Source organism: Physcomitrium patens, chromosome 15 (assembly GCF_059467195.1).
Source record: "Physcomitrium patens ecotype Gransden chromosome 15, ASM5946719v1, whole genome shotgun sequence".
Taxonomy (NCBI): domain Eukaryota; kingdom Viridiplantae; phylum Streptophyta; class Bryopsida; order Funariales; family Funariaceae; genus Physcomitrium; species Physcomitrium patens.
The window spans coordinates 3,686,438-3,754,038 of NC_143424.1; the positions used below are offsets into that span (position 1 = coordinate 3,686,438).

The 67,601-nt window shown below is 33.7% G+C and overlaps 4 protein-coding genes across 20 annotated transcripts; 2 read left to right on the plus strand and 2 right to left on the minus strand.

Moving 5' to 3' along the window:
* Positions 1-555: 555 nt before the first annotated feature.
* LOC112292665 (uncharacterized) lies at positions 556-7,343 on the plus strand. Of its 12 annotated transcripts, none has more exons than XM_090256265.1 (3): positions 556-1,360; positions 3,583-3,799; positions 4,308-7,343. In XM_090256265.1, exon 3 carries the CDS (start codon positions 4,636-4,638, stop codon positions 7,042-7,044), a length of 2,409 nt encoding a protein of 802 aa, XP_090112391.1. In that variant the 5' UTR covers positions 556-1,360; positions 3,583-3,799; positions 4,308-4,635; the 3' UTR covers positions 7,045-7,343. The 12 variants fall into 12 exon arrangements, with proteins under 12 accessions (XP_090112391.1, XP_090112392.1, XP_024397152.1 ...); XM_090256266.1 differs by having other exon boundaries at positions 3,588-3,799; XM_024541384.2 differs by lacking the exon at positions 556-1,360 and adding an exon at positions 1,361-1,503.
* Positions 7,344-9,815: 2,472 nt separating this feature from the next.
* Positions 9,816-19,652, plus strand: LOC112292403 (uncharacterized). Of its 3 annotated transcripts, none has more exons than XM_090256269.1 (15): positions 9,816-9,948; positions 11,460-12,088; positions 12,460-12,727; positions 12,849-13,165; positions 13,340-13,501; positions 13,730-14,569; positions 14,891-14,982; positions 15,135-15,197; positions 15,466-15,554; positions 15,941-16,510; positions 16,662-16,739; positions 16,866-16,936; positions 17,146-17,203; positions 17,598-17,865; positions 18,403-19,652. In XM_090256269.1, the coding sequence occupies exons 2-15, from the start codon at positions 11,679-11,681 to the stop codon at positions 19,071-19,073; spliced, it is 3,957 nt and encodes a 1,318-aa protein (XP_090112395.1). In that variant the 5' UTR covers positions 9,816-9,948; positions 11,460-11,678; the 3' UTR covers positions 19,074-19,652. The 3 variants fall into 3 exon arrangements, with proteins under 3 accessions (XP_090112395.1, XP_090112396.1, XP_024396607.1); XM_090256270.1 differs by having other exon boundaries at positions 16,665-16,739; XM_024540839.2 differs by having other exon boundaries at positions 9,832-9,969.
* Positions 19,653-39,386: 19,734 nt separating this feature from the next.
* Positions 39,387-40,247, minus strand: LOC112292137 (uncharacterized). The gene has a single exon (XM_024540291.3). The coding sequence runs from the start codon at positions 39,936-39,938 to the stop codon at positions 39,714-39,716; it is 225 nt and encodes a 74-aa protein (XP_024396059.1). The 5' UTR covers positions 39,939-40,247; the 3' UTR covers positions 39,387-39,713.
* Positions 40,248-43,418: 3,171 nt separating this feature from the next.
* LOC112292194 (uncharacterized) lies at positions 43,419-48,723 on the minus strand. Of its 4 annotated transcripts, none has more exons than XR_016506575.1 (6): positions 48,480-48,723; positions 45,912-45,996; positions 45,719-45,757; positions 45,036-45,332; positions 44,635-44,732; positions 43,419-43,839 (listed from the first exon to the last, which is right to left on the minus strand). XR_016506575.1 is itself a non-coding variant. In XM_073539253.2 (4 exons), exons 1-3 carry the CDS (start codon positions 48,669-48,671, stop codon positions 44,640-44,642), a joined length of 582 nt encoding a protein of 193 aa, XP_073395354.2. In that variant the 5' UTR covers positions 48,672-48,686; the 3' UTR covers positions 43,419-43,839; positions 44,635-44,639. The 4 variants fall into 4 exon arrangements, 1 of the variants encoding a protein (XP_073395354.2); XR_016506576.1 differs by lacking the exon at positions 45,912-45,996 and adding an exon at positions 47,881-48,010 and having other exon boundaries at positions 48,480-48,721; XR_016506577.1 differs by lacking the exon at positions 48,480-48,723 and having other exon boundaries at positions 45,719-48,473.
* Positions 48,724-67,601: the final 18,878 nt, after the last annotated feature.

The following is a 67,601-nucleotide window of genomic DNA, read 5'->3' on the forward strand; positions in this document are numbered from 1 at the left end:
CGTCCGTCCACCCTTTCATCCATCCACCCTTTCATCCATCCATCCATCCATCCCGAGAACCACCCATCCATCCTTCCATCCATCCCGAGAACCACCCATCCATCCTCCCATCCATCCTTCCATCCATCCCGAGAACCACCCACCCATCCATCCTCCCATCCATCCTTCCATCCATCCCGAGAACCACCCACCCATCCATCCTCCCATCCATCCTTCCATCCATCCCGAGAACCACCCACCCATCCATCCTCCCATCCATCCTTCCATCCATCCCGAGAACCACCCACCCATCCATCCTCCCATCCATCCTTCCATCCATCCCGAGAACCACCCACCCATCCATCCTCCCATCCATCCTTCCATCCATCCCGAGAACCACCCATCCATCCATCCTTCCATCCATGTATCCATCCATCCCCGAGAACCATCCATCCTTCCTTCCCCGAGAACCATCCACCCGAGAACCATCCATCCATCCATCCCCTGCGGGAACAAGGGAACGCAGGAGTGGCGTGGGGAACAAGCGGTGGTGCCTTCTGAGCAAGGGAACATGTTAGGCTCTGGAGCACGCTGCTGCTGCCGCGGCTCTGCGGCTCTGCAGGCCATGCAGCAGCAGCACCAGATGCAGCATTCAGGTGCAGGGCGTTGTAAGGAGCGGGGACGCGACGCCAGAGAGAAATATGCGTACAATGCGAGAAGCAGAGCGCCGAGAACAAGAGAGAAGAGGGTAGGAGGGAGAGATAGCGGGGAGTGTTGACTATCGTAGGGGAGGGAAAAGAGATCTTCTTTGGCTTGATTACTTGATGGGATGCTATGCCTACGCCATAGCCGCTTCACGAAACCAGGACCGGGTCAGAAGGAAGACGAGGCCGTGGCACAGAGCAGAGCAGAGTAGAACAGAGGTGGTGAGAAGTAAGTGAGAAAGAAAAGCAAGCGTGTGAGACAAATTAGCAATCGAGAGAGAGAGCGAGAGAAGAGAGAGGGGCGGGGGTGGGGTGGGGTGTGGGGGACCCCCTTGGGAGTAGCAGCAGCACAGTGGGGCCCTGTTGTCGGACTGGGCCAGCTATGGAGTTTGTTGCCATCCCAGCAGTCAAGAAGGCTTTCGTTCACAACGCCACGACGAGTATGATAACATAGTGCGGCAGAGTCGATCGCAGCCAGCCAGCCAGCTAGCCCCCTTCTTCGCTTTCACGCTCCAACACCTCTTGTGGTGCATCCGTCGATCGTCAGCTTCACATTTTGTTTGGATTTTCTCATCTTTGGACGGCTTTTTCATTCGCGCTCTCAGCTGCCGCCCAGGGTGACAGCCTTTTAAGTGGGTCACTTGCGGAGGAGGCTTTAGCTCCATTGTATCATCAAGGTGGGGGATGGTTGTGTTGCATTGCGATTAGATTGAATTTTAGAGCTCAGTGCAGTTGAGATCAGTTTTTGGGTGTGGGTTTTCAGAGTTGGAATGTTTGCTTTCAAGAGAAATTTCGGAGCATTTGGGCAGCTGTAATGTCGGTACGTGTAGTGTATTGTGACGGTTTAAATCGAGGATCAGTTTGATTCCGTACTCGGAGTTGTGCGTGATGAGATGTTGTGAGGAGGGGGGATAGAGGGAGGACGGCATTTGTTTGAGGAGGCGTTCGTGGTGGCAAGGGTGCGTTGCCTGATTCTTGTGCTAGGGGTCGTTGTTCTTTCATCGTGTATCGCTTAGTCTGCAGGTGGTTAGGACATGCCGAGTTCAACATCAGTTTGCTCCTCCCCCTCCTCATCAGTTTCGCAGACCTCCCAATCGTGTATGATAGCCTGAGTTTCACGTCCAGTCTGTTGCATCTCAAACGTGCCGGCCCTTACGAAGAAAATTCACCGTAGAACCACTCGATACGCTATTGAACTGCATGTTTATCTCAGACGCTTGAGGCTGTGTTCAAACAATTTTTGTACACCTTTTACGTCAGACTTACCTGAAGAATTAATCAAGCGCCGCAACTCAACCTTGAGGAATGCGAGAAGAGATTTTCCGAACCTTTTCCAGCTTTGAAAACCATCCGTATACTTTTTTTTTTGAATGTCCTTACCAATTGTGGTGCTTCTCTGGATTAATGTCACTGTAGTGCCGTCGGAGGAACTCATCGTCTGCTCATGGATGTTTGAGTCCGGGGGATTCCTCTTTGAAAGCTTAGGCTTCTGAAGAGGTAATTTATGACGTTTCAAGTTACAGCTTTGATAAAGTCTTTAATTGAAGTCGTCGGCTATGTCGAGTCTTCATGGGGTCGTTTTTCGAATCTGGTCGTGGCTAGAACCGACAGCTTCAAATTAATCCTTAGCTTCTTCGTCCTCGGTTTCTGTTCCGTGCTGTCTTGTTCTCAATTACAACCTATTTCTGGGTTCTACAGTTCTCCGTGCGAAGTTTCGGGTACAGAGCTAGTCAAGACCCAGGATTCTGTGACCCGGCCGGCTGGATCTTACTGCTTTAGTGGTGGAGCCTTGAGGAAATTTTCTTTGTGTCCATTTGCTTCGTACAGGTCTCCGTAATGCTAGTCATCTGTTCAGGATTCCTCAGTTCAGAACTCTGTCGAGGCATTCTTTTAAGATATCTCATTGGCTTGCCCAACTTCAGTGGCTTCCTCTTCCCTTCTTCCAAGCTCTTGAATGAGCCGTTCGCACTGCAATCGCAGTCTAGTCCTTGGTGACACGTTTTTGGTAGTGGCGATGAATGGTAGAGCGCATGCTTTTTCTTAATTTTTGTGAAGTAGTACAGAACGTGAACAGTCCAAAGTTAGGACTTCCAGGTTATTTTTCCCGCTGTTTGAAGCCCTCTGCCCTTGTCTTAAGTTGCTTTGAACCCCAACTACTTTTAAATGAAGATAGTACTTTGGACGTCTGATGAGATAATGTTCTGGCAGTAAATTCTTGCAGTACTGGTGATTCCAAGCAGGAGTGAGAGGCTTTGCTTAGTCTAGTGTGAGAAAATGTTTCTCTACAATGTGATGGTTGGCAGCAGTGAGCAGGGTGAGAGGCTTTGTTTAGTCTAGTGTGATGAATCCTGTTAACGTAGATTTGTGTCGCAATTTGTTCTCTGTTGCACGGTGACAAAAGTCGTTCTTGTTGATGTGTGCAAGCTTCTGTTTTTATTTTATTTTTTGGGTTATATTTCTAAAGAACTGAGCGTCTATGTATTTTGATAAAAAGAATTTCGAGAGTTTCTCTTGTTGAAGTATTTTAACAGGAATAGAGGAATATTAAGATAGAAGTGCACCGGATGTAAAGATGTTTTGTACTAGTGAAAACAAATGTAATTCAGAGTCTTCGGTGAAACGGTAACCTTTACGTCTACAATCTTAGAGTGAAATCACAATGTGGAAAGTTATAAACTGCGATCCATTGAAATATATTATGCTTGGGGCAATCCCCAGAAATCCAGCTTGATATGGTTGACAATGTGAATTATTTATATTGCAGTTTTGTCTTGTGTTAGGAAGAGTCCTCATATTTTGATTTTAGTTGCAATTTTTCTTTGAAGTTTTAGTCAAGTGTGCAGTCTAAAATTTTAGCAGAGCATAGCAAGCTCTTTACTTATACGTTGTCTGATTGCAGTGCAGTCGTTGATGCATCATTCGATTGGCGCTAAAGTTGGAAAGCTCTGCTGCTGTGAATAACCAGTTGCGTATGCACCGGTCGATTGAACAAGGGTCGCGCCACAGCCACACACTACTAGAATCGTAACGGCAGGAAAGAAGCAGCTTCCAGGCGAATTTTCGTGTTGTATAGGCTTGCAGCTCAATTTCTACCATCTCTGTCGCCAGCAGCTCAGGTGAATTTCGTAGTAGAGTTGGTGTTTCCTGCTGAGCTTCATTTTTACTACGCTGGAGTTTTAAGTCTGGAACAGTTGTGATCGGAAATAGATTCCTCGTCGATATTGGAAACGAATCCTTTTGTTTTCGGCATCTCTACGTGGTTCTGTATTGTAATGAAGTCCTAAATTGTGAAAAAGAATTCTCTTGATCTTATATTCTCATTTCTTCTATGGTTATTTCGAGGTTGTAATGGTCAGTTCTGTTTTGAAAAGTTTCAAGCAAGGGACCATAGTTTTCGAAACAAGAAGTCATATTGCAGTCGCGATGTAGCTTGTAACTGCAACGAGCCTTAGAACCATTTTGTAGTCACGAGTTAGTTTTGCATTGTTCAAATGGGTCAACTACCTACCGTGTTCATTCTGTATCGCTCACAGAATTTGGTGGGTCTTATAAATTTTACAGAAGACAGAGTTGTCAATTATTTCTTATATTTTGGACTGACATCTTCATATTTTGAATCAACAGAGAGGAGAATAATGCACATGCTCATTTTAAACCCAGGGTTATGAGTAGTATTGCTCATTACCCCTTCTGTGAAGCCCCTGTCAATGGAAGCTTCATAACGGAACACATGATGAACATTGATATGCTATGAAAGGAACTAGGTTTCATCCTTGGCCAAGCAGATCGTGCGATCTGTGAGATTTCGACTGGCATGCCCTTTGGAAACAAGCATCATTGCACTGAAACCTTGCTTTCGGTTGCGTGTTGGTAATAGAGTACTGCAGCGAAGTTCAAATTTATACAGATCTCAACTTCTCAAAGTTTTTGCAGGTCTTTTAGTCTTGAAAATATGGGCTTGCACGTATTTACTGAGATTGGCACTCTCATCTGGAGCCATCCGTATGTTTCTTGCAGTCTATTAGTATTTCTCACACCTCCGTTTTTCCCAATTCTCAAGTACTTCTCGCCTCTGTTTATCTCCACAGCTTTGTTTTTTGTGGCGTTAGTGACAATGGGACCTCAATTCGAAGAGCCTTCGGATGAGGAGGGCGATTTTCTGATATCTTCGGAGGAGAAGTCCGGGGATGGGGCGGGGTTTAGGAAAGAGAATGGGGAGAGGGGTTTTAAGGTCACCAAGAGACCTACCAAGGATTTTCGCTCTACTTGGAGCGATTGGGTGAACTCTTGTAAAGCGGCTGGGCTGGCTTGGGTGGAGCAGAAGCTGCAAAACGAAACTTGGAAGACTGAGAGGTCAATGTTGAACGATGACAATGTTTCTATCCTACAGGAAGGGTACGGGCATAGATCTGAGGAGAAGCCGCGTGTCCTGGAGAAACTAGCTACCAGGAGAATTCCTGATGAGGACGAGAGTGTTTTCGAGGAGCCAGCTGCATTTGAAAGGCCCCAAGACACGCCTGTGTTGTCAACCTCTGATTCCTGGAAATCTGAGAGGAGCTATGAGAGGCCTCTTTCCTTTGGAGGGTCTAACACTCGCGATATTTCCCACAATATTTTTTCACCTCACCCAAGCTTCTCCAGAAGACATGACTCTGATGCTTCTCTGTTTGAAAATTTTCAACCTCCTCCTATCGATTACGACATGCCGCCACTGATAACCGGCCCTGCGTCAATCACTGCTCCTCTTTTCAAGTCTCTTGAAGATGATATGTACAGTGACGACGAGGACGACCATCATCACTGTGATCACGATGACCATATGCATCTCGAAGTTGGAGAGGTTGAAGAAGTGGGAGAGAGATCGCTGGATGGAGACTTTGTCCCGCAAGAGGAATTACTGGTGGCCAACGGGATTCACGACCATCCGCCTGCCTCCTCAGTACAATCAGAGGAACGTTCATTGCTTTCCTCTGGTGAGAGTGACAAAGGAAGCAGCAGTATTGCAGCGATTCATCAAGAGAATGGAACCACGGAGGCATTCCTTCCATCACTGCTTGATGAAACCCTAAGCCGTGACATTGACGAGTCGTTGGTAATTGCTTCCACGCCGATTGCTGCAGAAGCTGCGGAAGAAAATACTGCTTCACCTGCTAACCATGTCTCTGAAGACCATTCAATTTCCACTGAGACAGTTGACGAAAAGCGGACTATTCCCGCAGAGGCTCACTGCGAAAGCTCTCAACCTAAGGAGGACATGGAGCTGTCTGATGTGCCTGAGCTGGAGGATATCTCACTATTGGAGAATACTGAGAATGCGGAGCTTCATGCCATCTCATCTGAAGATGTTACTGCTAGTCATGAGAAACTTGTTGCTTTCGAAGCTTCCACAACTCCCGCCGTTGACATCGAGGAGCCAGAGGTGCCTGCTGATTCCCAGAACTCGGAGGTGCTTGCTGCTCCTACAGACGTTGCCGTAGAGCCATCACACGTTGTGCAGAGGTCATTGTCGCTTCCAGTTCGGGGAAGTCTTGCAGACCATGAGAGTGAAGAACAGGCCCCAGCTCACGAAGTCCTTCCTCCATTAGATGAACCACCAGAAGAGGTCCCATCTCGGCACTTAACCCATGCGATCTCTCTTCCAGCTGCATTGAATCCTATCCGACCGATCATCTTACCACCGAAGACGACTGACCATGGACCATTGAGCCCTGACACGGAACTGGGGACTGTCACTACCCTTTGGGATCACGAGAGACCGAGTATCACAAACCGTGGCGTCTCAGCTGATCAGCAACCTGATTCCATTGTCTCTGAGGAAATTGAGCATGCCGCACATGAGCCTGAGAAACAGTTATCTACGAAGGAAAAGGTTTTAAATTTGGAAGCTTTGTGTGAGTCTATTTCTGCAGCTGGGGAAACGAAGGCTCGCTCAGCAGAAGTAACAAATTTGCTCAAGGCGACAACTGAGGAGCAATTAACTCATGTCGCAGAGAAGATGAAGAGCTTTATGGAGGATAGTTCACCCCTTAAAAAATTCCAACCTGATGCTCCGCAGTTGCAAATCACGCCACCATCAACAAAAGTTCCGTTGACATCATCACCGAGTAAAACTCCAACCCCTTCCCCTGGTCCCACGCCATCAATTCGCCCTCCGCTGTCTGCTACAAGGACATTTAGTTCACGGTATGATCTATTCTCAAGTGAAGAGTCTGGCGACGAGGAAATTGATTTAGACTCAGATGTAGATGTTGTAGGCTCAGACTCAGATTCAGACTCTGAGATGACAATCATCAAGTCGAAGGCACCACCTAAAGTGCCACCTGCGACGTTGAGTGCAGGGCCACAACTTGTGCAAGCTTAATTGAGTAGAGAGCTTGTAGAACTTGTAAAAAGATCATAGAGTCGATGATTTCCTTCCCATCACGGATATCCTTTTCGAGGTTTCTATGTCTATTTTTGTTCCTTTTTCTTGAAGGGGAATCCAACGTTGCTGCTCTTGATGACCCCTAGCTCTTCTATTTTAAAGGGCTGGACTACGCGAAGACGTTTCCCCCACTCTTAACCTTGACTAAAACTTCGGAATAATGACTCCATGCACAGGTAGCCTTGTACTATTATATTGACGATTGCCATGGTAAAGAACCGCGCAGTCTTTCTTCACTTTCGCCCTCGTAAGCCTTATCCCATGCCTCCTATCAACTTCAATGATGTTCTCGTTCAAAATGTTCTTTTCTTGCTCTGGCGGGGGTCAGGATAATGTTACCCTACTTTGTGTCTAGCCTCGACAATCGTCTGAATTTCACATATTACAGAACAACTTTCTGGCCATTTTTCGATCGTTTACACTGATGAGGTTTTTCTTGGTTTATCTGTTCTCTAATCCCCCCTCGTCTCGCATGTCCTTAATTGCCATTGCATTCGAAACGGAGGAGGTGTCCATTTTCTTGAAACCATCATTTCAGTTCTATTTTCAGCTGTTCTGTTCCCTGACCTGCGAACTTTGTCTGCCGCTCAATCGAGTTAAAACAGACAATAAATCATTTATTTTGAAGATTGTTTCCATGCTAGGGCTCGCTTATGGCATTCAATGTGGGACATTTTTACTAAGTCCAATGCACCAACCCACTGTTCACGCAATTTCAGCATACACTGCTATTCGAAACTAAGAACCTCTGATCTCCGGTTGAATTCCTCAGCGCTGACCTTCGTGGAAAACTTTTTTCCCATCATCTTCGGTCTTTGTCAACTTTAGTCTTTCCTTACGCTCGCGCATAGATTCGGCTTGAGGTCCAAGCCTGCATGTCTTCCCCTTCAACAACCGACCCCAAATGCTCTCCTTTGACCCATGTTAAAAAGCCAACACGAGCCAAGAAAGCAGATCAGGATAATCAATGGCCTTGACCCGTGGATGCAGGGGGCCATTGTGTGGAGCACCGCAGTATCTCCACGCTCAGCCACCCACGCGTGCGGCGTCGTCCACACCTATACCAGCCTTGTCCTGCGTCAGAATCCATTCGATTTCCTCCCCTCGATGCTGCCCCTCCGTGATGTCTGCTTCAACATGCATTCAGTTCGTGCTGGTTCACGCACATACACAATTACACACCACCACAATGAACAGTATGACTCACAGGACCGAGACTACTTTCACATGGACTAACATGGATAGAAGCGGAGTGGCAGTGTCCCAGTTTCTAGATGCCTATTCATCACATGGAGCATGTAAAGAGGACCAGTCCATCAACGAAAAGATTGCTTCACACTGGTTTTAGTCGACGAGTGTTCGCCCGAGGAGGCCAGCCATCGCTGGTTCCATCTGATCCAGGCTCCGGCCGACACTCCTCGAACATGGATGTATCGACAAATCCAAACTACGCTGAGTTGTTTGTTCCGTTATTCGTGGGGGTTCGACGTCGACCCTTTCAACGCGGTGGATGCGGCAACAACACACTCATCGTCTCGCATCGCCCTGCTTTGAACGAGTCCCACATCGAACTCCTGCGGTGTCAGTGAACCCGACAACTTCCCAATCGTTGGGAAGCCGTGATGTGTCGGTGAGCACCAATTCTGAAATAACAGCCTCGAATATACGATTCAGACTTTGGTTCTGTATTACGTGTTGTTGCTTGCACAATATAGTTTACTGCTTCGGTGATCTTTCATTCTAATTTAAAACGTTTTACCACTTTTCTACTTCGACACTAGTGTAAGTTTACTACGAAAACAGTCTGTTGATTTGCGCAAAATTTTGATTGGATCCAAACTAGTATTAGTATGTATGCTCTTGTATGTTAATACACTGATATAAAACGAAACAACTTTAGAATCACCCAACTTGTCCTCCATCGGTTTTAGTTACAATCCCCGCATTTAATCGACCAAACTAAATTTCACATCATGTTTAAAGTTGCTATTTTACAACGAAACTTCAAGATAAAGAGAAACTAAAAAAATTCAACACACATCAATAAGCAGATGTAATACTAACAATCTCAGTATTCATTCAGTCATTAAAACTATTTATTTCTATGCGATCCAATTAAAAGTCTACATATTGTCACTTCAAAAAATATCTATATATATATATATATATATAAATAATTCTTTTTATACATGGTAGTGAGCATTGAATGGGGAAAACACGATTTTCCCTACGATTCAGACACAAAAACATCCAATTACAATACTCCACACAATCAATGTCATGTACATATTCTACGAATGGAATATGTGTGTATATAAAATTTTAATCCTAAAGTACTGATAATTAAACAAAAAATAGTGTAATAACACACAACTTATAACATATAACATATAAACATACAAAAAACTGCAAAAAGAAGAAAGCTTGGAGTGGGACGGCGATGTAATTAGAAACAAAACGACCAAGCCCAGTCTAGGGGTGCAAAGCTAAGCTAAGGGGTTTCAAAGAGCGGAGATGGATGAATAAAGGATGAAAAGGATGAATAAACATGGATGAATGTCGGGGAGGTGGAGAGAAGATATGAGGCCAGTGCGCAAGGGCCAACGGTTCTCGAGGTCTCGTTCCCAGCCGCGTTCCCATGCCAGGTTGAGGAGAACGAGGCGAAGTAGCCAAACAGACTCTCTTGAGCTGGGTTGAGGGGGGGGGGGGGGGGGGGGGGGGCGCGTCGGTGAAGATGGTCTTTGAGAAAGAGAAGTGAGCATGTTCACGGCAGAACCGAGATTATTATTCCCCTGCTGTTGGGACTCGGATGTAGCTGCGCTGCCTGGATGCTCGAATCGGGTATGTTCGCCGATCTTGTTGGTGGGTTCTATCTCGATTGTCAGTATTTTCGCCCAAATTTTTTTTTCCCTTTTACCCTTTTATTTTTATTGTTAATTTTTATTTTTGTTGGGGAGGGGGGTAGAGAAGAGGGCGAGTGGCTATTTTCTGGGTTTGATTCAGGGACCATCAGTTTGTGTTGCGTTTTGAGAATTGGCTTGGTATTCAAGCATGCAGAAAGGTTTTCGTGCTTTGTAAGAAGGATTCTTATCTGTTTCTTGCGGGGGGTTTATGGCTGTGATGGAGCTCATCAATCCTGGTTCGTTTCTTAGAAAGTGGTGAATTGGGGTTTGCTGTATTGATATGGATTGGGTTTGGATTTTGATGCAATTGCAGCGGGTAGATGAAGGGGGTTTGTATTTAAGGTGAACTACATCGTGTTGTTAGTTCGTTATGGTATTCCCTCAGCTGGCAATTGATAAAAGAAATATGTAGCTGTTCATGTCGGATTCGTGTTAGATTTTTTGAGGGTTTGAGGGTTTGAAAGTTTGAGGGTTTGAAAGTTTGAGGGTTTATATATCTGCGCAGAATTAAATGCCATTTTTTATACTTCGATTCTCGACTTTTTATGTGGTTGCTCTTCGTGATCTCAAACATGCAATGTAGATACAATCCTGATGAGGTGCTGTGGCAAAATAGGGGAACCATCTTTAGGAATGGAAGGACCAGTTTACTTTGTTATAGTCTTAAGAAGCTAGGATATCGGTCCTAGCTGGTCTGCAGGCTGCCTAATCTTGATGGTTCAAAACCCTAGATGATTTTGGCATTTCTTGAATAGCTAGCGTGTCACGATGGTTACCAAGCCGCATCAGGGCTTTGTTCTAGGGTGAGCTTAGTCTGAAGCTGTAGTTGGTGACTTATGTAGAGCTCCTGTTTGTTACACTATCATTTCGGGTTCGTGTCTTTTCGTGAGGTGGCCAGCCTTTACGTTTGAAAATATACAATTAACAGAAGATTCATTATGTGAAGGTTTAATATTCTCATCTTGTATTTCAATTGGGCGAATGAGTAAGCTCTTCTCTCAGTTGCGGTGTTTCGAAATGAGAACTGAAATTCTATAGTTACGCACTTGAACATCTGAATGAGATGGCGAGATTAAATGTTGTCACTGTATGGAAAGGTCTACTTGAAACCCTAGAGTTTCGTTAAAAGTTTGTCCCCCCTCCCAAACTGGTGGAAGTCAGATGGAGTAAACTTGAGCCCAAGATGTATTATTGCTTAATTACCATGTTCGCGGGGTGAATTGATGGGATACTCTTGCGAGTCGCCTGATTTGGTTTGTTTGAAGTACATGCGTCTGATGTTGGAGGCTTGATGTGTTCAATTATACTTCCTTGGACTGTTTATAGTTTCCAGATCATCTTCTGCCTTACAGTTGAGGGTTCATTGACGTGGTTGCTCATTCCGGCGTTTTCGGTTTTCGGAATGTTCTAAAGGTGAACATTTTAATGAGTACCTTGGGGATTATGCAGGCACTTGCAGATTGTTTCGGTTTCATGAAGGAGGTTGATTCAAAGTAGTTCATGTGTACACAGTTTGGCTGGTGTGCGTAGCTTCTGTGTATGCACGACATAAGTAACTAGCAGAGAGTTTTTGGACTGAGGAAGATTACCTCATAAGCCGTGATGTTAAGTATTAGGGAATGACTTAGTTAAGCTTGTGGCACCGTCCTGGTGCCTTCTTTGGGAGCAATGGCGTCTATACGTAGATTGGATACAACGAGCTTGAGCAATTCTGATGGAGGTCTGCTAGGAGTAGGGGGATCGTCTAGTCGCAGTTCAAAAGCTAGTTTAGAGAAATCTAAGTCCTTTCGAGAAGGTCGAGAATGTCAGCAGGTATCAAACAACGCATTTGGAGGTGGGCCTAGTCATCATGGTGATCGTCCCGCGTTATCAACTGTCCTCAATATAGATTCCATTAGTTTGAGTGATGCAAAGTCTACTCGGCAGCTCGAGCTTCGAAGGGTGATCAACGCTGCAGCGGGTTCTCAAACCCAAGATTTTACTCTTGGGAAGTTGCAATCTAAGCCTCTAGAAAGTTGCAGTGCGGAGGATGTAAAACGTGTAAGAAGTGGACTCGAAGAGAATGCACAACGATCGAGGTACGCATGTGGTCGAGGAGTAGATTCTTGAAGTACTTTAATCCTGAAAAGTTTCAGAACTAGATCTACATTCCTTGCATTCCATGAGTTAGGAGTAACAATTTTCAGGAGTTCCTAGTGCTGTATTGTTGATAAGGCTAACATCTCCAAGCAGCAGCGTCATGTCAGATGTGGCGTTTGAATCAATATCTGGGGAAACTAAAAAGTTGTGAGAGTATTTAGAAAAAAAAAACCTTAGTACGGATGATTTGGTCGCAATAATTTGGTACTGGCTTTGAATAGGGTCGAATTTAATTCGTTTTCGTACATCGTCTTTGTTTCAATGCCCATCAGTTCTCACAGTCTGAAATACATCGTCTGATAATTGCTAGGGAACGAACCGGTCATTTTGCGGAGACTGTGAATAAGCTGGACAGATTTCTGCAGACAAGGAAACGAAGTAGACCTGGATCTTCTGTCAATGGTCGGGTGCTGTCACAAGTGCCAGCTCAAAGACCAAGACCGTCACCAATCAGTGCTAAGACTGGTCATCGTGCTATCTCTAGCAACGTGGATACGAACCCTTCACCAAAAGAAATTGATGCCACCGAAAATGGTCTCATTAACAAGAAGATGCGCACGTCTTTGAGTGATTCACGGGTACGAACTTCGCATTTATGAAAAATTTGAACCTTTTTTTATGACATTTGGTTGGATGAATTGTGTGGGTCATTGAGAACTCACAGAGAATTATTCTGCCCTTTTCTCTTCTTTTTTCCAGCTCGAAGGGCGATCAGGAAACTTGAACTTACAGCGGCCAACAGGGGCAAAGGATTGGGAGCGAGAAACCCCTAGGCCAAGTAGCTCTCTTATGTCCCCATCCAAGCGTAGAGAGAAAACCGCTGTTGCAAGCCCTGGCGGATGGGAAAATTCGAAGCCATTGAAAGGGCGTCGGTCGGTTATCAGTAAGCCGGAAACATCGGCTGTGAGCGTTGCCAATGGGTTTTTCGATGGACAGCGTAAGCTTAAAGGAAATGCGCAACAGTACCGCTACAGTGTTGAAAATCGTCCTCGGCCTAGTGAAGGCCACGCATTCAGGTGAGTTTCATTCATGCTATAATCTCGAAAATCGTGGAATTTTTATTTATGAACATTCCTATCCATTTCTTATCTGGGGGCTGTAGAGGATGTCTTTCTAAAGACTATTTTGCATCTAAAACTTTCAGAAAGATGTACCACAGAAGACACTGAGTTATTCTTGTGGGGGTGCAGGTCTGGAGGGCCTGTGAACGGCATTACATCAATGCAGAAAGTACATTCCTCTTCTCAGGGTCACGGGTCTGGCGTACGAGGAAGTAAATTGGATTTCAATGGTGGAATTCACCCAGCGCAGAAAGATGATCGGAATTTTCCTAATGCGAAGGCTAGTTCTAAGTATGCATCCGAGTTACTGTTGTTTCTATCTTTTCCATTTGATTGATTGAGACTAGATCATCGGCAGTCTGAAGCATTCGCAGTCTCATTTCTTCGTTTTCGACAGAATTTGTATATCGGAGTTGGGAGGATAGTTACATTGTACCTTTTCATCCTACTGGAGTTTCTGTGGCTGTCTAGTCTGAGTTTAAGTTTCTTTTAAATCTCAACATATATTGGTGTTTGTAGATTAACTTCTCGAGAAGAAGATGGTGCTGCAATTCCTATCGTTACAACCAAAGCCAAAGGAGCAAGAGCACCAAGATCAAATCTTGTTGGTGTTGTCCATCAGTCCACAACTTCTAGCCGCTCTTCATGTCTAACTGAAGGTCACGATGTGAAATCATCTCAAGCCTCAGTTAAATCTCAAACTCCATCTGAAAATGCTAGTAGCAAGAGACTCGAACTATTCCAGTCATCTTCTCCTCCTGTTGCATCTTGGGGTACGTCCAAGAAGATGGCCCGTGTGACTAGGCGGGTGAATCCTCCACCTAGTGCTTCAGTCTTGTCCAAAGAGGAAACTAGTGGAGTAGTTGAAGTGGCCACTTCAAGCAGGGATGGAAGTAAAACTGCCTCTAGCCCCACCTCTAGATCTTTTCCATGTACACTTGCAGGTTCAAACCTTTCTAAGCGAGCTGGACCCTCCAGTACACAGTCTCATCTACAAAGCAAAGTTGGAAATGATCGGCTAAATATCTCTCTTGGACCCCCGAATAGTGAAGACTCAGTTGGGGATGGTCAGAGGTTAAAAGAGGTTAAGAAAAAAGAAGAAAAGATTAAAGAACGAAAAGATGCAAGTCCTATTCAAAGAATGGGAATTCTATCAGCTACAGACAAAAATACCAATGCAACCGTAGAGGAGCAGATAGGTGGAGGGGATGGGGTGAGGCGACAAGAGCGTACAGGTAGAGGATCCGTGATACCAAGCCCACTGTCCTTGTCGTCGCCAGCAAAGAACTTGGAAGATGTTACAGTTGATGCAAAGCCTACAAAATATACAAGATCTACATTGGATGCTAAGCCTGTTGGGTACTGCTTTTTCAATCTATAGACACAGTAATGCATGGTTATTGGTCTTGTTATTTTCATAATTGCATCTTCATTTTAGATGGTTTTCGTATGCACTAGTTTTTATATGCTCATTACGTTGCAGGTTATATCCTAAAATCCTGCGGCTGAGTAATCCATGTTCTAAGTATTTGTATAATTTTTTCCTGTCATCTATGACGTTATTATCAGCTGTTGTGCTTTAGGATGTGGTACAGAAAATTGCATTTACACCCCTTGTAAACGTACATGCTGCTGGGGGCATTCAGCTACTGGTCTGACTGGATTTATATTGCTGTGCAGTCCTGGACGACCTACTAAGAAAAATACCGACCTCCGCAAGTCTTTAACTAAACCTCGGCGGGTGGTTGGTAATGGTCTTGCAAAGATGTCAGGTATGCACTGATTTTCTGAAAGCTTGATATAACCACACACCTCTTGAGGCCTTTTCTCCTTTTGCAGTCGTCTTGGGGTTGTGGTTTGTGTCTGTCGCCTGTACATGTGCTTCTAAAAGTTCTTTTCTTTTTGGGTCTTTTTTCTTGTTAAGGAGGAGACAAAGACGACTCTGAGCATCTTATGAAAGCAGTACAGCAAGCTGTTGGTTTTAGTGGTATGTCCTATATTCCCCCTCAATAGCAACCGACTTGTTGGGAACTTTCAGGTTGATATTTGTGGTCGTGATGGTGGTGTAAAATATTGGGTGTTAATACTATTGACCAAATTGTTACGTTTGAGTATGAGCGTCTTTGTTACTGTTATAAGCGTTTGGATTGTGGCTTTTTTTGGCATTATCTTGGCCACAATGGCTGCATGAGTATGGTAATTGCTGTTAGTCAATGTGATCTACTATTCTTATGATTGAAATGTTACATTTGCAGCTAATGCTTGCAAAAATGACTTGTGGAGACAACTGGAGCCATACTTCGCATACGTGACTTCTGATGATCTGGCATTTCTACATGAACAAGTAAGAACATTATCGGTTTTTTCCTCTACTAGTTGGATTGCCTCAAAACTTAATTTCAGTACAACAATCTTCAATTTTTTGAACTTTAGATTATTTAGCAAGATAGGGGTACCAATCACTACCAATTACTTTTGGTTGTAGTTTGACCATTTTCCTGTTTCGACCAAGGATATAGCCTGAATAAAAATTGTCTTTTGTAGAATCTAGACGTTATGACAGAGTTCATCGGCAGGAGACAATAGGTTGTTTTGTCACATTGTACTTAATGAATGGGTGGCCTAAAGATTGTTTTGTTTAGGAAATGAACTGATAATGATTGCAAATGGAACGTGGCCTCATTCCACGTCTTTCAACATGGTAACATAGTTTCTTGGTGTTCATTACAGATGGATGGGTCACAAGTTAGTAGGACCAACAAGCAAACTCAATTTTCTGATACGAGCTTGAACAGTGACATCACTGACATCGATGGAACCGCTTTGATGAGTTGCTTGAACTCGGAAGAATTAAGCAAGGTTTCCACCGATTTCAGGATGGATGTGTGTGTAGCTAGTTCTGATAAGACCATCCCTCTTTCACAACGTCTATTGTCTGCTATTATCGATGTAGACGAGGCAACTTGTGTTCAGCAAGTTGGCGACGACGCTTTTCAAAGTCATGGCTTCGGTTCAGGCTTACCATCAGTTGATTGCAACGGATCAACCTATGAGACGAGGGATCCTGAGGGCGAGTCTGCCTGTGATGGTATGAGAACAAATGGAAGTTGCTTTGGAGCAACCGAACGAGCACATTGGGAAAATCCATCATCATGTGGTAGTCAACATCGTGTGTATGATAAAGAGAAACAGCTGAGTTCCAGTGAATTATCAGACTGGGGAGAACAGTATCGTCAGATGAGTCTTGATGATAGGTTATGGACGGAGCTGCGCAGCATTGGGTTATATCCTGAACAAACGGTGAGTTTATTAGTATTATTGTTGAACTCAATTGTTAGCTTTTGCTCGTACTGCCTCTTTCGTTCTATTGGGACAAAGTACAGATGGAAGATCACAATTGAAGTAGTTGCAATGCTCGTTAAACTGACTGTCTTGTTCCGTTGGGTTGCAGCAGCCTGATTCCTCAGTGGAAGAAGAGGACGAAATTAGTGAAGAGATCACAAGACTTCGTAGTCTACTCAGTGAGGAGGTCAGTTTTCTAAGTAATAAAAGGATAAATTGACAATGTTGGAAGTGGTGTAGGCAATTCATGTTATCTCTGAAGAGTTCTTTTTACAAGTCAGTTACTAAAATGACGAATTTGTGCTGCATACAGGTATGCTTGAATAAAGAGCGTATATCGAAGCTGGAAAACGCAGTTTTAGCTAGTAGGAATGCTGAAGATAGGTATTTACTACTCCAAACAATTCTCTAAGATCTTCTCTTGGCTCCTTTTTCGAAAATCATGAGTTTATCATTGTTTTGACTACCGTTTGTACTTGGGGAATATCTTAGCTTAGTTCTCTGCTGAAGTCAAGTGTACAGCTGTCTTTTTCCGCTTAGGAACTTATTGATTAGCAATATCCACGAAATTGACTCTATAAATTGATGTGCAGGGCTCGGGAGCAACTTGCAATGAACTTATTAGTCGAAATGGCTTACAAAAAACGAATGGTAAGCGTTGATAATCTCCATAAGAGGAGGACATTTGCAGTCACTAATAGAATATGGATTCATTTAAATTTTACGATCACCTCGGCATTTCTTGTCAACAAGAACTGAAATATTGCCTGCTGTTTGCAGAAATAAGTACTAGTATTTTTGCCACGTGGTTTCGGAAGTCGTTTTCTTAAATAAAAACAGTTCCTTTCTTAGCTATGGTGAATTTAGAATATGCTCAATTTTAATTTCCATATAGAGTAGAGCTGACATTTGTATTAACTTGGACTAAACGTTTCATTTTCATGTAGTCTCGAGTTATGTGTGAAGTGTTGCAACACTAAGCCTGTGCTATCTCTGCGTCGGCATTGATACGTACTCATTTTGATGTATGATTTTCACCTTTCAGGGAGGGCGGTGCATAAAGGGAGCAGCAGCAAAAGGCGCAAGGGCAGCTGCTCTCCTGTTTGCTAAACGGGTTCTGGCGAAAGTTCAAAGGTTTGATACTGGGCACAGCTGCATATCTGGCTCGCTGCAAAAGCTTCTCTTCCGTGTTTCTCCCGACGTAGGAGCACCAACTTCCGTTACTACCGCCGAAGAAGAGAATGAGGCTTGTGTGCTTGGAACCGTCACTGACCGGAACATTTCATACCCTGATCCACTCCTAAAATCTGCAGGTATGTGCACAGCTTTATGCTTTGTGATCGATTTAATGTCGCACGACCCTCGCTTAGATGTTTCTTGCGTGTATGCTCCTTGTTCGTTGTGTTCTTAAAAGATTCTGTACTTCTTTGGGTTGCCAAGTCATAATCGATAGTGACGACAATTGGGTTCTTTGAGTTGTCTATCCATTATGGGAATTTGTAGTGTTGTACATCAAACTTTGGACATTGAGTACATTTCTCAATTAGTTCAAACACCAACCTTTGGACATTGCGTTTTGTAAAGACGTTTAAATTTCTTTTTCTTTTCTATTATTTATTATTCGCAACAGAAAACTCAATAAGATTTTTATATATTTAAAAGTTAGTGTTGTATACTTAATTGTTCAGAACATTAGGGTTTTTTGAGTTGTCATTCTCGGGTTTTTGGTCCTGGGATGCATTTCTGATTAAATGGATTCAGGACTTGAGTATGATGATTCTGCGTTCTGTGTAATATGTGATTTTTTCAATTTTGAACTTTTAACGGGTTTGCAACTTTCCTTGCAATAGGAAATTCTACTTCACGACGATTTGAAGGATCAGAGAGAATCTCCGTGGATGGACTCTTATCGTGTAAGGACTCGGATAACTACAAGAGTGAGAATTGGCCTCTACGTGCCAAGGAGCGAGAAGCTTTGGTTGAAGATTTAGACAGGCCTATAGGTATTCGCGGTTTGAACTCCCTAAGCATCAACGATTTGGGTGGACACGATTGGGATGGGAAGGATGATCAAGGTAAAGAAATGCGCATTACGGGAGCTGGAAAAGAAGGTAAAAACTTCAAGTCTGGCCTAGGGAATATAAAGGGTGAGCGTAAAACTAAGACAAGACCTCGGCAAAAGACTGGGTCTCTTCTAAAATCGTCGAAAAATTCTATACCCAAGCCCCATTCTCACGACAATTCAATGAAAAGGCCTTTTAGTTCAGGTTTTACTACACCAAGGGAAGAAGTGGGGCAAACACTGGAAGTACTGGAGGAGTCTCAGAACGACTCAGAAGGGATGATTGATTTGTCAGGATTAGCTCTTCCAGGGATGGAAGACATGACTCCTGCCAATTTGGGTGGTCCTCAGGATTTTGCCTCATTCCTTGATTTCGAAGACCCATTGCTCCAGACAGATGATTTCCTTCAGGGGCTGGACTGCCCTATGGACGACTTGAATGGTCTAACGATGCTGTGAAAATGGACACACATTCACTCTGGAGATTCGGGATGATGATACAAGGCTCTTTGTACATATTATGCTGCGCGCGATCGGATTCCTGAGTTGGCTACACGAAAAAATGGAGGTCACTTATTGCAGGAAACATTTTGGTGGGGACGAGAACAAGGGCGGGTCTCTCTAGTCCATCCTGCGTGTACAAGTAAACAGTTCAACATAATCAACTTTGAATGTTCCAATTAGGTTGTGCCATGGGCATGTTTCAAGTTCAAGGTAGCCATGTTGCACTACCTGGACAAAGTAGGCCACTGTTCTGTTATATTAGAATCCTGTCAAGATTTTTTGGTATATTGCCGGCAAACTTGCTTGTAACTTGAGTAGCATTGGTCCAATTCGGAAGGTTTGTGAACAAATGTATTCGTATCTTATCTTTGATTCTGCTCAATAACCTCAGGCTAGTCGCTGACACCATTGTCTATGGTGGCTCAGTTTTTTAATGTCCTGCGAAATGTCTCAGGATGCCAGGTTCCTCATACATCTCACACCAATACGGTGTTGACTGCCGAAATTATATGAAAAGCAATTTATTCTTAATAAGTTTCCTTTTTGTTGAGGGCTGGTCGTCCACAGGCCTGAACTGTCTTCGATGATGTACACTGGTTCTCTGATTTTTCATTTGTGTAGTTTGGAATTTTCTGTGTCAATAGTTCTCTGTACTCATCGACTTGTCTTTTTGTACTTTACACTACTCTGATCTTTCTGTATTTCTCATGCAATTTCGGCACACAATCCCGAGGGCCTTCGAAGCTTGGTCTCTGTTTTGCTTAACCAAACTAGTCGAAGTTGCAGCACTTAGCTTATGTAATCGTAATCGCATGGCTCCCTTAGTTGGTCATTATCATCATAGACATTGGGCGTTTTTGTTTCTACCACTTTTTTTAATCATTTGTTTTTGTTTTTGTTTGTTTCAATGTTTCCACCAATGATTTGAAGTAAATTGGATATGACAATATCTTCAGAATATGACATTTTTTGAAAATGCAAATTTAAAAGCAAAATAACGGACAGGTAATAGAATTTTGCTTTGAAGAATGTTTTACTTTGACTAAAAGTATTAACATGAAGACTGCACCAATGTATGTTGGAATTGTCAAAAACTGTGTTGTATACAGAACAGTGTTTTTACAATTATAGTTATTGTTATTAGTAAGAATATTTAGAAGAGAATTGCTAATTTTGATTGAAATGTTCACATCCATTCACCTGAATCCAATGCATTTACATATATTTATTTTGTAGCAAAAATTTATAATCTTCAAAAAAAGAACAACTATATGGTCAAATACATCAAACATGTTGAAGATTTTTTTATTTTTTATTTTTATTATTATTTATTATTATTATTATTATTATTTGACTAGTTGTAAGTACTGAAATACAAAGTGTCGTATTCATTTGTGATTTTTCAATTGCATAATTGCAATTTTTGTATTCAATTAGAAATAATATCATTTGAATAACTATAGATTCTAATTTGATTTTGAATATGTTTTTTGATAATTGTTTTAGAGAACTGTTAGGTCGACACCACCTTTTACTATGTGAATATCCCCTTTTTACAACATGGACACCTACTTGTGCCACAACAAATTGAAACAAACAAAAACAAAATCAAATGATTAAAACACTACAAATTAGACAGTAATGATGTGGAAAGATATAAAAACTTCAACAACCCACAACACAAGAATATTAGCAACACATAAGCCAAACAAAGTAAATAAATAAAGTGGGGTATTCACTTAGAACAAACTTCCCTTTTTCTTCCAAGTGGACATCTCTTTTATTTATTTGCTTTGTTTAGCTTCTTTGTTGCTGATGTTCCTATGTTATGGGTAGTTGTAGTTAATGTTTTTATAACTTTCTTCCTCATTAGTGTCTAAGTTGTAGTGTTTTATTGGTGTAGCATGGAATAATGTCCACATAGTAAAAAAAAAAAAAAAAAAAAAAAAAAAAAGGTATCCACATAGGAGTTCCTTTGTTTTAATACCTTCCACTCTTATAAGATTAAATTAAAAAAACAGAATTCAAAGGATGGACACAATTTGGTGCTTCAAATATCTACAAAAGAAATTTATTTCTCATTTTTTTATTTTTTTATTTTTTTATTTTATTTATTGTTTCCATCTTTTGATTGTAAAAATGATCTTAGTTTATGTAAGCATTAATATTTATTATGGATTATGTTAAAAAAACTATTTATTTTTAAGATACTAGAAATTTTGCACCAAAAATATTATTTTAGTACTTTCTTTTGATTATACATACTTGTATGAATTCTTTAAAGTTCTTAAATTAAAATTTTAATATATAATATCAAAATCAAAGTTGTAGAATGAGAAGTAAAATTAAATAAATAAATATTAATATATCCTCAAAAGAATCTTAACTAATAATTATAAAAGTTATTTAAAATAGTAGATTTTTATAATTTATTAATTTACTTTATAATAAATTTATTTACAATTCTTACTTTGAAATTTCTAAAATATTAAAAAAATTATTAATTTACACATGACTAGTCATTAGAAGCATTTCTATTTCTATTTTGTAAGGCCAAAAATAATCTTATTTTAAACCACACCTCTCTATTGGATCCATCAAAATTTTAGATCCTACCTAGTTTTAGTAGGTAATTGCTTTGGTAGATAAAGGTTATAGACAAACCTTAAGAGAATTTTCAAAGCAATCTTTTTTTCTTATTTTCTTAATTCATTTATTTTGATACTTCATTCTCCTTGATTATTGCCTTTCTAAGATGTCTTATATTTGTATTTTATTTTTCTTTTCTATTTTTATTTGTTGCTTCTTCTTCTTGCTTTTATTTAAACTCTTTTATTGATGGCAATTCTTGTTTTTTCATCTTTTTGGTTAGTGGTAACTATTATTTTATATTTGTGTAGTTATTAACTCTTGTATTATAGAAACATAATTTTTTATTCTTCTTTAGATCTTAATTCTAACATTTCTAAATGTTTTGTATATACTATGCTAATTCTCACAATACTTGAATTTTTTCTTTTTATGCAAGAATTGATAACCATCTTTTTTTATTTGCCCTCACCAATATATTATGTATTTGAAAATCTCAAATCTAATCATCTGCCTAACATACTAAAAAATCACCATAAACCACCTACTCATTTAAATTTCAAATTCCAAAATTCATCTTCCACAAATTGCTACAATTCATTTAAAATACAAATTCTAATTTATGATAAGTCCAACAACATCTTTCTCAATTGAAACTTATTTTGAATCTTTTTTTTCAAAGAAATATTTGCTTACAATTGGAATGTACAACAAATTACTTTAATTGATGATTTGTAGTGCATTAAATCTAATTAATAAACTAAAAAAACCAAGTTCCTTTAATTCTATATTTTATAAAACCTTATGAAATTCTAAAATTATATTATTAAAAGGATTAAAATCTATATTGCAAAATATCAAAATCTATTAGTATAATACATTTCTATATGTTTAAATATATTTGTTTAAATATATATTTTAAATATATTGTTTAAATATATTATTTAAATACTTGTTTAAATATATTTGTTTAAATACTTGTTTAAATATATTTGTTTAAATATATAGAAATAAATCTCTAATTTTTATATAATTAGCATTAGCTATTTTAGCTCTTTACTATCTTATAATTATTTCATTTCTTTCTTATTTATTACTTTTCTTTGTGATAAACAAATATATTATCTTTTATATATTTTTAAATTAACACCTTTAAAAATTAATCACAAAGTTGTAGTTATTACTGTGGGATAGATTTTAAATCTTAAATTATTATAAAATTTCCAATAATATTTTCTTTATTAATTATAATTGTTAAGATTTTTATTTTTTATTAAATATTAATATTTTATATATTATTAAGTTAATATGATTTAATATTTTTTACAATATAATTTTATTAAAGTATACATATTGCTTATTTTTAATAGATGTAGTATTATTAAATAAATATAGATGTTATTTTTTTTAAGAAAGAAAATTCTATTATTTATTGAGATATATGTTTAAATAATAAATGGATGTTATTTTACAAAACTAGTCTTAGTATATTTGTACTACATTTTTACATTATAAATTGATATTATTAAATAAGAATAGCCTTGTGTCAAGGATAATAATCACAAACAATAAAAACTTCAATACATTCTTGTATAACTCAAAATAATAGATACTCAGTTAAAAAGTAATATAGTAGTAGAACTAAAATGATTATTATCAAAGACAAGAAGACTAAAGATTCTTGATTAAGACTAAGAACAAGAAAGGCATTGATAAAAATAAAGAAGGCTTCACTCTTGCCTCCATATATATTATCTAACTAGGAGCTACGTAGCAATGTTCTATAGGATCTCCAACACATGTCTAACTTCCAAAACAAGTTTTTTTATATGTGTACCATTTGGCCAACTTGTAGTACAAATTGCCAACATGTCCAATCCATTGTTGTATAGTAATACAGCAATTAGGTGAAAGAAGAAAGAAAATATTTTATTATAGAAGAGCCTAGTAAAAAGATATAGTAAAAAAAATAAGAATAAATAATAAAAAATTAGTAAAAAATTTAGTTTTAATGCTATCTTTTTGTATAAAAAACTTCTATTTATTTTTTAAAGGCATAAATGAACTAAATCAAAATAAATAAAATAAGTAATTAATAAAGGCATATTTAGGAGAAAATTAAGAGTAGGTTTTAGGAAAATTACTTCAAAATATGAAGAATTAATATTCAAAGAAGACCAATTGTGATCCAAGATCAAAATCAGACCCTAAGGTACAAAATCATGCACCTATGGCAATTCTAGGGTTCTTTGGTTAATTGAAGTATGGAATTCGAGAGTAGTCAAGAAAAAAGTTCTTTGAAATTTTATTTGAGGTGATTTGAATATGGAATAACTTTATAAAGGCTTTGCAAAGTTAGGGTTGTTTTCAAGTGACTTTGGATTTTGAGGAATTTAAAGAGTTAGTACTTTGGACAATTGTGTGAAATTTGTTGCTGATCTATGGATGAAATTTTTTGATTAAATGATTATTATTGTAAAAAAATTGTGATACAGGTTTGAGCTTGATCTAATAGTTCACTCAAAGTTTATTGAAGCTCAAATATATTGAAGTATTAAGAATTGGAATTTAGAAGATGAATGAGGATTTTTAAAATATTTATCAATTTGCAATATGGATTGAATTCAAATTTTGCATACAAGTAGTTAACTTGACTTCTAAAAATTATACAAAATTTTAGAATTATTCAATAGTGAAATTAAGAGATTTTGGCTCTAAAATATCAGCATCAAGGTTGAAGAAGGATATTAGTCAATATCCAAGCGGATTTTAGAAGTTGTCTTCTATTTCATATGATTGATCTTCTTCAAATTTTTTTTTCTTGTTCGAAAATTAGTTAATAAAAATTTATTTTTTTTTGAAATAAAATCAATAATTCACCCATTAATTATTGATATTTTAATTTTCTATAGGATTTAACATTTGTTAAGAGCTTGGTTAGAATTGATTTAAGATTTTATTAGGATTTGGTTTAAGATTTGGTTAGGATTTAGGATTTAATTAGGATTTAGGATTTGTATAGAACTTGATTAAAATTGATTTAAGGCTTCATTAAGATTTGTTTAGAATTTCATTAGAATATGGGCTAGATTTTGGTTAGGATTTATTTAGGATTTTATTAAGATTGATTCAGGATTTATTTAGGATTTTGTTATCATTGGTTTAGGATTTATATAGGATTTGATTAGGGCTAGTTAAAGATTTCACTAGAATTTTTTGAAGATTATATTAGGATTTGTTAGGATTCAATTAATATTTTTATCTTTATTTTTATTTTTGATATTTTTTTAGGATATTTTTATTATATATATTTTTAAAGATTAATTTATGATTTCTTTATGTTTCTTTTTTAAGTTCTTTAAAATTCTTTTGGAGTTTCATTAAAGATTGATTAACATTATTATAATTTAATTTTAATTTATTTAAAATTTTATTAGAGTTATTAAAATCTTCTTATTGCAACTTCTATTTTATTTTCCACAGCCACGTGCTTAATGCATTCTTAAGTAAACTTCATGAAATATGATAATATGGCCAACTTGTTGGTCAAGTTTTCAACCTATCAATCAACTAAAAACATATATGAAGTCAAATTTGCATCTATGAAGTTTTTAAGGAGCTATTCTATAAGATATTATCAAATCTACTTATATTTATTTTTTATATAATATTTATTTAAATAATTATATATTTTTGTGATATTACCTATCTTTTAGGAATGAATTCCATAAGAAGCAATAATCACATGTTAAAAAAATCTATAATATAACACATTGTATTTGCCACATATTCTAATCTTTATTCTCTTCAAAGATAGTTGATAGGTTTTTTTAGCCATAAATAGAATTTTATATCAAGATATAAAGACTATCTTGATATTTGATCATTATTGTGGCCTATGTCACTTTCTTCAAATAAAACATTTGAATCACCATTAAGGATAGTTCCTATCTCAATAATATCAACAAACATCAAAAGTCTCTTCTAAAATTGTGGTACCAAATGCATTATATCTCACCACCTATTTGAAGAAGAGCATGTTCTTACAAGACTTATTACATCATCTTGAAGGTTGTGACAATATCAATGTATTATCTGATATTTCAACAAACAATAACTCCTGAATTGAATTTGCTAGTTGTTGATTCTCCATTGTCTTAATACATCAAATATAAAAAATCAACAACAAAGATAGAAAATAGAATGAAATCTTCACTAAAAATCAATTTTTTTATGACAAAGAATTGTTTGACTCTTTATCTTGGTTTAGATTGATGTCATTGATAGAAAGTATCAACTTTTTTTGGTGCATTTTTGAGATGATTAGTTGGCTCTTATTTGCATTCACTAATATCATTTTTGTATCAATGTATAAGATATTTCAACTTATTTTGGTGCTCCCTTAAATCTAAGACCTTTTCAACGTCAAACACTTAATTGTTGTCTTCTTCTATAGGTGGAAAAAGCATTTATTTTCTTCTTGGTATATCCACTACTTTATATGACTTAAAAAGAGATATATAGATCATAAGATGGATTTTTATAGATTTCAATAGATGTAATCAATATGCAATTGGAATGATTTATTCATAACCAAAAAATAGTCTAAATTTATAATAATCCAACTTGTGACAAAGATGACTAATCTTGATATTATATCAAAGTAATTATACCTTATTACAAATGTAGAATTGAAGTTTTTCCTTGCAATAAGCATTTATATTGATCTTTTGTTGTTCTTGAGCATCTTTTAATTGTACTTTTATTACTGCATGTAATTTTAATAAATTATTTGTTAAATCTTGTACCATATGATTATTAATTTTTATAAAGTTTAAAGTATCAAATCATGGATGACAACCATAATTAGAAAAATAAAAATTATTAAATAAAAAAATATATTATATTATTATATACAAATCCTATCAATAGAAAAAAAATTATCTAATCATCTTGATGGTAGTTGATGGTACATTTTAAATATTACTACAAAAATTTATTTGCTTATTTTGTTTATCTATCAATTTGAAGATAAAAAGTCAAAGATAGTTTTATGTTTATTTTTAATATTTTAAAAAAGTTTTCTAAAACCTTGATACAAATTGAATCTCTCTATTTGATATAATATCTATTGATAATCCATGATAGCAATAAATATTATAAAAAAAAAATTAGTTATTTTTTTTTTATTTGTGATAGTTTTTATATATGATAAAAAATGTACCATCTTTGTGAAACAATCTACTATCATAAATATAAAATAATATAAACTTAAGATTTGAAGATCTAAGATAAAATCCATAAAAACTAAAGACTAAAGTTGTTTTAGTATTGATAATAGTTAAAGAAATTTATAAGATTGATGATAAGAAGTTTTTCTTCTTGAATAAATATTACACAATTTTACAAAGACTTTAATTGATTTTTATATTTGAAACTACCAAAAATCTCTTAATATTAGTTCCAAGATCTTATTATGTCCAAAATAACCTAAAGCTAGGAAATTGTAATAAGCTTTAAGTGTAAATAGTTGTGCTTCTCTTTTTTAAATATATAAGTATCTTTTGAAATAAAGTAGATTGTTTTTAAATTCAAACTTAGAAGTATCATGAGACTTAGAAGCATTTTTTTTAATATCATAAAAAAGTAAATTGGAAGATATATTCAATTGAATTTATTTAAAAAAAGATTGAATTAATAATCAATGTTGATTTCATTGCTTGAAGATAAAATTCTTGTGGCTTCAAGAGCATTGTTCTTTGTTAATCAAAAATTTCATTTTCTTCTTTTGGTATAAGATAAGAATAATTAAAAAGTAAATAATATATATATATATATATATATATATATATATATTGAATCAATAAGTGATTTTAAATTTAAATCTTGACAAAGATATACTCTAATAGACAAAGCAGTAATTTAAAACATGTATTGACATGTAATATTTTAGATTCTTGTAATCCATGTATATGATGATTAGATTAGAAGTATTTTTCAAATAATGGCACTATTTTAAAAATAAATCTATAATTATAAGAGGTTTTTTTTTATTATGGATCTTATAGTTGATCTAGACTATTGAAAATTATTTCAAATAAAAAGCTACTATATGAAGTTTATCATCTATTCCTATTTGTGATAATATTGTATTTTAAACAAAATTTGATGCATTTATTTTCAAAAAAAATACCTTAGATAAGTTGAAGTGATATAAGATTAATACAAAAGTTGACTTCAAAGCTTCAAATGGTGCTTTAATTTTTTTATTCTATTGAAGTTTATCTTTACAAGTCAAATATATAAGTAGAGCTGTAATTTAAGAAAAGTTCTTGATAAATAATTCATGTTAATTGAATTTTTTTAAAAAACATTGAACATCACTTATTATTTTTAGAATCTTTTAATTTAAGATAGTTTAATCTTTTTTTTGGATCCATTATAAGGCCACTATTTGAAATAATATATCATAAGAAATCTTCTTGAATTATATGAAATATATACTTTCTTATCTAAGCATATAAATTTATATTTCTAAGTTTTTGTAACATACAGCAAATATGATGTTTATGTTCTTTTATATTTTTAGAATACATTAAAATATCATCTAAATAAAAAAATAAAAAATAAATAAAAAATCTAAAAACTTTAAAAAGAAAACATCATATATAAGTTGTCAAAAAGCAGCTAGTATATTTGTGAGTCTAAAAAAGATAACATTATATTTAAAATATCCATAACTTGTTAAAATCATGGTTTTCTATTCATCTTGTTCTTTAATGCATACCAATTGTATGCTTCTTGTAGATTTATTTAAGTATAGATCTTTGTTTGATTCAATGGATTAAAAAGTCTTGAAATCAAATATAGAAGATACTTATTATTAATCGCAATCTTGTTAAATCCTTCATAGTCTACACACATCTACAATGTTTGTCTTTTTTTTACATTTATAAGATAAGAGCTTATATTAGAGATTTAAAATGGCATATGAAATTCTTATTTAGGTTCATGTCAATGTATTTTTTAAGTGCAGATAGTTCATTTTGTAATAACCTATAGATTGGTCCAAATAGCGATTAAGTTCTTTCTTGAAGATCAATTGAATAATCATAAAAAGAAATACTCTAGAAGAATATCTATAGTTTTCTTCTAAAAAATATCTTAATAATCTTATTAATAGCTTAGAATATTTTTTGAGGTCTTTCTACCATCAAAAATAGTTATGGCATAAATAACAAAAAATAAACCTTTTTTTGTAGTATGCATGAAAGTTCTTTTATTTACCAATAATAATTTGGTTACATTGAAATTTTAACTTTCTTCATAGATCACAAAGTTTTGGATTAAACTATAAGAAAAATAAAAGTTATAAGAAATTCAATATATTTAAGGATTATACTTTTTTAGCCATAATAATCCTAAAATAATTAATTTAGATAGAAATTTAATCACATAAAATATTATTTAGCTTTTATGTTTATTAGCTGCTACATCTAAAAGAATAGTTTCATAAATAACATCTTTAAAAGATAATATATGATTATTTATGACTTTTACATGTATGTACTTAGTTTTTTTTACTGAATGTATCTTCTTTTTTTTTTTTTTTTTTTTTTTAACAATGTCTTCATCTATGAAATAAGTTGAAGCTTTTAAATTTAACAAGTTAAGAAATTTTTAATTTTTATTTCTAAATAAATATCTATTATAAATCAAGGTAAAAAATTTAGAAATAGAATATCATTTTTAATAGATGTTGTACAAGATTTCAACCAAATAATCTCTATTATAGCTAGAAAAACTTATTTTTTGATATATTGTCTTTTTTGGCAACCATAGTCCATATTTTGTGATTGTATTACTTTTTAAAATAATTTTAAGTAATATTCTCAGGTTTTCTATAATATAAGTATAAATCTTCTTAATAAAGTTAAATTTTTTTTGTTCAATGAGAGATTTAAAATACACAATATTTTTTTGCATAGGTATTGGCCTTGATAAATAAATTTCTAAAACTTAAAAATTATTTTTATGATTTTATTTATTTTTTTCTAATCAAAAATTTTTTTTGGACGTCTTTCAAAAAGTTTATTGCCACATGCAATGGCTTGAGCAATAAATTATTCCAAAAAAACTGCTCTTAATATTGTCAATAAAAAAAGTTTTAAAATTATCTTTTAATTTATATTAAAATTGATTAATAAAGGTTTTAACATTTCAATCTATATTGCAAACAAGATTTTGGAATTTAGCAACATATATGGTGGTTGAATGTGATCTTTATTATAAAAATAAGAATTTGGTTTCTATTATTTTTTTTAATCATTTTTTTAAATATATCCATAAATACTTCCAAAAATAAATTTAAATTATAATTTAAATTATAGAAGAGTAATGAATCATTTTCTATCAAAGATAAAAATAATAAAAGAGCACTTTTAGATAGAAGTGTGCTTATAGATTTAACTTATATAAATCCATGAATATATTGGAAAAGATGTAATCTTAGATAGAATTTGACTTTTTAAAAAAATCCTTGAAATTTTGATTTGATTCCATCAAACTTTTCTAATATAATAATCTTTGCTTCTTTCATACTTGTAATAGCAAGGCTTCTTGTATTTAATTGTGAAATTGTTCTATTTACTTCTTTTAACTACACAATTTTTTTATGTAGATTTTGCCTTCTCTAATGAGTATAGAAATAATACATCTATAGTTGATATTAGAAATATATAATATTTCCATTCAAAGAGAGTTAACAAGCGTGTGAAAATTTGCAACAGTTGTAAATTTATTCTCACTTCTACCAATTGTAGCATCCATAATTTTTTCTTCCATCGCTTTAAAACACAACAAAAGAAGTGTAATAATCTACTCATTTTTAAAATAAAATAAGAACATTGAAATACTACTCTTGTCAAATTAAAAAAGATATAAATGATAAATAATACAATCCTCAATATATTCTTGTATTACTCAAAAGAATAGATATTCACTCAAAAAATAATATAATATTAAAACTAGCATAACTATTGCTAAATACAAAAAGTCTAGATATTATTAAAATATGACTAAAAAAAATGCATTAATAAAAGTTGAAAAGGCTTCACTCTTACCTCCATATATATTATCTAACTATGAACTATGTGGCAATGTTCTATAGGGCCTTCAACACATGTCCAACTTGCAAGATATGTGTCTAATTTGGAAGATAAATTTCCAATATATATACCATGTGGTCAACTTATTGGTCAAGTTTTCAACTTATCAATCAACTACAAACATATGTGAAGTCAAATCTGCATCTATGAAGTTTATAAAAACCTATTCTATAAGATAATACCAAATTTATCCATATTTATCTTCTACCTAATAATTTTTATATAAATAATCATATATTTTTGTGACACTTTGGTACATTCTATACTAACTATTTATTAAAATTACATTAAATATAACTATTTATTAAATATGATAAAAGATATTTATTTTCAAAGACACCAATAGTGTACATTTTTTTACTTTTCTACAAGTTTTGAAGAAGAATTTGTCAAATCAAAGTAGCTTAAGATAAATATTTCTAGTATCATTGATATTTTAGATTTCAATCCTAATTATTAATATTCAATTTTTTTTAAAGTATAAAAGAGTATAAAGAATAAAAATGCATCTATAGAAGTTGAAAGAAGTATTATAGAAGTATTGTAGAGTATTAAAGCTTTTGAAATAATTGAATATAAGATAAAAAATAATTAAAAAAAAATAAAAAATAAAAAAAATAAAAATAAAAAAGTCACTTTTGTTAAGAAATTTTGGATAAAGGAAAGAAAAAAAAAGAAACTAATAGAATTAGAGAATCAAAACAAGATGCAAATATAAGGGGATAAAGAAATTATCAAAAAAAGCTATTACTTATCTAAGCTAGTAAAGATCTAAAATTATATTAGATATAAAAAAACAATAAGACTAAAAATAAGAGCATGCAAAATATAAATAAATTTTTTTCTAATGAATAAGCTTATATATTTTGGTATTTTTATCTTTTTATTTTTACTTTAAATTACATCTTTTCTTCTAAATATTTGATTTTTTTAGAATCATGTCTATTTTATATATAACTAAGCACAAAAACTTTACTTATATTTTAGGATATATGATGATACAACTACATTATAAATTTGACAACTATCAATGGTTATTTTATCCCTTATCACATCTATACCAATAATGCTAATTTTTTATGGTCCTTTATAGTATTCAATTTGCCTTCTTAAACTCTACATAACATATTAAATGATCATTGTAATTTTTAATTTTATAACCTATTATAAATGAAAAAATTGATAGGTTGTCTTAGGTTTTTATTAAAATGACTAAGTTTGCTCACCTAACCTAGTTCAAATGTAGGGGTCCTTAATAAACATGTATGTCCATTTATATACTATGCAACCAAATTTGAAACTTCATTATAAGTGCATTATTTTTTATTCATAGTTCATATATTTTCATTCATAATATCTATTCACAATTCATTTCATACTTTATTATATGTGAACAAAATTACTTGTAAATTATAAATGAACTTATTAGTTTATCAATTTTTTTTTGTTTACAATGAACAAATACCTTATTGGTTTTTTTCATTTTTTATTTTATCATTTCATACTTTATTACAAGTGAACAAATTTATATGTGAATTGTGAATGAATTCATCAGTTTATCAACTTTCAATTAATAATAAAAAAAATGCTCCATTAATTTACTTTATTTTATTTTTTCATTTCATACTTTGTTACATGTAAACAAAGTTACATGTAAAATATAAATAAACTCATCAATTCATCAACTTTTTAGTTTACAATGTAAAAATGTCTCATTAATTTATTTTTTTAATTTATTATTTAATTTTTTAATTTCATATTTTATTACATGTGAACAAAGTTACAAATAAATTGTGAATGCACTCATCAATTTATCAATTTTTTAATTTACAATGAAAAAACGCTCTATTAATTTAATTTATTTTATTTTATTTTTCATTTCATACTATATTATATGTAAACAAAGTTATATATGAATTATGAATGAATTCATCAATTCATTAATTTTTTAGTTTATAATAAATAAATATCTCATTAATTAATTAATTCATTTTTTATTTCATTTTTTTCATTTCATACTTTGTTATATGTAAATGAAGTTATATGTAAATTGTGAATGAACTTATTAATTTATCAAATTGTAAAATAAACTCATCAATTCATCAATTTTTAATTTATAGTGAAAAAATGCCTCATTAATTAATTTTTTATTTTATTTCATACTCTATTATATGTAAAATTAATTGAATTTGTTTATTGTAAACTAAACAAAATGTCTCATTAATTTGAAGAATTTTGTGTTCCTTCATTATGCAGCAATGTATTATTATTGTCACATAGTTAATATTATTATAGTTAATATTATTATTATACATTTCAAAACAAGAATATCTTCTACATAGAAATGCATCTAATATCAACAAATTCATATGGTTACAACTAAGCAACCATGATCAAGAACCTTGTTCTACTTAAAGAGCAAGATAATTGCAACAATCATGGCTAGTTCTACAAAAATACCTACATTGCCGTAGACTTATTATTATATGCTCAAACAATCAAGGATTCCTAAAAGTATTTGCAAGTCTACTACAAATTGTAATAGATGTTGGATCAACAACAAGATTGGTCACACTTTTTGAAATACTTATAATGCCATCTATGAGCCTATGTTGTCATGATGTAACATGACTAATAGATGAAAGAGTGTGAAAATTATTATAATATAGGAGATCTTAGTTCAAAATATTAGAGAAAATTATCTTATAAATATAGTTAATAGTCAAAAGGGTAGTAAAACTGAAAAGTACCAATATTACCTTTTACAAAATGGCCTTTTATTTACTTTGTTGGACCATAAATAAGGAAAAATAAAGTAGATTAGAAAATAAAAAATATGAGCATTTATAGGAAGAAGTTAGGAATTTATTTTAACAAAAATTAACTCAAAAAGATAAAATTTGATACCCGAGGAGGGCCAATTATCAACTTGGATCAAAATCTGATCCCAAGGGACAAAACTGAGCACCTATAGCAACTCTGAGGTTCTTTTGGTAGATCGAAGAATAGAATTTGAGAGCAAACTAGATAAGATTTCTATGAATGTTATTTTTGTGTAGTTTGGATTTGTAATGACTTTGTGAGAGCTTTACAAAGACAAGTTTTTTTTTAGATAACTTGGATTTTATAAAATAAAATAGGATTGACGTTTTGGATAATTTCAAGAGTTTTGTAATAGATCTATAGGTGAAATTTTGTGAATTAATGGTTATAATTATGCTTAATATATTTTTTGAATTTTAGCTAGATCTAATAGTTGAATTGAAGATTATTGAGGTTTAAGTGGGTCAAGGTCTCAAAAAGTAGAATTTTAGGTCTAGTGAGGTTTTTTAAGATTCCTTACAATCTACTAGTTGGATTGGAGTGAAAGTTATATATTTGGGTAGTAGACTTGTTTTACTTCATATGTGAGAATTTTGAGATTGATTGAATGATTTGATAAGAAGAAATTGACACTAGAAATTCAACATTTAGATTAGAGAAGAAGGCCAACCCATACCTAAGCACATTTTTGTGGTTATCATCCATTTGAAGTTAAGAATATTATCTTACTCTTTAAAATTTTTGAGCTTAATCCAATAGTTGGATTGGAAGAAATTAAGTGCTAAAGTTTTGTAATTTTGAAGGATATTGATTATTGCTATTGGATATTAGTTATTGCTATTGGATATTGGTTTTTGCTACTGGATATTGGTTATTGCTACTAGATATTGGTTATTGCTACTTGATATTGATTATTGCTATTGGATATTGGTTATTACTATTGGATATTAGTTATTGCTACTAGTTATTGGCTATTGTTACTGGATATTGGTTACTGCTATTGATTCTTCATTACCGCTATTAGTTATTGGCTACTATTATTGGTTATTGGCTACTATTACTGGTTATTGGCTACTACTATTGGTTATTGGTCACTGTTATTGATTATTAGTTGCTGCCAATGGTTACTGTTACCAAAGCCGATTACTATTACTGATTATTTGTTGTTGCAATTTTTCTTTTATCTTCCATAGCCAAGTGCGCGATGTATTTTCAAGCTAAATGCTACGTAATATGACAATGTTATTAATTGGCCCATAGCAAATTATATACTTTGCAATATACTCTAATGTAGTATTTATCATTATAGATAGTATAATTGTAACTATCAATAATTCAAGCTACCAACGTTGATCAAAATTGTCAACTTCCAAAGCACTATCAACCTCTATCAACCTTTGGAATGTATATAGATAAGGCATATTTATTGATGATGCAATTACACATGAATAAGCTCTAGTTATTGCTAATATGTTTTCTACGTATTTGAATTTCTTTGCTGCTGCTTTCAAGGCATAATGTAAAATTTTGTTAATGACTTAGGACCATATAAGATTGAAATATGTAATCAAGTAGCATATAGCATCCAAAATCAACTTCAGTCAAATTTTAGCTAGTTGAGCATCAATGGCCAAGTTGATATTCTTGTATATATCATTAAGGTTGTCCATAGATACCATGATCTAGCCTTTTATTATACTATGTAGTCCCTCAAGACATGATGTTGTGTAATAGTTACAATGACAAATATGATTAGTCCAAAGTTTTATGAACTTTGTATGATATGGAGATAATCAAATAATATTGATATATCTCACAACAACATTATCAAAGTTGTATTCTATGCCATTCACAACTTCCTTGTATTCTTTGATATTAGTTGCATAGACTATTACCTTCCATGCAATCATAAAGGCCTCAAAATTGATAGCATCTCAAATAATAGTTTTAATATTTGATTATACATTTTTTTTCAATATGCCATAAATAAAGCAGTTATTGTGTTTCAACATTTGAAAATATAATGTCAATTACATGCATGACTCTGAGTTTGCAATAAGTCACAAAAACAGATGGAAGCATCGATACAAACATAGATTGTATCTACTTTAGAGCCTAAATATAGTTGTCTTCTTTTTTTGCTTGTATGAAGCAAAAGTATAGCAAAAAAGAGTGATTTGTGCTTGTATTGATAGCAACTTGCAATAATGGCATTTGAAAGCAATTCATCTTGTATGTCAAGTCTAATAAGATGATGTTGAGTATATACTTCTATTGGCATGCAAGTTCAATTGTCTTTCGAAATGCAAAGAATAAATAAAAAAGCCTACTGTTGTTATTCAATTTTTTTATATAGAAGATGTTGTTGTTCTCTAATTCATCTAAATGCACGTCTAAAGGAATGCAATTGTGAAGTTCTTCTTGTTTCAAAGCATCTCAAAGGTTGTATATGTCTCTTTGAATACATCTACTATCAAAGTTGAACTACATCACCATAGCATTAACGACTTGAGGAGAGGCACCAATATCAAACAACTTTCAAATCATTTCAACTTTGTTGATTGACAAAGTTCTTCTTAATGGATAAATTGCTGCATTAGTAGCTAAGCTATGGCTGTAATCAATGTTTATCATATAGGATGTCCATATTATATCATCTTCATGTAAGATATATCATAATTTGATTTGAAAGAGATACTAACTTAGTGTAGATGTAATGGCTTGGCTTGTAGCACTAATGGTGTTCTTACCTTGAATGATATAGCAAAGAAATAGAGTGCATGTAAGTTTAGTATTAAAAAACGTGTAGTTATATAGTTGTTGAAGCATGAATCTACAATGACAAGCAAAATATTTTAAGAGAATCTCTTCTTCTTCTAGTGTCACATAGGTTTGCTAAAGAAGTGGCTAAATTTGTTGCTACTATTGTTACTTAGCATGTATTATTTGGTAGCTAGTATTTATTGGATACATTATCTGCCAAGTTCATTGGAAACTATAGATTCAATATGTGAGAGATAACAAAACAAAAAAAAATAAACCATAAAAGCAAGGCTTCAATTAGAGACAACTACGTCTTGATCGCCTAATGTGGATTCCAACTTTGAAACAGTGATCGCATAATTATAACCATTGCTACATCATAAAAGAATACAAAATTCTTCAAATACTTCATTACATTTGTTACTTAAATTTATGGATTATCTTTCTATTTGATGAACTAACTCATTTGTTGATTTCACATATAACAAAGTATGAAAGAATAAAAAATTAATTAATGGGATATTTTTTCATTATAAATAAAAAAATTGATGAATTGATGAGTTCATTTAAAATTCACATGTAACTTCATTCACATGTAACAAAGTATAAAATATATATATATATATATATATATATATATATATAATAATAATAATAAACTAATTAGTTCATTTACAGTTAATATGTAACATTGTTTACATCTTATGAAGTATGAAATGAATTGTGAATAAATATTATAAATAAAAATAAATAAATTGTGAACAAAAATAATGCACTTATAATGAAGTTTCAAATTTGGCTACATAGTACATTAATGAACATACATGTTTAGTAAGGATCCCTACATCTGAACTAGATTACGTGAGTAAACTTGGTCATTTTAATGAAAACTCAAGTCAACCTATCAATTTCCTATGAATAATTATGCCAAGAGTTATCTTAAAAATATCAATTAGTTTTGATAGTCATCATCTTTTTTAAACTTTTAATCTTACAACATCCATAAATAGAAATAATTTAGCCATAACAAGATTGTTAAGACACTTAAATTATATCTTGAATTGTAGAACTTTAAACTATTTTTTTTTTTGCATAAGCTATATAAATAAGATTTTTAGAATATCTTTTAAAATATTTCAAGGATAAATATAGAAGATACTCTTTTTTATAATATCATAATTGTATTTTGGTTTATTTTTCTAATTTAAAAGAACAAGAAAAAAAAAATAATACACTATTTGATACATATTGAAATAACTTTTAATCTTATTTTTTGTTATGTTTTCTTTAAAATAAATCCAATTAAATTAGACAATTGACTTATAAACATCTATATATTTTACAAATATCTATAAACTATGTGTATCATCTTATCATACTATGAAGTATTCAGTTTTCTCTAAATATTGAAGATTTATTCAAACAAACTTATGTATTCTTTGTAACAAACTCTTTTTTAAACATGTGACTTCTTGCATCTACTTTTAAATGAGATCTCTTCTATCATACTAGAATTGAAAAAGTATAATCTTATGTTGTTCTCTATACTACCAACCCTCCCTAAAATCCAAATATCAAATAAGGTCTATTTTACCCCCTTAATGTCATGCCATCCTAGTCTAAGAAGTACATGATAAAAATTATGCACCTTTATAAAAACAAAATTAATAGAACATTATAGGTTGAAATAAGACATCTAAATTCAATTAAATTATGAAAAAAACCTAAACTTTATATTTACATTATTTAAGTTTGATATGTATAAATACATTTCACACAAAATATTCTTCAAAAAAAATTCATTCAACAATATGTTTTACAATGATAGGAGTTAAATCAGTGTAATTTTTTATGTCAAGTCAGTATGGCATTCTTATAATTATGTTTCATTTCCATTCTATATATATATATGTGAAAAGAAAACCAAACATAAATATCCTGCTAATGTTATATTGCTCCTCTTCCCATAATATAACAGCTAAAATAGATTCAGTTGCTTTACATCTAGATCATAGTAGAAGAGTAGCCTGGATCCCTTCTGTCCATAGGCTGAAAATATGCTGTCAAATAGATCCGCTTCATAGTTGCATGGCTACGCCCCATTGTTGAAGCCCAAGGCTGCACCTGATCGAGCCTTGATCAGAGCAATCCACAGAATTCTTCCAACACCTCTGTCCTTCAGAGTAGGCAACCACTCCGATATGTGAGGATGAGAGTTTCTTAACTCTAACAACAAGCTTCAGCTTCATTCTCCATCCGAGACACATAAGTTCCTGCAGTCGAGCTTACTGCACACCCAACCACTTGCACTGACAAGAACCCAGCTTCCCAAAGGTGTTACTCGAACGGCATAAACCCAAGCTTAGAACATGGCAGGGAGTATCACAGAATGAAGAAGAAAGATGTAAAAAACATAGTACACGGGCTTAAACAAATGAAGTGAAGCTCAAGCATTGTTGTACAGTGTCAACGTAAATCTGTGGCGGTTGATAAACCAGAAAGTAGGTACAAATATAATTGCAGAGGAGCGGGTGTCACTACAGCAAGAATAGCAACGTAAAGAGAGTGATTGATGAAAGTAAACCTTAGAAAAAGCCTAATGTAGAGTTCATCTGGTGGCGGTCCGTCGCTGTTTTCTAGTAGTCATTAAGGATCAGCCATCACATTGTTGCTGATAGCTTCGATATGCCGAAGCAATTCACAACTCTCAGTCAAGTGTATTGAAAAATCTCAAGCATACTCGAATACACTCCAGCTATGATCAACGCCCATGATGCATTACATCTCTCTTTCACACCGGCCGTGCCATTACTAAATTCGATGGGTGCGTGTCCTAGACAATCTCACCAGAAATTGCCAAGCAATAGAACATAGTAACAGAATGGAAAACCTAGCGATAAATCAATGGACAATCCAACTCCTTCCGAATATAAATATGTGAATTTTTTTATTAGTACTCATCAACCCATCTCCGTAGACAAAATAGCAGAAAATTGCAATTGACGGGAGTCAATTGCAAAACTTCATTAACCATCTTTAGCAAACGTCCTAATTATCAGGGCTACTAATACCTCACCGTGCTTAGATGAAGTTAATTCCCGGCTGCCATCAGTTCAGAGGAATAGCTTCAGCACATCAAGGGTCACCTCTAGTTCGATTCAAGCGAGAGTCGCTCCTAACGCTAACTGACCCAAAGCCTTATTCAGGTAACTAACTAGCAATCTTCAGCCCAGCACATCCTGCTGCATAGACACTAATAATTCTTGCCACACTGTATCAAACTGCCCGCTCCTAAAAACAATCCAAACACAGCAGCACTCCCCAGCGTAGTCTGGCCAACATGCCGCACCTTGAGCATGCCAGGGATCCTATACCGAAAGGCCTCGTAAGTGCCGAAAACTGCCCCGAAAGCGCCCCCGACTGCTCCTCCAATTCCAACGCCAGCCACAACGCGCGTCAAGCAATCGTTTCCCGCCATCGCCTCCGCCTCGCGCACCCGCACTGACACACGGAGCGTCAATGCTCTGCAACAAACCTTCCCTGAACCCTGACCCTTCACTCAAAAGACCTCAAGCTCCAACAACCATTTGAAGCCTCGTTTGAATTCGATGGCCCCTCACATCCAGCACACTCGGCTCACCGACTGGTGTAGACATCCATGAACCCCCCCTGGCAGCTTGCTTCAATGGCCCGTTTCCACGATCGGCCAGGCGCATTCTATAGCCATAGCCATTTCCCCCCCTCGGCAACAGATGCAAGCCACGTAGAGGCCCTTCGCTGCAGAATCCTGGAGCCTGGAATTAGGGCACCAGGCTGCTGAAGCCCTCTCTTGCTTGTTCACGTTCTCCATTTCCGAGAACGCGTTCGAATCTCACCGATGATTAGATGATCGACATTCATCCTGTGCCTTTTGTTTGGAACCATCTTCGTTAACATGCATGGTTTGAAGCGATATATATACCCGTGGAAGATGGTGACTCAGAAAAAAATGGAGTAATTTATTCAACACAAAATTTTTCTTCAAAATTATATTTCAAAAATATTTATATTTACATTTATATATAAATTTGTATGGAAATTTTAAATAGATCCACTTTTTTACTAAATTTATCTACTTATGATATGATAATCATGATGAATGTGGTTGGTTTTCATTGATTTTGGATCTAGTAGTGGAGAAATGAATCCATAGATAAATATTTTTTCATAATGTTTAGAATCAGTGGATCAAATTAGTAAAAATCTTTTTCTATTTAATATTCTCCTATACATATTGTAATTAAATAGTAATGATTTCATTATGTATTGACTTAATTCTATTCAATTTAAATATATATATATATATATATATATATTTTATCTAGTGATAATATCAAGGACATGAATTTCAAAGAACTAAAAGATCAATACACTCTTATGTCACTTGAAAAGATTGGAGAATCACTCAAAGATGGTATAATATTAAACTAAAATGGCTATTGCCAAAGTCAAAAAGAATAGAAAGTCTTGAAACAAGCCGAAGGATTAGAAAAGCATTGATAATAGTGAAGAAGGCTTCATTCTTACCTCCATATATACTATCCAACTAGAAATTGTGTGGCGAAATCTTGTAGGACCTCCAATATGTGTTCAATTTGCAAGACAAGTGTCTTAACTTGCAACACAAGTTTCCTACATGTACACCACATTGTTAGCTTATACTACAAGTTATTTACATATATGACATATGGCTCACATGTTGAATAGGTTTTTAACCACCAATCAAATATAAACATGTATAAAATAAAATATGCATCTATGAAGCTTCTAAGAAGCTTTGCCACAAGATAATATAAAATCTACCTATATTTATTTTTTATCTAGTACTTCTTATCTATCGGTGATAGATAAAAATTTAAAATTAAATATACATATATAATATAATATTTTAATAAAATAAAAGAATTTTTTATTTTTTAATTTATGTTTAAGCTTTTTAATATTTTTAACTAATTTTTTAATAACTCAAAAAATTAAATTTACATTTAATTTATAATATGAAATATAAAATATATTTAAATTTAAAATTATAATTTTAATTATAAAATATTAAAATTAAATAATAAATATAATCTATTATGGATAATTAATTAAGATGATTTAATTAAAACTTATTGCATCATCTTATTTTAATTAATTTGCTACAAAAATTCTATTTTTAAGAGATTTAATCTTTGAAACGTTATGTGAGTCAAAGATACACATCTAAAAAAAACTCTTAGAAAGATAATATGTTTGTGTATTGTAAATTAAGAAGAAAGAAACCATAGAAGATATATGCTCATATGATAAAAGTTTTTAGAATGGCTATTGTCAAATATAAAAAGATTGAAAAGCCTTGAATCAAGTTTAGAATATAAGAAAGGTATTGACAAGATTGAAAATAGCTTTCATCTTATCTCTATATATACTAAAAAGAAGATCAGTAAAAGCTTCTTAAAGATCACAAAGTTGATAGCTTAAGCCTCAAAATTGTAGAATGATTTGGAAGTGGCTTTCTAAAGGTACTAGATTTTTTATTTAAAAAAAAATTTATAGCCATAAAGCATATTTTAAAAAAACTAAAATTGTATAGAACTTTTTTTTCAACATTTAAAAATATATATATTAATTATTTAATGTGTATATATATATATATATATATATATATATTTAATATTTTTTACTTCTATTTACTTAAATAATATAGGTATTTTTTATAGCACAAGTTCTTAGCTTTGACAATCTTAAAATATATGTTTCTACTTATTGCATAATATTGCATTGTATAAGGTCTTGTTTGATAATAAATAATTAGAAAATAATTATGAGATAGAAAATTAGTTGGATTCAATTGTTCTTCAATTTTTTTATTTCTTCTATTGGTTGATTTTATAGAAATTTTTAGAAAATAAAAAAATAAAAATCTATGTATAATTTTTTAAAATAATATTATTATTATCTAGTACCTATTATTATATAAATAGATTTAAAATAAATAAATAAATAAAACTCTATAGATGAGTATTTATATTGATAGTTGAGTAGAATATTCTACACATACTTAATATCTCTTAAGTACAAGGCTCTTTGCTTTAAAATAGGATATCATGAACAAAATTCTAATTTATATATATATATATATATATATATATATATTTCATACAAAATCATAAAAGATAAATTATTGTACAAATGGTGGATAAGAGTAATTTACTTTGATAAGTCTTAGAATTTATTCCTCTTGCAAACATTTATAGTAGTATGTTGTTTGATCTATTGCATACCAAATACATATTTTTCTTTTGGAAACAAATTAACCTCACTTAGGATCATTACTTGTGACCTAATAAACCAAATAAAAAGCTAAAGAATTATAAAGAATTATAGACTTGCTTGAATCCTTGAATGAAATCAACATCTACAAGGAATATCTATTAACATGATAAAAATAATTCAAACAAACTTTATTAGTAAAAAAAATTTATAATTTAATAGCAACTAACAAAATTAAGTTGTGAGTTGTTACCAACTTGGAACCAAGTTTATATATATATATATATATATATAAACCATCTTCAAAACTAAAATTCATATGAAACACTAATGGATTATTTCAAGTTGGAAATTTCTCCAAATCAACTTTATTAACAACCTCAGTTTGAAATTAGGGATTCTCATTTATTTTCTTTTTTAAAATTATGTTGTATATTATGCAATACAAGGACAACATGTCAAATTATCTTTAACAACCAATAGTTTTATCTCATAATCCTATTGTAAAAATGTAATCAGCAACAATACAATTTTGAAATATTTTCACATCATTGAAATGTGACGTAGAAATTCCATTCCTAAGTTTGATTATGGCCCTAGTATGATAACACCCAGTTTTTTGTTTCACTCATTCCACGTCTACACATAATATCCAAAGAGAATGTGGATGGAAACGTCTTTTCAGAATATTGAAAAGTAGATTAGACAAGTTATTCTGATTCATAGTGATTAGACTGGAAACATTGTAGCATTACTGAAGTTGAAAAACAAATCACCTACACATGGCTCTAAACCTACTCCTACTGTGGCCCTAGCTTAGGCTCCTACCAAGATATGAGTAGGATTTCCCAAGTTGTAGAGCCTATCTTGGATGGCACTGCATCAAAACAATGTCAAATTATCGTTCTTTGGTGAACGTTCCATCTAGTAGAGCTGCCAGATAGGCGGATCCCGATGGCAACAAATTAGAATGTGGAATCACATGAGCATGGGCTTCAACAGTCAGACCTTCATCCGGAATCTTACAACTTGCAGAAGAAGCTTTCTCGGGAGGTCCATGACCGGTACGCACACGCTGCTTTCACCTGATATTATTTAGACATTGCTTAATTAGTTATTAATAAATGTATAAAACAAGAGGCATACACGTCAAAACTCTTGAAATATGGTAAGAAGCATGAAAACTCAAGAAGGTATGGATCTAAGCAATAACATTATGTGGTATACATTATCTGCTAAGCTACCATCTCACGCAGCACTATACTTTAGAGGTCCTACGTTGGAACTATGAAGCAAAGCTACGGATTGAGGGAAAAAGAAAGAATAGGACTCCTGGAAACAATTTACTCGACATCCGTCGCGTCACTGGAATGGAAAATTACTCCAGGGAGTCGATCACGTTTGGTAAGAAGCTAAGAAATATCTAAGAGAGAACATCCAAGCCCAAATATCATGTAATGCTTACAGGATTCAAAAAGCTAACCCAACTAACCGTGCACAAATTAGTAGAATGAGAACCTAATACAATGTCCTGCCGTTGTCAAGCATCCCAGACAGAAAGCTACATCATGAAGTCGGGCATCGCGGTCATCCTAAACCAGGATTCGAAAGGAGACTGAATACTGAACACTCTGCATGCTAGGAACTCAAAAACATTTGAAGAGGAGGAGTTCTAGATTAGATTAGAGTTAGCCTAAAAGTGAACATGTCAGTCGGTCTGGAATCCTGTTCAGCTGCAGAATATATGCGCACAAGTCGGGAGGAAGCTAATATTACATTCGAGTTTGCGATCTTCAAGAGCCCCTAAGATTTTAACTGCAGCAAACGTACATGTCACAAAACCTCAAAACTTGGCAAGAAAATAGAGCGAAGGCACTCACCAAAATTAAAACAGAGCGACAAACTGTAAATGGAGTTGAAAAAAGTGACACAACACCCATATCGATCTCCAACCCTTATGTGATGCTTCTGCACAGAACTGTACCCACGTATCCACGTATCCATTAATCCTTCATACAAGTAGGGCGACGAACGCATGGGAACTTTAAATCGATCGGATGTAATATATGCTCCTACCAACCTCAATCATGAAGATTTTAAAACATACAAAACACAGTGAAGGAAAATCAAAAGACCGATACCAGCCGACTCAGATACCAATCTAGACAGTGTGAGTACATCTATCTGATCACCTTGTCGAACTAAAGAAAACCTAAATCAGAATGCAGAATTCATCAAATACCACAAGTACTGCATAATCTTTGTCCGAGTGAAAGCATACCTGTTTCTTTGAAGAGATCAAGTAAGATTTTGGATCGTGAAGAAGAACCCTGAGAACCTGGACCATTCTGTTTCTAACTATCCTTGTCAAATTGAATGATCTCCTAATGCTTTTGTATAAGCTAGTTGCGTCGACAAGTAATGTATGTAAAGTTTTCCTTTGCTCGTGCCCATCAATTGTGAGTTTAAGAATTGTGGAGGCGCATGGAATGATACCATCATTTTCAGAACATAGATCAGCCATCCTGCGCTCCATAATCAGGTCCGCCACCTTCTGGCAGTTTTCAGTTGACATCATCTACAAAAACGAAGCAAAGATTACATCAGTCTATCAAGTTAAACAGCAAATGTTTGAAACATAAATCGAAGAGGAACCGTAGTAGATTGTTTCTGAATACCCTGATATTACATCGATTCCTAATAGAAATACAGCTTTTGCCCTGTATTAAGCAAGCTGCAATAATCAATTAATCTTACTAAAACCTATAAATTAGGAACTAATGACGAACGAACTGTGAAATGTGTCAAATTCAGTTGCTTGCATAGGCATACTTTCAGAAGCCTGACAATTTCCATTTCGATCTTGTTATGTTCGTCAAAGTTATGCCCAAAAGTTATCTTATCTAACTCCGTCTTAAATTAGCAGGTTGAAAGAACTCTAAAGAGCCTTCGAAACTACTTAACTGCGACGACGTTCTGGTGGTTTGTTTACTCAATCTGACCCTGTAAAAGAAGAGTGAATTGTCAAGCTTCGTACGGCTCCCAAGCCGTTGAACCAAAGATTCTGCATAGAGAAGGTGAGCGCGAAAGCGGAAATCCCAAACGCGAAAAAAATGGTATGAACTTGAAGCTTTAGCGTAGGAAATTCAGTTACGACCAATGAAGCTGAAAGAATGGATGCAAGCATAGACAAGCAATATTCTGCAACTTCCCAGTTCTAGCCACGAAAGTTCCACACGCACCTATAATATAAATAAGCAATGACAAATGAATTAGTTTGAATTTTCAAAAATAAATATAATAATAACTGATAAGAGCGAGACATTTCCAAGCGGGAGTCGATGCAACTGAAGGATTAGAATTTACGTGCAATATTTATACGAGCTAAGTGAAACCTTCTAACTTGCTACTTCAAATGCAGTCGCAAGACAATAGTCAAATGCGTTCATGGAGTGGAGGGTCTGGTTAGAATACAATCCATAGACAACAAAATCGTGCACATTGAATTAAAGCAACCAACAAACTCACAATCGTCAAAAGAGAACTGAATGTAACTGTTGAACATACACTATAATTATCGGTACTTAAGAAGAGCACCAAAAGCCTTCCGGTTGTACTTCACAGTTAAAACTTTACTTCTATGTGAGATCATTACGAGGAGACTTTTGAGCAAGATGGGTTCTAGATGTCTCGAATGTCTTATCCTCTCCCAACACCAATTTAAAATCAACCTGCAACCGTGTCACGCTACCTCCAGCTATATCATGGAAAAAAGCTTCCTTCCTAAACCACTTGTATTGCCTCTTTTTTGCATCAGTTTAACCAACCCTTGCGAACACATAACGAAGCGCAGAAACATAATGCTGCTATCAAGGTATCCCGCTTCTCCTTTTTGAAAGCATATCTAATGCGTGATATTCCATTATAAAGACAAGAAGATACTCCGATGGCTTCCTTACAAATTCACATGGTTAAATGATTCAACCTAATCTCGAGGACCAATTCGAAGCTGTACTGCATTCCGATGGACGGGTTTTCATGTAACACAGTTTCACGCCAACGAACATACTCAGCCCCATCCAATTCCATCACACTATGGGCCTCTTCAGGCAGAAAACAATTTTCCCGGAATGTCGCTCCCGAAAAGTAGCCGAATCGATTCTTAACGTTGACATATGTTTCTCTACGGGAAAATTTGTACCAGAAGAATTATATATTGTTAATTATTTCACTTTAAAGCCGAAGATTATGCTGATCCTGTACTGCACACCTAATTGACGTACTATCACTGGTTCACTTCGGATCAAGTCACCTAAATGAATTCGAAGAACTCTAATACATCACACTCGAGAATCTATGTTTGAACCCCTTGTGCGAGAAGGGCTACTCACGATTAATAGACCGAAGCGAATACCTGTTAAATATGAGCTTGACTGAGTACATTTCTATTCCCTAAGTATAAGACTCCGTCTTACGAGGTAGTGATCATCATCAGTCCAGGGATATTGAATGCTCGGACCACTCTCAACATGAACAGGAAATAGGTGCAAAACATCCTTCCATTCAAAGATGCCCCGAAACGCTGGGCCGATCGCTATCTGCAGGTCACCTGAGGAATCGTTTTCTACTTTTTCCTGGTAAAGATCGGTGCTACAGATTATGAACACTCCAAACCTGCGTTTTACAAGGCCATATTCATAGGTCTTCCGACAAAAACTCTTAACCTGCCTTGACCTAGAAGCGGATTCGTGTGAGCACGAACTGCCGACATGCAGTCTACCTATTCCAGATGGCTCACAATCAGGTGAAATCTACGATTGCACTGTCAACTGGAAGGTCCAACATGAAGTAAATCTTTGCAGATAATTTGAAAAAGTAAGAAAATCCTTCCAAAGAATGTTCACAAACTCCTGCAGGGAAACTAACACGAGAATATCCAGTACTGCATTAAGTGGGAATCCAATCTGATTTGCTGAGATGACAAAATAAAAACTCTTCGAAGAAACCAGCCCTGCTTTATCATAGAAAATCAACACACCTCACACTATTGACTGCAAATCCTCTGCACAAGAGCGAATGAGAAGTGATGCCGAAGCACTTTGGAATCAACGAGTCAGCCCTCTGACCTGAAAGCGTTGTACTTGCGGTCGCGCACACTCAAAGGTTACGAATTCTCAACAGCTAAATAAAGAATACAGATGTGGTGACGACAACAGCGAGCCTCAGCACCTCCATGGAGATGCTATCCGAACATGACTGTACACAACCATGGAAATCAGATTCACAATCGAATCAGCAACAAATGAAGAGAGCCGATCCGCTTCCTCCAGCTTCCTCGACCACGCCAATACCACAGCGCAGTCTACAGTCCTCATATCCCACGATACTCAAACAACAACACTCTTGCATTGCTTACAACGAGCAACACTGTGACCAACAACAACAGCAACTCGATGACCACTCTCGTGGAACACTCACAAGGACTCGCATCCACATTCCAGACTGTAATTCTACTCGATCCCTCCCCTTGCAATTCCTCCTTTCTCCCACATCACTCAATTCGCCATCCTGGAAACTGGACCAGCCACCGAACCAGGCAGCCTCCACAGGCCTGGTAACACACGGCCAGAGCTTCTATTGCGCGGTTTCCACACAAGTGAGGAAGGGAGCCTACAGCGGGCATGAGGTTGAGCCATTTACTAGAGAGCGGAGAAAAATTGTAAACCTGCGACGGCGATGGAGGCCCCTTGAAGCGAAATCGACCAAACTCAAACTGCACAGACAGGAGGACCTGACTGCCCTCTGCGATGTGACCTTGAAGCTGATGAAAAAGCTCACTGTATACCAGTGCAGCCCCGCCTGCTTTGTACGAGGGCAACAGGACGACGTATTCCAACGGAACTGGGCCCGCCACCATGACAAGCTCACCAATTCCTTCGCAGACAGGTGGGGGGGGGGCCCATGAATTGAACATGAACCTTGGGAAAGGATGGAATCCTGAGCCACGACGGCAGCCACGCAAGCAAGCACTGGCAGCATTCACGGGGAATCAAAACTCTTTTTATTAAAAGGCCCCAGCCACGTCCGTGGAACATGGGGGGGAGAAATCATCAAGTGTGAATAGAGCCAGCGAACTTAGCTGTCCTCCACAACCCCCACCACGCTGCTCTCGTCGCAGCGTGGGCATGGGCTCTCAGGAGCCAAGAATATGGCAAGTCCTGTTCTATAGCTCACGCCGTGAATGGAACCCATGTTCGCCTCAAGAAGGCCGGGCGGTGATTGGTGCCCATCACTTCACAGTGCGGTATCACCACATCGTTGCCATTAAGACTGTGGCATCTGTTGTTGGCGGGTATGGAGCGCAACGCAGTCATATGATATCCGGGTATTATACGGGCAGGGTATCTAAACTCCACTCTCCATGTTCACGTGAAGAGATCGTTTTTCCCGGGTGGTTCTCTTGACTAGGTTCTTCGTTCACACTGGTTGTCGTGTGGTGCAGTGCGCTTCATTTGCTCCCTGACCAGAGTCCTGAGCAGAACTCGCTGTTCCATTTGACCTCATGGAATGATTCTGGAATGCCAGTCTTGGGTTCCTGAGAATTTTAGGATGTGGCTATAAAATGCCCTAATCACAAACTACCCTGCATGTTTTTTGTTGTTTTTTTAACGGTTAAACACATGGAGTTTATTAGATGTACCCCTCTTGATGCCCCTCAGAATAATACATTCGCTGATCATGTACAAGACGTGTTTTAAAGCTTATACATATATAATTATATAACCAAGGTGTATGTTCATTTGAAAATCTTGAAAAAATAATGATAACATAATACAATATTTTTTCTCAAAAAAATAAAAACAACAAAGTATTGAATAAATAAACTCCTTGTTTGCATCTTATTTGTTGAGATGATATAACCTTCTTTATATAAATTATCTCTTGTATATAAAAACACATAAGGAAACAATTTTTTTCTTTGATTGGTTGCATCTCTAATTGTTTTATCAAAAGTGAAGTAAAAGTTGAGTTATGCAACAATTCACATGATCTTAATAAAATCAAGTTTACAGATTCAGATGGCCTTGACAACACATATGATTCATTTCTACCTCAAAAAAGATATAACATTGATTTTTGACTCAATCATCATTGTTTTCATCAAAAGAATTACTTTTTGTGACAACGGTACGGGTTCAATTATTATATACATATATATGAAAATAAAAATTCACAACTTAATATCAATATACATATCTATACTTTTCAAGAATATATATATATATATATATATATATTCTCTTAAAGTGTGTATGTATATATATAGAGAGAAAGGAAAAAAAATAAAAAATGAGATGTATTAGGTCAATAAATATTAATTGTCTAGTTCTTCAATACCTGATTATTCAATTCAAAATAGCATGTACATGGATTTTAATATTATACATGTCTGAATTCAAAATTCAATAAAGAATAATAGAATAATTTTTTCTACATTCAAAGATTCCATGAATGCATGTGCTGTGACTTTTATTTGAACTTTTTCAATGCAATTAAGTGCACTATTCTTTTTCAAAGCAATAGCTTGTGAAAAAATCATTCTGACATCTTAATACAATCTCTTACACTAATATTCAATTACACAGTAAATAGGCAGCTTGACCAAAGTATTAATGCCCACCATTAAATAAAATATGAAAACAGCCAAATAGTTGTCAAATACCTTGTCTTCCTTAACTTTTTTTCTTTTTTCTTTTCTTTTTTTTTGACACAAATAAAGATTTCTTTATTGCAGTGTATTAGAGTACACTATCCCAACCAGGTGGATTAGATTATTGCCTATTATTATGTGCAAAAATACTACTGGGTCCAACAAGTTTTCAATTTGGTCTGTATTGCATCCATGTAGCCAAGATATTGTTTTTGCACCACTGTTGGCAAAATTTCTATGTCAATTCATCCCCTTTAACAGACTATGTTGCATTCATTTTTGGGTTTGAAACCAAGCATTCCTACTATAATCAATGAGATGAACCCAAATCTTTTGATATAACTTTTTCTTTGCCTAGTGAATACCATTGAAGGTGGCATTATTCGTCTTGATCCACAGCAACCAGGTAACTATGCTGCAAAGTAACACCCATAATTGACTTACCAATTTGAATTTGTAGGAGATCTTCTATGCAAAAATGCAATACTTCTACGAGGGAGAAAACTATGGAGAATTTATTAGATGATTATAACTACTTCTTATATCTCTATTTACTATCATGTGGACCTCCTATTGCATCCATTGGAAGGATCATCTATTGCTGACCTACTCAACTGTGTTGTTTGATTTGCATGAGCCAACAATCGTGTAACATAAATTCTCCATCCTATGTTTTTTCTACAGAGGTTCCCTCACCTTCAATGAAACTCACTGGACAACATTGATCAATATTTCCATTGAATCTGCCTCTCCATGCATTCATAGCTAGTGCCTAGTGTAAAGTGAGCCAAAGCAACCATGCCTCTTTTTGTACTCTTTCTTTATTTCATGTGTTGGCCTGCTTAAGTTAAAAATTTGATGTCAACATCCATACTACTTTTGAGTTACTACATTTTGTATTACATGTAGCTTGCGCAATAGTAAACAACCCGTTTTAGTTGTATATTATTTGAGAGGGACTTGATCTAGCAATTTGAAGTGGCCAAGGTGCCAAATTAAGACTGTTGATCTGAGTGTAATAAAAGAGGTCTAGCTTTTTTCTTTCACTAGATTGCACTGGATTTATTCTCACTTTCTTTGGGATGTCCAATGTTGGTATTTCTTCTTGTTCTTTTCTCCTCTTATTTTTATTCTGTTGTAACTTGGTTGCCTTTGTGATTTCTATCAAGATACATCCTTATGCTTTTAATAGATATATACTAATGGAATGCAATATCCTATACTTTGTGCCTTGTGTGGTCAGTAAATAGGTTTTGACTACTTGTCTTACCACCATGGGAGCTCTTGCAATTTTAAACATGAACAATTCACCCAAAGTTGCAACAATTTAGCAATGATCTTATAACTAATATTTACTAAAGTAACTAGTCATTACTTAGATAGATCATATCTTGAACCAATCTTATGTAGCAAAGCTATTAGTCCATAGATCACCTCATTGGAGAAGTGACCCTCTTTAATACTTTTTTATAGCATATCTAGATATTCTATCTTTATTGGATTCCAAAAAGCTTTATAAAATTCCAATATTAATCTATTTGCTACTATTGACTTACTTCCTTAAATAGTATTCAACACCATTGTTAGCTCCCTAAGTGTAATTGGCCTCTTTAAGCTTTCTTTTGTTCCTTCTTCTAGCTAGCAAGCTATACAATTTGTTACTTTTTGTCCAAAACTTCTTATACTTGATGTGATGTCTTATCACTTGTATTATTTGCTATAGAAGGTCTAACATACATGAGCCATTACTTTTGTAGTGCCTTACAATTGGCCATATTTATCTACTAACTTTACAATATATAGGATTACAGAATATTCTTTATATGTATAAAAAATATCAACATAGCAATTGTCACATACTTTCTTCCATTTTAACTTAGCTTAAGGTACTTGTCCTTCGACTTTTTGGTTTATGAGCTATTGTAGCTTGTCAGTATAGCTAGCTAGCTGACCTTAATTAATGTTGTTCCTTGAATTCTAATACAATCGTACTGCCCAACTCACTTTAAAGATAATCTTCTTTTTTTTGTTCTTCTGTTGCCTTGAAAATACATAACAACTTGTAATATTTTATGCATTTCTTGATTTTTTAAAAAATAATATAAAAAAATAGAAAAGTAAGAATACCAAATTTACTTAATTTTCTTTTAGACTTCTTTTAAGACTATATATTGGACGTTCATGATATATTGGAACTTTTTTTTGTGATAATTACTACAAATAGATTTTTTTTAAAACTACAAGGTAGTTCAAATAGATGCTATAGAGAAGAATGAAATAGTTTACGGTGGTGGTACTAATACTTGGTCGAGAGAACACATACATGTAGTCAAGGCATGCCAAGGCCCAATCTACCTTTCAACGCCTATTATCTCAATTGAAATGCAAAAAATGGACTATTAAAATAATTCTCCAAGACTTGCAACAAGGACATGAAAGTATTTTTATTATTCTTCTTTTAAGAGTACAAATTTTTATATGTTGAATTTATCACTCATTTTTTTAACATTATTCTAGATATCCATGAGCACCCACTTGTAATCGATTGGTAGAACTTTAATTAATTCTTTCTATAATCCTATTTATTCTTGCATTATATGTGGAGGCATATAGATTCAAAATCTTAACATCTTTATATGATAAGCCTCAGAGATAGATCCATTGAGCCCTCCTTGACTCTCAAAAATCTAAAGAAGTAAAAAAATATGAAAAATGGAGTGCAATCTATAATCCACCGCCCTTCCCTTTCCTCTCTTCTTCCTCTTCTTTTCTTGTCTACTCCCTACTTCCTAATTATTAGTCAAATGATTACATGCAACTATGACTTTTTATCCAAAAAAAATCACTTTTAGCTATAACTTCTTTTTTAATGCCTCCAAATTCAACCTACAAAGCTCACATTCATAAATACAAAAAATATCAATCTTTTATTGGTGTTATCATAGATAATTTTAAATGATTTTGATCTTGGCTACATTCTTTAAATCTTTTACATTTTGTATGAAAATGGCTAATTTCATGATTTGAATGATGGATTTTCTTTTTCTTTTTCTTAAGATACAACTTTTTTGACTTCTACTAGATGTCTGTCTTTATTGCTTGATGGTATAAGAAGTAAAACTCTAAGCCATTGATTTGTTAGAGAGTTGTATTTGAATTGTGTATTATATCATGTCAACCATCAATCTATAGTTATGTAATCAATCTTAGAATAATGGAATTAAATATGCTATAAGTTATCTATTACCATTTGATACCTTGCATATAGGCTACTTAGGGACTCTCAAGAACTGCAAAGTTTCTTTTGATCTTACCCTCTCTCCTCTTTGACTAGCCATATATGAGGTTCTTCCAACATTTGTCATGATTTAGTGATTCATACCTACAAATCCTTATTACAATGGATTGTCTTGATTTAAATTAATGTCTAGTCAATATGAGAGGAGGATGCCCTTTCATCTTGATAAGCATCCATCATATCACATGTCAAGCTTATTTTTTCCATTGCTTGCATTTAATTCCTTGATGCAAATATCTCCTTCTATTTAATCTTTACAATTTAGATTTGAATGTGAATCTAATTATTCCTCTTCATTGACATTATTGCTTGTAAGATCTACTATTATATCTTTTTTTTTCTTTTTACTATTCACTTTGTTATTTGTTATAATAGATTCATTTTTTTGGGTTTTAATTTTGGTCTCTATTCCAACTTGTTTGTTCCTTAATCCTTCCAATGATACTAGGTCCACTTGGACCTCTTCTCGACTTCTTTTTCAATGCTCTTTTCCACAATCCAAGCCTTCTTTTCTATTTGATTTGTCCAATCATTATGCATCTCATTTAGTTCATTAATATCTAAAAGCTCCAATGTATTAGGTGAGGATTCCCCTCCCCTCAATTGTTTCTTATTGAACTAAGAAACCTATTCCAAACTCCATTATTGTAGATTTGTTGTATCCATCATATCCCCTTTGGTTTGATTTTGCCAAAATAAAGTTATTTCTCTACCTTTTGCCAATATGTCCAACCTAACAACAAAGCCTAATACATGTGGATGTGGCCGTTGTATCCCTTTACTATGTCCAAGCTAGGGAGTGGATATCATTGAGGCCTCAAGTGCCATTTGATCATCAATTATTTGCAGATTTGGTCTTGCTTGTGTCTTCAGGTATGATTTGGTACGTGGCTCTTCTTGTACTTGATCTTCACATCTTAGAATTTCACTAACCAAAGTGTCCCTTTTGCCAAGGTAAACACTAAAGGCAGTCAGTGTGGATCGGGTGTTACTCTCCCTCTCTCTTCACTTACGATTGAGCAAGAATCCTACTCTGAACACTGATGTTGCCTTGCAATTACTCTCGAAGCTTACTCCCCTTGAGCGGCGGTCCTCTTCGGAGCTTCATCGTGCTCGTCCCCTTGTCCTCCTTTCTTCAATCAGCCAGAGCTGACTTTGAAAAAGTGGGTAGAGAGTCAACACCTGCTTCAGTAGTAGATCCAGCCTATCTTCAACTCTTGCCCAACTCTTGCCCAGTTGATGACAAAAGATGGCATTAACCGAAAACAGGGAAGATTAAATAGTAGCAGCGGAGATACTGGGGAGTGCAGTGCTGCACCCTTGCCAATTGGCATGGCACGGAGGCCAGGTCTCATAATGAATCGACTCGCAAAACAAGGGGAGGGAGGTATGAATAAATAATTTTTGATCTGGTCTATAGAGCTACCTGCATTCCTGTCTTGCCCTTGCAGAAGGGCCAAGGATGAAGAGGCATTATGTGCTGTATAGAATATAATGGACGAAGGTGAGGTTGGCCCCACCATTTTCCACGCTGGAGTTGGAGGCACTCCAACGGAATATCCCTAAATTCAAGATCCATCTTCACTTTTGTCATTCTTCTTGTAGTATCGAACCATCCATAAATTCTCCTCCTCTCTCACGTGCCTTCCTTTCTTCTTCTATTACAGGAATCCCCACATAAATTTGAAACGGGAATTGGTGGTGAAACCATGAACGGCAAGAACGTGGCGGTAAAACCGGTTGTGTCCTCATACCAGGGATGGGGGTGCCAAAGCCACCTTGAATGCGTCTTAAGGAATACGAGGAATTCTGAAATATCGAGTTCAATTCCTAACGAATTTATTCTTATTTCTTATCAGCTTTTAAGTCTTGAAATCTAGCACTCGTTAACCTGGGAGTTGAAACCAAGCCTTCTCATGAGAGGAATTTTTGTCCTTTGACCAATTTGAACACCTGTCCAACGGTTGTCGCGGAGCACACGAGACATGGAACCGATTGCAGCACATCGCAGCTCCAACATTGCCCATAAAGTTGTGCATGTCGATATCCTTCACACATGTAGAAATGCAACTTCACATGCAAACATCGACCCATCCACCCCGGAGAGCAGGCCCGTGCTCTTGGGGCAGTTGGACGATTCCCGGGGATGAGCGTCGACGGGGGCCATTCATCGACAGGACTACTCCGCATGGGGGCAGGAGGTGTCCTGGCAAAGCGGACAAAAACCAGCTTGGATCAGAAGAGCAGTAACAAGCCCGTGTTTTTTCTACTGTATGTGTGTCGAGAGCAATGGTGAGTAGCAGAGCCACAAGTAGTGAGGTAGTGCTACACCTTTAAAATAGGAAGACAAGGCTCTTTAATGCAGATGCTCTCCTTTCACGAATTCCGTGCCAGATATAGAGACGAAGCTCGACGCTCGGAATGTTTCAGAACTTGCAGTCAGATTGTGTGAACACGGGAATCAAGAGCCCGCACACTGGGTCCACTCAGTTTTCCGCTGACCGATTCTGAGGATGGACGATAGTGATCGTGAGGGTCGTCACACTTCCTTGTGGAGGAATTTGGGAGCTATTGGAATTTGAAGTGAATTTAGAGGAGATCGAGTTTTTGGCAGGGGGCGGAAATCGTGCTAATTCGGCACTGTGCCCAAGGCTGGTGAAGGTGCATCGAATATGCTAATCCAGAGCAGAGTAATGCCCACACGGTTCTCAGAAACTGAGATCGGAAGCTCGGCTTAATTATGGTAGAAGACGCTGAGGGCTGAAGACGTCAACTCTGCATCTCACACGTGCTTACGTTTAATAATCGAAATTTGAAAGAGGATTTGCTTTCAAAAGGAGAGAAAAGAATCCAAGCTGCACCTGAATCACATACTTCTGTACAGAAGCAGGAGCTTAAAATTAGAAATCGGGTGGACTTCGTGCAGACTGTCGGAGGGAACCGACGGCCGTTGTTCGAGACTCCATGATGATCGCTGCGTTGTGACTCTCCATGAGCTCTGCAGCCTGGAACCAGTCTCTGGGGATCTATTGAAAGGCAGTTGGCCGCAGGCCTGCAGTAGTATCTCCCAGATTGGCGAGGCTTGAGCCTGTTGAGACAAGCCCGCTGACAGCTCTTCTCACGGTTTGCACCGTGCTCTTGTCGTGCCTCAGTTTATAGTTGCTCACCTAACAAATAAAAATTGAATCTGGCCGTTGGGGATTTAGGGGGGTTGCTGTTTAGACTCTCCCGACCTCGCTCAGTCACACTCCGCACACTGGAACTTGAGCTGTGGTCGGATTCAGGTAGATCAGGAGTTCGCAGCGTTAGACGAAGCGAATTGTTCATTCAAGTTCGTAAATTCCAACGATGAACAGCTTCGGTTTCAGCGAGCCGTCAATCGTTTGTTCAATGGTCGTAGGAACTACCACTTTTCCTCTCTTTTCTTGACTGCTCTCAGATGTTCCGCAGGTGCAAAAACTGAATTCACTGACACATGTATCCCACAAATAATCAAACTGTAGCATTGAGAGATTAAATCTGGATGAGTCCAGAAGTTGCCTAATTAAAAATCTAACCTGCGGAGCTCACCAACGTCGCATCTGCTGTAAGATTCCTCCTCAAACCTCCACGCTCAAATAAAACCCCTCCCTCTTCGCCGAGACGTTATGGACGTGGTTATCAACGGCAATCCGCTTCAGATGTTGATGCCAAAGAAAGGGTGTGGAATGTGGTCGATGTTTTTTTTAATCAACCAAACGTGCTCTCCTGGTTACTGGCGATTGCCCCTCATTATGGATTCGATTCTCAGGAGCCATGCGGCATCTCTGGTTCACAATGACAGCGGTCTGAGTGTTTTTAGCCAAGCGGGCTGACGTTCCAAACCAAAATGATACATCGAGCCAGAGCTAGAAGAAATGATACAGCAATTCCTAGTTATGTTCTGAACATAGAGGTACACACAGCGAACGCAATCACCACGTTGGAGTAAAACGAGACAACATTTGAGGCGCTGGTGGAAACCCCCGCGAGAGTTTGCAATTCTGGACCCATGAATCTGGACGACGAACAAGAGTCGTGCACGCTCGGTGAAGAATCGAAAAAATAAATTCCCAGCGAATCAATGAGCAGCTTGATTGTCGCGGACTCATCAATAGTGCAATGCCTACTAATTTTCCACCTGATTGGAGCTCCATAATTTGGAGGGCTTCCAGAAGATTGTTCCTTCGACGGGGTTGACGAGCGTCGGAACGAGGGCAGCGCCTCCCACGGCTGCTCCTCGTGCAGCAACGCTCCAATCTCATCCAACAAAGTGTCATCCACCTTCGTAAATCATTCGTCCATTTGTCATCCATTTTGAAACGTCGTCCACAGCTGTCATTTTTGACGGAACTCATCCATCTCACCTACTTTGGATTGAATAATATTCATTCATTGTTTCTCCATCCATCCATCCATTCATAAACCATTTTAACGTTTGCAAATAGTTACTTGAATTATGGTTGTGTCTTATATCTGTTGTTTGAAAGAATGGGAAGATGGGGATCTAGTTTTAAGGTTCATTTGAGGTATAATGTGCTACAGGAGTCACATCTACATTGCAATTAGATAGCTATGTGGGATGATATTAAATCTCTGTGTTGGGTAACATTAAATGTGACATTTATTATCTGTGGGGTTACTTGCAAATAAATGATTAATTTTTTAGGGTTACTATTATTATTATTATGATTATTATGAATGTACTCATATTATATGGATAGAGAAATGCCCTGTGAAAGGAATGAGTACATTGTAATTTTAATTTTATTACAATATGCTTATTGCATTTAACATTGCATTTGTAGAAATTTACATTGTTGCCATCAACTATTGTTATTGTTGCTAACTATGTCGACTAATATTAATTGTTATTCTTCATGTCATTGATGTTGGAGTTAATATTGACTAATCTTTCTATTTATTTCTATAATAAGCTATAATACATCATAGTTATTTTTAAAATTATTAATCTATAGCTATAAGTCTTTTATATTTTACTTAAAAAAAATTTGAATTATAAAATTTAAAGTTTAAAATTTTGATTATATAGTTAAAAATGTCCATAATCCCTAAACAATTGAATTTGATGTTTTTGACATGTTATAAATATATATACAAAATTATTACAAACAATGCTTTATATAAGAAAATTTATAGAAGTAGTTGAATATATGTAAAATTATAAATATTATATTATGATTAGTAACTAGCTTTTTTATCATTTGATAAAATTTATATTTCTAAATTTTTTGTATATAATTATTCTTATAAATTAGGACCATCCAAAAATATTATTTGCTAAGTTGGTTGTTTGTTGTTTGACCATCTTGGAACATGATTCAATATCTTTGTACAAAATTGGTCTAAGATAGTTTTTTGGTTTGGGCCAATTTCTCATTTTAATTTTTTATGGTTCTTATTATTTTTATGAGATACCTATTCCTATTATTATTTTTTATTTCTTTTATATATTTTACATGTTATAATCTTATTTAATTTAATATAGTCTATTAAAATATCATATGTATTTAAGTTCTATTAGTAACTACTTTATTTCCAATATAAAAATCATATTCTTACACTAGTATTATGACAAATCAAGCAATGGTCAAAATTATCACCTTCCTATGGTAGTTCAAATCAATTAGAGAATAATATAAAGATATTTAGCATATAACTAAAACTAATATCAAAACCAATAACTACCATCTTCTCAAGATGTTATGCAAATTGTGATTCAATCTAATGTATCTTCTACATCAAATGTATTACTTCTCTAATCCAACTTGATATAACTAGATAGCAATAAAATCTTTCAAATTATACATATTTACTTTATTGGTAGTGACTAGAAATATGAGTGCCAAAAAACCAATAAATCTAATATATCTTAAAGAAGTTGAAATATATGTGGATATTTATAAAAAAATTACCTAAGTTTGTAGAATTGACAAAAATTACTCAAGATATAAAAAAAAACTTTAATCCATCACATTTACGATAAACATGGCAAATAGATACAAAGTGACTTCTCTCAAAAATTTCTACTAAATACATACTATCATTGGTCTCTACTAATTTACAATTGTTTATATTGTAATAGAAATTACTTTTTTACAATACTAATTTTTAATATTTCTTGATGTCCTTTGGCTTGTGATAGTAGTTGTAATAAATTCATGGAAAATAAAAATTATTTCTTTCAATTAAAATTTCAAAAATATTATACCTATACATGAGCCAACTACAAATGATCACAACAATCCAACTTGTGTCAACCTATTGGACCTATTAGCACATCTTCTCATACAATTTTTGCTTCAATATAATGATTCTAATGACAAGGTCTATGTTCTTTTTGCTAATTGTTTCTTTATCATACATCAAAACAAAATTGTAGGATAGGCATCACAAAACACCACAATGGTATGCACAAGTATTAGTCACCACAACACCATAGAGTTGCTACACTTCCACAACAATATATATAAATTCCATAAACAAGTTAATACAAATGCTCCTCCTACAATATATTAAAATATGAATTTATATATTTTATGAAAGAATCAGAATGGGCATATCTAATTTTAGTCATTAAAAAAAAAGACGACATATTCATTTGTATTTGCATTAACTATAGACATCTTAAACAATGATTGTTGTCAGATTCCTATCCTATGCCATTCTATGAGTTCCAACATTAGATCTTAATTGGTGGAATTATTAAAAGTATAGTTTTAAATTATTTAATTAAAAACATATTATAATTATATATTTTTAATTATTAAAGTATATATCAAAGTTTAAAGGTGTTTGTAAATAAAAATACTATTATTAAATAAAAAATAAAATCATAAAAAATCTTGGAGGCAATTAGCTTGATTGCTTTAGTAATTTTGCTTATAGTTCAATATCAAATTTTAGTTATTGAAACCAATACCTATATTAGCCTTTTATCTGCATGTAATACTTATAATAAAATCTATAAATATTAGTTAATAATTAAAAGAAGCATGAAAAATAACATCATGTCTTTTTAGATATTTATATAAAAAATTAGATGATAAGTTGATTTAAATTAATTTTATCAATATAAAAAATCACTAATATAGGAAAATATGGTCTTAAAAATATATTAGCATCATAAAAATATTATAATTTTTTTAGAATCTATTAATAATTTATTTAGAAATTTTTAGAGCAATATTTAAGACTTTGATATAAATGAGTTTTATCACATTGAGAGCTATTATGAGAAAATAGAATAAGATTTGAAGGCCATATTAAGTTATTTGGCTAATTAGATGTTTTTAGATACTACAATGAAGTTAAAAAGATAAAAAAGTATTAATTTTATTAGTAGAAAATAAGAAGACCAACAATTAGTCTAATCCTTATAGGAAGGAAGATATATAAGTGCCATATGAATTCTAACACCTTAGATGTAGATAGAAAGATGAAACTCAGGCCTTGAGTCATAATTGCCTAATGTCATTAAAAAGATAAAAAGATAAAATTATAATTTCTTTATATCATTAAAAAGATAAAATAATTATAAGGCAATTATAAGACAATTATATAGATAAGAGGATAAAATTGAGGAATTTTTTTATATTATTAAAAAAATAAAAAATATATATCTAAAAAAGTATTTTTAATTTTTAATTTAATTTTTTATTAGATAAAAATCTAGTAAATAAATTGCGAATAATTTTGTAGTATGCACTTGTATGATTACACTTATTTCACTTATTTTTTCTTGTTCTTCTTTTGTTCTTGTTTACTTCTTCTATTACTTTATATCACTAATTATAAAAAACTATTATGTGATGCCATCTTATAATTTAGGTTGAAGGGTAAATATTACTTTAATTAGATTTAAAAATATGTACTAATTAAGATGCCAATAATTGATGTAAATATAGATAGACATGTTGTTATTTTTTTGGCACCACTAAGAATAAAGAATTTTATTCTAATTTCTCAATGTGGAATATAAATCCACATTCAAGTAGCATTTAGAGTTATTTTTTGATTAATTTGATATACCTTGAATTTATTTAAGATGCCCAAGCTTGTATAAGGATGGAATTGTCATGCAATTTTATAAAGTATTAACATTGCTTGAATTTGACTTCAATTAATTTTTTATAGTTGAATATTAAGATGTCTCAAAATTTGTAAAAAATTTGGAGGTATAACTTCTTATCTTTAGTTGTAAATGTAATAGAAATATGGATAAATGAAACTTTTCAACATCTATTGATATGTCAATTTAGAAAAATTTATTGATGATAGAGAGATAGAATGGTATGGCTTTTACTAGATCAATAAATGCCACATAATAGAAAAAAGATAAATGTGCTTTATTATTGTTGGATTTTGGTGAACTAATAGTATATTTGATTGGAAAAGAATTCAAAGTAGCAATAATTTTTGTAGTGGTGAGGAGTATGTGAAGTAAGGAAAAAAAAATACTAATGGTGATATTAAAGGATAGGTGAATGGTGTGAAGAGTCCAAATTGGTTGAATAGAGATTTTTCCACTAATTCATTATAATGCGGAGGTAATGGATATAGAGTGTCAAGGTAACTTCTATTCATGTAGTGCCTTATTGTATTTATTAGTGCTTATTAAATATTTTTATTTTGATAGATGATAAAGAAACAATTTTCAAAGAAGGCACAAACTTGTTGTTAAAATCATTATATTAAAGTGAGTATTTTATAAGAAGAAGCATTGGCAAATTAGATGAATCAACATAAATTGGCATGCTAATGTCTATAGTCAATTCATACTTGGATATAGAAATTTAAAGATGTTACTAAAAATGAGGGTTCTATTGAGCTATAAAGTTGTTATGTGTGTCATTACAAGCTAAAAAATACTAATGAGTAGCAAGAATTAGTATAAAAAAGAAATAAAATCCATCAAAATGTAGTCAACTACAAATTGGTGGAAGCCAATGATGGTAGACATTTATAAGAAGATTTCAAGAAGAACCATCTTCTATCTATCTACTATGTTAAGTGTAATCATGGCGGACTAAAATTTTTGAATACAAAATATTGTTATAATATATTTGGATACTATGTTGACCAAAGATCTAAAATCCTACTTACAATCCTTCATTAATATATAATAAATTATGAGAAAGATGAAGGAATTGTCATATTGTTGTGCATATAGGATCAATCTTGGCTTCACATTGCTTATAACTATTATTAATGTTTAAGTTAGTACAACCTTGCTAGATAATTTTGTTAGATATATCTTATGAAGCTTATGTAATTGTGTTAATGATGTTGTATAAAAAAAGAATATTACACATAATATATCAAGTATTACAAATAAATTATAAATTATGTAATCTAAACCAAATATAAATATACATTCAACACATGCTCAAAAAAAGATTATAGATCTATATCAAATTAAGTCAAACTATCTTTCACACCACAAAAGAAGAATCTAAGAATGCAAGTGTGAAGATAAAGAAAACCTTAAAGCTTTATTAAATGGCTAAATCAACATAGCTAAGTAAATCTTTACAATAAATTCTTTTTCTATTAAAAATCACTCATAAGTCTTGACTTGATAAGAATATCAAGTCAAGGATTTTTCTCCACCTAAGTATTTAAACTCTACTTGATATAAACAAAATCAATTAACAAAAAAACTATCAATGGATGAAAAACCATTAATCAACTTAAATTATATATATTTGATAAGATTTGGTACTTGATGCCATATCATGTGATAATTTTTGTATAAACAAAGATTATTATATACAACACATTAAATGCTACAAATCAATGATAAAGTATGTAGTCTAAACCAAATACAAATATGTATCCAACATACCCTCAAGTGTCCCCCTTCTTTAGTTCATTAGAAGCCCCTCCATTCAACTAGGATTACAAAACAGGTATTGTTGAAGATGAATGCTACAATGATATTATTGCCAAATTATACTCCTTCAAACTAATGTTGTAGTAGCTACACTAATAATTTGTGTGATTAACATAATAGAAAAAATCTTCAATCTTTATCAATAGATAAGACATAGTTAGAAGGCTTCTTACAAAGAAGACAAATTCAATCTCCTAAAAGAAGAGTTAAAAGACATAGTGTCAAGCATGCCATATGTTGCCTACATTGGCATTGATTACATAAAAGCATGGTAGTAGTATCTTTCTTCTCATCACATACAAAATAATGATGACCAATTGATATAACTATCAATTCAATTTAAGATATATAGAACTACCAATGAAAAGATAATAAGGAGCACAATTCTTTGAATCCTCTTAACACTCTTTTCTATCTTTGTCTTCTAAGAATAAAATATTAGTAGATAATATATTCTTTATATATAGAATTATGTACCCTCCCTTGATATTAAGTATTGTAAGTACCCTAGGTTATAAATATATATATAATCTCTTTTGAATAATCTTTATAACTGAGATTGATAAGCTCTACTAGAAATATAAGTATATCATAAAATATCACAATGTTGAGTAACAGATAAGTTCTTTATAGCCATAGGTATAGCTTATTTAAAAAACTTTGCTCAATCATGTAGACATTGAGCCAAAATATGAAGATTATTTAGATCTACAACTAGAGCTAAATTTTCAAATATTAAATTAATTAGAATTGACTCTTATCTATACAACAACTAATAAAGATTATAAGATGTCAAAGATGCTTATTTGTTAAAGTAATAATCTATTGCAATCCATAATAATATTAAATTTTCTTCATAGTGGTTATCATGAAGTAATCCATACTTGTGTAAATCATATTTGATAGTCTGAATAATCTGCTCAACTAAGTCATGTGCTTCAATATGATTTCTAGATGTAGTATATTGATTTGTTAAAGCTTTAGTATATAAAGCTTCAAATGTATCAAGGTACTCTCTTCTTTAATCTGTTAAGACTTCAGCAAGTTCTTCAAAATGTATGAATATTTGATCAAAAAAAGCCATAGCTGCCAATTTTGAAGAGTTTTGTAATAAAGCCATAAGTTCAATCCACTTGCTAAAATATTCTACCATCACTAATACATATTTAGCTCCACATGAGATAACAACAAGTAATCCAATAAAGTCTAAAGATCAATAATAGTAAAAATCCATAATATATAATAACTTCAAGTAAAGTGATAAAGAATTAAAGCTTGATTTAATTCAATCATATGCTTTATATCAAAAAACATATGTAACCACTTATTGATACATATTATTCTACTAATATTAATTGCACAATATAGAATGCATCCTATAGATTTTAAAATATCTAAATTCTTCATATACTTGTTGTATTAAAGAAGCTCTTTAATTTGGCCTTGGAACTATGTGCCTAATTTTATTTGGCCATATACAAAATAACAAATTGTTTTTTCAACAAAATCTTATTATTTGATAATTAATCTTATTTCTTTTCATATTAGAAATAATTAAATGAAATATTCCTTATTTAAGCTTGTACAAGAGTGAAAGAACTTTTCATATATTACTAATCATTTGATTCTTTTCTAATTCTTCATTTGAATTCTAATAAAAAATCATAGTTGTAGAATCTCACATTTAAGTCAAGTATGTGGATGCTTATCATATAAGGACTGCCTCTTAATTACAATTTGTCTACCATTGATCTTCAATTAAGTCTTCTTTTGAAGGACATAGATCAAAAGAAAATTTATTGTCATCCAAATTGATAATGCTTGCCAATGTACAACTTTAAAGTTGTATTTTTGAAGCAACAAAGTCCATCTTGTAAGCTTGCTAATAAGCTTGTCTAATTTCATAAGCCACTTTAAAGGTTCAATTACCAATATAAAGTATTGACCATATAATCAAGGTCAAAAATAAGCAATGGTCCAAATTGTTGCTAAAGCTTCTTCTTTATAAGATGAGTAATTTAACTTTATATTTTTATTACTTCTAAAAGAAAATATAATAATATATTTTTTATCTTAAATCATCTTTTTGTATCAAGGCAGCTTCCAATCCTATTGCATTCCAATCCATGTATAATTTGAAAGATCTATTGATATTTGGATATTGAAGTATTAGAGTTGAATTCAATATTTGCTTCAATTTTTCAAATATATATTATTGCTTATGATGTCAAGTCCATGGTTGATCTTTATCTATGAAAATAATTAAAGATTTAAAAATGATACTAAAGTTTTAAATAAATCTTTACTAATAGTTTGTCAACCTTAAAAAAGTCTAAAGTTGTAAAACATCACTTAATGTTGGAATTTTTGTAAAGAATCCAACTTTTCTTGCTATATATTAAGACCTTCTAAGATAATCATATGATGCAAGTATGGTAACCATTCATGGGAGAATTTACACTTTTTATGATACACGCATAATTTCTATTGTTATAATTTCTTAAATACTATTTGTAAATACCTCACATGATCTTATGGGGTGCTACTATAAATAATAACATCATCAATGTATCATCTAAGAAATGAAAAGTCAAATAAAGCTTTGGCCATTATCCATTGAAACTCAGCTAGTGCATACTTAAGACCAAACAAAACAAAGTTCTAGTAATAAAGTTAATCTTTGTTATCCCAATCAGCTCTTTAAAATGTTGTCTTTATCTAATCTTCAATAAATAATAGTAATTGGTGATAATAAGAACTTAAATCCAAAGTGTTAAATACTTAGAAGAATTCTACTACATCAAATAATTCTTTTGCTATTGACATTGGATATTAATCAAATTAAGTCTTATAATTTATTACATAATAGTTTCTACATATCTATTTCTTTGTTTAATTGCCAAAAATATCTTTCTTCAAAAGCATGATTCTAGCACAAGTATACTTATCATTAGAAAGTTCAATCAAGCTTGCAATCAATAACTCTTGGCAACAAGTTTGGACACCAAATTTCTCTAAGGCATTAAACTTGTAAGGTTGTCAAAAGATTGGATGATCATCTTTTAATTAGATGTGAATATGTTTGCATTTATAACCTTTAAGATCTTCAAGACTAAAGGAAAAAAATTGCAATATGAGTAAATAAAAGCATGTACATTTTGTACTTTGGCATCAATAAAATATGGTTCTGATTCCAATGACCAATCACCAAACTCTTTAGTCTTTTTCTTCACCAATAGAACTCCAATGCATGCCAATACAGTCTTTAACTACTAATCTATTGATGAAATAATTCTTATGTCTCTAACATCCTTACTTTTAATTAAATGAAGGGCTTTATGACTATAATATTTGTGTGAATTAGAAATATTGATAGAACATAGAATATCTTTCAAAACCAAATTCTATAAGAGAATCTCTTCAATATATTTTTTTTAAGTCTTTGGTTTAAACCGCAAAGACATATTGAACTTGTAGTTCATCAATTGCATGCCTGCGTTGGAAAAAAAATGATTTAGATTCTTCAATCTTAATATGTTAAGGATCTAATAGCCCTTGATTATTTTTTTTGAGCTTAGAGTGCTAATATGGTCATGAAAATGCTTTTGAATATCAAAGCATAGATCAAAAATCCATATTAAAGTATTGAAGTCTATAGTTTAGCATAAAAAAAATAATGTTGTTATTCAAGAAAGATTATAAGCAATTTGTAGTAGCAATTGAAAAGCCCATGACATGCATCTTTTTATTGGAATTATATTCTTCATAAGTTTGTAAATTGACATCCTAAACTATGCTAGGTCTATGTGCTCAAAATAAAATTAATATTGGAAATGTTACAAATATAAGAAATATACTATAAGTTGCCTCCATCTTATTAATCAAGATAAAAGAGGTTTATCAG

Excerpts from the sequence above, each read along its gene's own strand:
- LOC112292665 (XM_090256265.1), top strand. The coding sequence starts at position 4,636 with ATGGGCTTGCACGTATTTACTGAGATTGGCACTCTCATCTGGAGCCAT.
- LOC112292403 (XM_090256269.1), top strand. The coding sequence starts at position 11,679 with ATGGCGTCTATACGTAGATTGGATACAACGAGCTTGAGCAATTCTGAT. Across the intron at positions 13,166-13,339 it reads AGTGAAGGCCACGCATTCAG|GTCTGGAGGGCCTGTGAACG; the intron begins GTGAGTTTCATT and ends GTGGGGGTGCAG. Across the intron at positions 17,866-18,402 it reads TCCACTCCTAAAATCTGCAG|GAAATTCTACTTCACGACGA; the intron begins GTATGTGCACAG and ends TCCTTGCAATAG.
- LOC112292137 (XM_024540291.3), bottom strand. The coding sequence starts at position 39,938 with ATGGCGGGAAACGATTGCTTGACGCGCGTTGTGGCTGGCGTTGGAATT.
- LOC112292194 (XM_073539253.2), bottom strand. The coding sequence starts at position 48,671 with ATGGTGGCGGGCCCAGTTCCGTTGGAATACGTCGTCCTGTTGCCCTCG. Across the intron at positions 45,333-48,479 it reads GGCCTCCATCGCCGTCGCAG|ATGATGTCAACTGAAAACTG; the intron begins GTTTACAATTTT and ends TCGTTTTTGTAG. Across the intron at positions 44,733-45,035 it reads TGATCTCTTCAAAGAAACAG|TTCTGTGCAGAAGCATCACA; the intron begins GTATGCTTTCAC and ends ACGTGGGTACAG.